This window comes from Triturus cristatus, chromosome 12 (genome assembly GCF_964204655.1).
Source record: "Triturus cristatus chromosome 12, aTriCri1.1, whole genome shotgun sequence".
NCBI classification, from domain to species: Eukaryota; Metazoa; Chordata; class Amphibia; order Caudata; family Salamandridae; genus Triturus; species Triturus cristatus.
This window is the reverse complement of record NC_140595.1, coordinates 348388516-348460604: the sequence shown is the minus strand read 5'-3', so window position 1 is coordinate 348460604 and position 72089 is coordinate 348388516.

Below are 72089 nucleotides of genomic sequence, written 5' to 3'. Positions count from 1 at the left end.
ACTCATGCCAGAGTCTTTTTGAGGGACATAGATGATATTTTCATTCTATGGAATGGACCACACAAACTTACTATGACTCTTAACTGTTTGAATACCATTAATGACCGGATCCAATTTACTTTTGAAATACAAGATGAATATATGTCTTTTTTAGATGTACACATCAAGAAACTCTCCAACAAACTTGAAACTGATGTGTTCCGCAAAAGCAGAAACAACCCTCTGCACCTTAACAGTTTTCATCAACAATCTCTGAAAAATTATCTGCCTTACTCACAATTGTTGAGAGTTAAACGGATCGTCTCACAACCGGCATCATGCATCAAACAAATGGATGCAATGTTGACTAGGTTTTCTAAATGAAGTTATCCTCCACACATTTTGCATCAAGCTAAGTCACTCTGTTCCCTCAAAACCAGGTCTGAACTTTTGAACCTCATCAGAACCGCATGGTCGTGATATCCAAATTTTCCACCATGAGTCGACGTTACAAAAACACCCTTAACAGACACTGGCAAATTTTGGCCATGGAACCAGATTTCAAGGGCCTTTTCAGTGACAAACCTATTTTTGCATTCAGCAGAGGAAAGAACCTGAAGGATCTTTCAACACAACCCAAAGAAATCACTCCTGCCAAGGAATTCAAAGGAACTATACCCTGTCACAACTGCAGTAACTGCAACAACGTTATCAAATGAGTGTGGACGACTCATCCCTTGAAAGGGACCCGCATTAACTTGAAAGTAACTGCTACATGTGATACCACCAATGTGGTGTATCTTCTAAAGTGTCTGTGCGGACTACCATATGTCGGCAAAACTGAGAGAAAAATCAAGACGAGAATACATGAACACAAAAGTAGTATTAGAACCAAAAATCTGAAATCTAGAGTCACCACACACTTTATGGATAACCATCACAACATCAGTTAATTGCAGTTCCTAGTGTTGGAAAAAGTGGAGAAAGTTGAAGGCAGAAACAAAAATAATTACCTCTTACAAAGAGAGAATCATTGGATCAAAGCCCTCAACGCCCTTAAACCTTTTGGATTGAATGACAGAATGGAGTTTTCCTGTTATCTGTAACTCCTGGGACTCTCTATCTGGACTCGATGATTTTCTCAGCCTGTGCACTTTTTGTCCGTGGTACTTGGCTTCTAATTGGTGCACTATTAATTTTATTTTCTATTTCTTAATTTTCTTCTTGTTTTTCCCACACTGTTATAGCTTGTCACGGTAACCTTCACGCTCTTCTTTACATTATATATGCATTCTTTGGGTCCATCTTTTCTATTATCATCTATGTTTTGGATTTACTATATCATTCTCATCACATTGATTCATCCTTATACACTTACTTAATATATGTAGGTTTCTATTTTCCATCACTTGGCTTTGCCCCCCTTTTTTCATTTTCCATTTACCTTCATTTGTCTACTCTATTTTGTTCACATATTTAGAGTTACATCTTACTTTGTGGCACTCTTCTGCCTCAACCCACCCTATTCCTTCATATGTGATTTCGTTATTTATCATCTCTGAGCTGATGTATCTCATTATTTGACAAGCCGTTAGATTTCATCATCATTTTCTTATTTTCTTATGCTGAATTATTCTTTAAATGTATACATCGCCATTACAATCTAGTACAGCAACGTGGTATTTATTTTTTAAATGCCCTGCTGACTATATAGCAGGGCATTTTGGACACTTTGGTGGATCACTTGGCCAGGGTTTACGCAGGACGCCCACCTTGGCTCTGGAAGAGGTATAGAACTTTACCGCTGCTCTGAATCTCCCTCGTTTTGGAGGATGAAGCCGGCCAAATGTTGGATGCACCGATCTCAAAAGAAGAAATACTGGGGGGTATCAAATCTCTGAAGTCGGCTAAGAGTCCGCGAAATGATGGCCTTATGGCAGAGTTCTATAAGAAATATGCACACATTCTGGCAGACCGCCTTTTGGAGGTGTACAATGAGGCATTTCAATGTCGGACACTTCCGCCCTTCATGAATGAAGCGGGGGTAGTCATGCTCCCTAAGGCAGATAGAGATGAGCAGCTTCCGGGTTCGTACAGACCCATATCCCTATGTAACATTGACATGGAGGTCCTTAGTGGGATCATGGCAGAGTGACTGCAACCGTACATGCAGCGCTTCGTCCATCCTGATCAGGCGGGATTTATCCCCAAACGTAGTACAGCCCTTAATTTAGGACGATTGTCCAATGTTTGGCACTCACCCATGCTACACCAGGAGAAGTGCGCCCTGACACTTTTAGATATCGAGCAAGAGTTTGATTCAGTCGGGTGGGTGTATCTTTGGAAAGTCTTGCAGGAAATGGGGGTAGGGGCTCAATTTTTGAAATGGATGCAGCTTTTGTACTCAGAACCTTGTGCCAGGATCAGAGTGGGTCGGCTGGTATCACCGGCCTTTCAACAACGGGGCACAATGCAGGGATGCCCATTATCGCCGTTTCTCTTTGCTGTGGCATCTGAGCCCCTGGCAGCGGGCCTACGATTAGAGATGGAGACATTTGGGATCAAGCTGGGTGAGACTTACAATGTGGTGTCCATGTATGCGGACGACACCTTTGGTGTATGTTCGGGACCTGTTAGCTGTAATACCGTCCTTGCTGGACACCTTGGAGAGGTTTGGCCACGTGTCAGGCCTGCAGATCAACCCGGGGAAATACAAGTTGGTCCCAGTAGGCAAACTGCCCCTGCGCCTAGATGAGGAATTACCGGAGGTAGGGCTCCCGTGGGTGAGGACTGCAACCCGATACTTGGGGTTCAGATTAGCAGAGGAAGCCAACAAATATTTGGCACGCAACATTGGCAGCGTGCTCGAGGGTTTGAGAGGCTAGGTGCATTTTTGTCGGGAATTGCCTATGTCACTTATGTGGAGGATAGCTCTGATCAAAATGGTGGTCCTGCCTAGATGCTTGTACGCAATGCAACACTCTTTTTTCAGAATCCCCCAACACTTTTTCATTGACCTAGATAGGCTACTAACTGACCTACTATGGGGATTCAGATTGCAGGAGTAGGGGTTGTTTGAATATGGGTGATTTCTATAACAACGCAAGATACATTACGAGTGTGCAGGCACTGGAAACCTTCGACAGTTTTTGCAATATGAAAAGATAGCATAAGTGGCGAGAGACTTATGGCCTATGTTCCCGGTCGAACCTCCGGTCTCAAAAGTCTTACAGACTCTGATAGAAATGGGCAAAGGCCGCAGAGTGATTTCACATCTCTATCGTGCGATACGGAACGATGGGGTGGTTGGGGCGCTACCAATCCAAGCAAAATGGGAGGCGCTGATGGGAGACCAGATCACGGAAAGGGAATGGACGAAAATCCACAAAGGGGTTAAACAAGTGAGTGCGAACACGAGGTTCAAATTAATTCAATTTAATTATATACATCAGACGTATCTGACTCCCAAGATGCTACATAAGATCTACCCGGAGCGATCAGGGCAGTGTCCTAGATGTGGTGAAATGGAGGCCACGTTTGTCCACATGGTCTGGACTTGTCCTGAACTGCAGAAATATTGGACAGAGGTGCTGACTGCGTTGAGGGGAACAACAGGGTGAGAGATAGCAGGGGAGATCCGGGTAGTGTTGTTGGGATTGCTGCCATGACCTAAGCAGAAGACTCGTAGCGGGAAGCTTCTCCTTTTGGGACTGGTTCTTGCGAAAAAGCGGATTGCCATTTAATGATTGAGCTGCCGGCCACCCGAAGTGGCACAATGGGTATGGGACATACCGGAATTGGCGGCTGCTGAGGTAATTCGAATGCAGCAGACTAGACAGGACGAAAAGCTATAAGAGGACTTACAGGACTGGTGGGTGATGGTAGCAGAGCTAACAAGCGGGGGGCGAACTGTGAGGATGGAGAGAAAGCAGAGGAAAGCGTATCACCTGGAGGTGGGTCGGAGGGCGATCAGGAGGCAGAGGGGACAGGCCAGTGAGGACATACTGGGCAATGATTAGACAAGGGCTGGAAGGCTAACTGATAAAGACGCATAACCTAGGGCCATAAATCAGACATGGAGGGGGGTGGGGAGGAGTTTAGTTGGGGGAAGGGACGGGGTGAGAGGGGAGTCGATAGATAAGGGGTAGCTCACAAGTTCAGAAACATGGGCCGTAGTGGATACACGTGGGACTGGCAACGGAGAGACACATGCCTAGGAGTAAAAACTTTGTGGATACTAGATGAAACATTGATTATAACTGTGATGTAAATAGGCTTAGGACTGATGTATATGTTGCCTTGGCACTCAGTAATGAGTGAATACAAAATATATGCTGACTTTGTAAAGTTCACTATAAATGCCAATAAAGATATAATTAAAAATAAAAGACAAAACATGAATATAGAATATACATTTCGAAGAATGCAATATAAAAAAATTCCGTGCAGGCGACAAAAAGGGATTATATGAGAAATAACATGTCCTATAGTTGACATTAATAATACATGGGCGTGATGCGGTGCATTAAGAAGTAGTGCCTGCACAGTGGGCGAATGGCAAAATATTCAGTGCCATGCTGGTGGACATGAGGGGTGGATACCAGGGTTTTATGTATACATTTGGTGATCCCAAACACTATAAAAAGGTACACCTTAAGGTCTTACAAAGCATGGCTGAACTATGGTTTCGGATCAGGAAGGAGATTAAACTTACCTATTACATCAAGTTAGCACCCATCTGGGATTCACCAGGCTCCCCTTAATGGACCAAGGACAATTTAGCACCTTCTCTAAAAGCGGCAGGCCTTGTGAGGTGGGGACATCTTGTGGAAGAGGGCAAGCTGATTCCCTGGGTTAAACTTTCTGAGTTACCTTACAATAAAGTCTCAAAGTTCAAATACCTCCAAGTTAGAAGTTGGTTCCAGACAGTAGGAGTGTCCAACAATCTGGAGAACAACTTCAATAGGGGGACACTAAGAGCTAAGGAAGTTGCAGGATGGTACTGATTGTTGGACGACTTGTCAGGTGGGGTTTTTGGACTGTCAGATGAGCTGTGGAAAAGTCGCCTGCTGGAGATGCAGCTAGATAATTTATGGCAAGTAACATTCTTTACAGTACAGTTAAGCCTGCCAATTTTAGGAGAACTCACCTTTTTTGATCCCACAGGGCATATTGGCCCCCCTAAAGCTGTCGAAACTGGGGGATGGAGGAGTGGCGCAAAGGGTAGTTTAGAAAAAGCTGATGATGTCCTCATGTTTATGGAATGTCCAGAGATCCAAAAGCTTTGCCCGGATGTGAGTAGGTGTCTCACAAGCTTTTGTGATGGGATATGGTAGTCCAGGTAAGCCTATCTCTTATTATCTTTGGGCTAGTAGAGGAACAGGAAAGATTGAGCAAGGATAACAAAAAAATGATTTTCTATTTAATTCTCCTTGCCAGGGAGATTTGCAGGAAATGGATTAGCCATTTCCCACCTGTGGTCATAGACTGGGTAAACTCTATCAAACATACCCTTAAGTTAGGTAGGGCAGAAGTGAGAAAGAAAAATGAGTCTCCAGTATTGAGATGGTTACAACTAGAGGAATAGATATATACTGGAAAGACACTTTTTAGAGTATTGTCCAATTATTATGCCTTTTTTCAGTCTCCACTTCTCTCTTCATGCTTTACCATTCGGTCTTGATGGCCATGGCATAAGATTAAGAAGAAGAAAATTGGGCCTTAGGTGCAGTCAATCTTCTAAGGCAAGGGTGCACACAGAGGAAGATTTCGGAGGATTAACCTAAGGTGAATAAGGACTAAAAATAGTGTGAGTAAATTGGCATATGATAATCATAATTGGGCCAAATTTCATTATGCATCAATATCGTCAAAAAAGAAATACAATTATTCATGTATGTTTGACCCAGAATGTAAATATTGCTCTTTTCATTTAAATATTTTCCAATTATAAAGCCCTGAATGGGCATAAATGCCACTCATCCATCTATGAGTAACTCAGACTACTTCCTCCTCCTCCCTCGATGCTGTAATGTACAGCTGTATATATTCACCATGCATGTGTTTATTAGTGTCTCAGTGTTACCCAAATAATAATTATATTTGCAGATCTAGTCAGGGAGATCTATTTTTGGAGCCCTCCAGGAGTAATGACATACAGCTACTCCATGTGATGCCTCACCGATTAGGTGGCTAGCTGTATAGCCCTTTATAGGCATCTGTACATGTCTCTAAACCCAAGGGCGCTATTCTATAGTTACCAATGAGGTAGTAATAACATTTAGAGGTGGAACACGTGTCTAGACATATGGTCCCCTCACTTCCTTATTAGTGAGATGCAATCACCCTGTAAGCCCATGTTATCGGCCCGTTTTTCAGCCTGTATGTTCCTGTAACTCTTTGTCATTATTAAGTCACCCCAGGTTCTTAGTTTGTTACTCCCCAGTGTATCTGGATTCAAGAAACCTTATCCGTCCATTCTGTCACCCCCTCTTTCATCCTTCTGTACCTGATCCAAGCAGAAATATTTTAGAAGGTCATGATTACTGTTGTGCTCAGTCTCAAAATGTTGGGCGGCCATAGGTCGGGTCCTTATTAGAAATAGCCTGCATATGTTCGAGCACCCTCTTTTTCGCAGGATGCACAGTACTCCAAACATAACGTTTCCCACAGGGGCAGGTCAGGCAATCAGAGTTACAAATAAGCAACTTTATGATTCTGTTGCATTTCTCCACCCCAGGGATAGCATAATCCCATACTTTACTGCTGTATTTACAAATTCACGAACATGTACAACATACACTTAGGGAAATAGTGGTAGGATCTAGGTTAGCACATAAAAAAATAACTTTACACAAGTGGGCCAGTGGACCTCTACTTCAGTGACACTGATAAAAAGGTTGATTCACAACTATCGATTCACAAAACATGGTACACTGCCACCACCCTTCTGCAAACTAAATTCATGACCAGGAGAGTAGTTCACTGCTAACGAAATGAGGGCAGTCTTGGTGCAACCCTCCAGGGTAACATTATAGGTCAAGGGACAGACCTGGGCCTCGGTGTACACACCATATTAGTGTGAAGCTAGGGTCAAAATCAAAAACCAGGATACCCTATACTGACAGTCAGGCACTTAGGGCAGGGGGACACAACTGTACACCCTACAGGGGTCATTCTCATCCTAACATGCTTTGCCCACCCTTTGGTGTTAAAGCTAGATAAATTATGCTAACTGACAAATACGTTTGGTTTTACTCTTTTGCCTATGGAAGATTATGTACTTCACTACTCTGGTGTTATGGTACACTTTCCTGTCATCATTGGTCGGATAGTGTAGCAAATACATAACATGGGCCAGCTTTGCATCTTAGTAAGCCTTCACCTCAAATTGTGAGTACACAGACGCTGATAGGCCATTTATCTGACCGGGCATTGTCCAAGATGTGACTTTTATTACATCTGGCAATTCCCTAGTGGCCTGGAGCACGTGGAGCCAGTTTTGAAAGCCCAGGGTCGCCTCTGGTGCAACTTTCACTGTCCCCAGCTCTCCCAGATTAATTGCAGCAGGCATGGGTAGGTTTCAACAAAGAGAGAAAGAGAGTGAGGGAGGAAAAGTTAGAAAGAAAGTAATCTGAAAGGGAAGAGAAAGAGGAGAGAAGGAAAAAAGAGGGAAAGGAGAAAGGAGAGAAGGAAAGAGCGAGAAAGGATGAATGGAGAGAGATGTGCTAGGAGATTAAGGGAGTAGGGCTGGATTGATCATTTTTGCAATGGGCTGCTTTTGGTTCCCCAGTTTAGCCCTTGTGTACGTTGCCCACCAATGCCACTGGCACCCATATTTTAACTTCTTTAAAGGGGCTTCCACAAATATGTTTTACATGGTGTGGCTCTGAATCCCCATTCTCTTTTATGAGTGACCACCTTGTCACCCACAAATATTCATTAGTGTCACTTTTAAAGCACCTGAGTATCTGACTTAGGGCATAACGTGTTCAAAGATATGCACCTGCTAAGAAAACATGCACATTGTCCTTGTGGCATGCCTTTCACTCAGTCTACTAGTGAAATTGTGTTATAGTTTTATTAGACAACAGTGTTAGAATTGGTTCCCAATTGTTGTGCTTGATTGTAGCACCACAGCTCTTTTGTGTAAGTCTGTCATCTTGGTTGAAACCGACCCACTGTCAATCATTATGGTGCCTACTCAGTTTTGTTAATAAGGTGCTGCGAGTGTATGCAGCTGTCGTGTTGGATCTGACCTCACTGTATCAGTTTTACACTGCAGCTTTTACAAAGATGAGCATTGTTGGAGGGACCAATGTTCATTACATGTATTGATTCTCATTCGTACTTCTGATTTCCGTACAGTACAGCACATTTGTGTAAAGCTAACACCCTGAAACCAGGGAATTTGTGTTTGTCTTTCACATAAGTGAACATGGTCTCGGTGGAATACACCATCACGTTGACTTTGCCTGGTTTACCGTTTAGTCCATTTATAGTTCTTTGCTGTTATATTTGTACCTCTTAGATATTCTGATTGATATAGCTTGGTGTTAACACCTAAAACCACTACTAAGTTACACTACTGAGCTGCTAAACAACCTTACATTCTAAATCAGTAAAGGTGTCATTAGGTAAGTAGAATAGGTACAACATTTAATTTGAACAAGGGTATGGTGGTCTCAAGCATTTAAAATATGTTTCTTTCGAACAGTTGTTAATGTTCATTAAAGAAACAGCGGCCAGAAAGATAAGGAAACCCAAAAAGAGGTGTTAAAGTGATAAATTAACCCCCACTTTCCATAGCAGCCAAAGGTGACCAAGGTTGCCCTTTCTTTAATACCTGAATCCTCAAGTTCCATGGTACTGGGTACAGACAACATAATAATTGAAGTTTAGTGTAGCCAATGTCTACACACACTTATTCTAATGATGTAATGCTAGTTACTTTTTGTCACAGATGAACAGCAACAATTTACCTCACTGCCGCTTCAGTTAGGATTACTTCGTAGCTCACCCCAGTGCCATACCACTGGCCATACCACTGGCCTCCTGGAAGCAGACTAAGAGCAACTCTGAGTGAAATATTACTATATTTGGTTCTGAGCATCTTTAAGTACTAACTAGACTGTGCCACATTTCCAATGTATTTTTTGTAAATAAGGAGTTCCCTTCTCAATGCCCCCTTCTTTTTAAGAATTTCAAACTCTTTACAGAGTATTAAAATATTAACAAATGATTTGCTGTAAACCATTTGATACCTGACAACTCTCAAAAGGAGCTGTGTCAGTCTTGTAAGGCAAAAAACAGCAAGCCAATATAGCCCATCATTAACCAACTCAAGAGAGGGCCTGCAGGAGTCCTATGAAACACTGTGACCCAACTAACGTGGGTTGAGCACATCTCTAAATTGTATCAGGACCCAAATACAGACAAACAATTACCAAGCACACTGCCCTTAAATTTCACAGAACAAATAATCGAAGCAAGATTACGTGCATGCAGAAGCAGCGGTGCTCCAGGGTCAAATGGCCTGCCCATAGCATTATTTAAAAATGAGGAAAATTTTGGAGTAGCGAACTAGGTAGAAAAATAAAATTCTGCCTAAATGAAAACAGGGCCCCGGACTCATAGAAAGGCGAAATCATACATCCCATGTACAAGAAAGGACCAAACGGGAACTCTGACAGCTACTGAATGATCACACTCAACAGCGATGCAAAGATATTCACAGATTTATTACCTGAGAAACTGGAATCCTGGGCAATAACACCCAATGTAATACCACTTAATCAAACTGGATTTTGCTGAACATTTAGCACCATTAACAATTTGGCAGCCTTCCAAGGAAAAACTATACTTATACACCAGCTTTGTAGACCTAACCAAAGCATTTGATTTGGTCAACAGAAACTGTCTGTGGAGAACGTTATCAGAATGGAACATCCCTTCAAACCTGTTAAAAGGTATTCAGCTTCTTTACTCAGATAACTGGGCCAGGGTCACTCATGGGTGTAATAGGAGTCTAACATCCAGAATCCAGATAGACAGAGGTATGAGACAAGGGTGTATGTTGGCCCTGACCTTATTCAACTTATCCTTGGCAGACTTGTGTCCTCAACCTGATTCCACCAGCTGCCATCCTCCAAGGCTAGGTCAACAATTATTAACGTAACTACTATATGCAGACAACATTGTGTTAATGGATCTTTCTGGCACAGACTTGCAAAACCTGTTAACCTCCCTTCACCAGTATTGCTCGACCAATGAGTTGTCTGTCAACCTTGAGAAAAAAAAGGTAGTCATTATTGGCAAAAGGATAATCAAGAAAAAGACATGGTATTGTGGGGTAGCCAAGTGGGCAGAAGTGGAAACTACTAGTACCTAGGTGCATGGATCCTGGACCGCTGGTCGCATCTACTTCATTTAAACACACTGAAAGCAAGGGCGGTGTAACAAATCTCAGCACTCCAATTCCTGGCAAGCAAATTACAATGTCCAAGCTGGCAGCCACTACATACTGTGATAAAGGCAAAGTTCCTACCAATGATAGCATACAGGCTGGAAATCTTTCACAGAAAATGTGCAAGCTTCTTGAATATTGCACAGAGCAATGTCTTTCGTCTCATCTTCCTACTGCACATAGCACCACTCCAGCTCAAATCAGATTCAATTTCTGCCCTCCAGGATCAAGAACTGGTACAGAGAGTTATTTTCTCAAATATGCATTGCTGCTAAGGCAAGCTCCCTCAAACTCATTATAAACTTTGTTATGGCAAGAAATGGTATTAAACACGCCCCTAAATCCAAATTCCCGTTAGAAGAAAATAGCAGGGTTAGTGAAGCATCTGAAGGTGGAACAACTGTGGTAAAAAAGACTACCTCACTAGGCTTTCAAGCTAGCACTGAACAAAAATAGCAAGCAGCTCTCCTGGCGTGAAGAGAAAGCAAAATTCAGACAGCGCAGCAATGCATACATGACCATCAGTATATACAGGGCACCGACTGCTCAGACTTACATGGTTGCCTACTTAAGGAAGTATTTAAGAATAAAAGTGCTCCGAGATAGTTTCGGGCTTCTACTTTCACTCGTTGCTCTTCCAAAATGACTCCAACCAATAGAGGACTAGGAGTGCATGCTTTGCCAACATCCTTGGGAAGATTTTCTGCATATTCTATGCATCTTCCCAGTTTTTTTACTTTAGCGCAAAATCTGTTTTCAAAACATCTTTAATTCAAAGAGCATCAGATCTTGCCGCCCAGCAATTTTGTTCTGCATGAAGGGTTCAACACCAGACACGATGACATGCTTTGCAAATGTTCTCTTCAGGGGGAACTCTCCACGCCCAAATCCGCTGGATTCAGATCAGAGCATTCGCATATCTCACTTTCATGAATGGCCTGCCTCCCCCACTTATTACTGGATCAAAACTTGACACTGCACATTTGCAACTCACCACACACTAAGTATGTCAAAGTAAATGCACTTTTGCCCTTGTAACAAAAAAAGGGAAGATTTTAGAATGCATACTGATTGGACTTGAATGGACTGGTTAGCCAACACCCCTATGTCGTAGATCAACTTAAATGGAAGGACAGCACTGTAGCACTTTACTTCCAATTATGACACTCTTAAAATCTTGTAACTTTTCTTTCTTTTTACTTTCACAGTTCATAATGAAACTAATGAAGTGATGATGCTTTTTTTGCTTCTTTTCAATAGTTGACTGCAATGGTTTTTATTATTCGTGCAAATAAATTAATACAAATGTCAGCAAAAGTTTATACCCAATAAGGTATTTTCTGGTTCCTTGGTCCTTGACGAGTTGTATCAGTCATTATTTTTCTTTTTTTTTTTGTCCTCATACCACCATTATATGCAAATTACAGCCTGCTAATCGTTCAGTACCTCCCCAGGCTTTTTGCGATATCTCAATATTCCCGCATACAAGCACATCCAGTTGCCTGGTTGCATGTCCACGCAGGTGTAATCACAGGACTGATAGAGTTCAAGTTTTAAGTTCTTATTATTCCATTCCAATTCTGAAAAGCCTCCCAAATCTTAGAATGCCTATTGAACTCTAGACCAGTATAATTTTTAAAGTTGCATTTTATCGCCTGGAACCAGTCTATCCCAAGGGGTGGAGCAGCTTCTATCCATTTTTTACAAATTTCTTGCCTTGCAAGGAGAATCAAATAAAAAACAGGGCCTGCTTATCCCAAGTAAGGGGCGAACTCGGCATATCTTCTACACCCAACATTATTAATGGTAAACTTATTTTATTGCTGGCACATAGAATTTAATTTATAGCCTTTTCCACTGTGGACCAGTAATCCTCTAACGGAGGGCACTCAAAAAACATATGTCTGTCATCAGCGCTCAGCACACCACAACTATGACATCTTGGGGGAACAGCTGATACAAACTTTGCTAGTTTAGATGGCGACCAATAGAGCCTGTTGACCGTAAAAAAATGATTCCTTTTTAAGTTCAATGGTTTAACTACTTTGTAGAGCAACTTAAAGGAAAATTGCCACAGCTTCTGTGGGTCCGACATCTGCACCGCTCCGACCCAGATCTCATAGGGTGCTCTGATTTTTTTCTCTTCGAAAGACAGCAATGTCTGATACCAGTCACGTACTTCCTTCTTCATTGGGCTTTTATTCTGTATTTTTTTTTAAACTCCCAAGGACCTTCTGTATCATTCCTATTGGCCTCCCACCAGGACAACAGCTGAAGATACTTAGACCTTGAGAGGGATCCCTCTGTCTTTGCCCACAAAATTTCCCATGGCACCACCTCTTTCATCATCATAAGATCCCCCCAAAGCTCAATTCCGGCCCTCCAAAGTGGAATACTTAATTGGTCTTGCAAACATTCCGGCGTGCCTGGCGAGTCCCAAATTGGCGCCGCCCCCGAATAGTATTCTATTCCTAGTGTATTCCTAATTCTGACCCACAGAATCAGCGCTGCCTTTAACGTCTTCAATTTAACCTTTTTAAAAAAAAATTCTTTGCCCCGAATTTATACAAAAACCCTTTCACGCCCCACTCTTTATCTCCTCTAGAAATCCACCCCACACCCTGTGTCCCGGTGTACATAATAGCAATCTACAGTTCTTAAATTGGAAAGCCATACAGTATAACCTTAGGTCTGGCAATGCTAGCCCTCCATCAGACAATTTACACCGCAGTTTCTTCCAGGACATACGTGCTCCCCTATCTGCCCAAACAAACCTGCCCAATTTGCCCTGTATTTTATCTATCAGGCCTCTCGGGAAGGTAAGAGGTATGCAGTTAAAAAGAAAGGTGAGCTTCGGCAATAGCACCATTTTAATAAGATTCACCCTTCCATATAACATTAATGGAAGATTCTTCCACCTAGTCAATGTTTTGTCGATATCCCTAGCAACCCTCTCTAGATTATGTTGCGGTATGTCCTGCAGTGTGTTGACAATACTTATTCCCAAATACCTCAGCTCTCTATGGACACTCCCCCTTCAATCTGGAATATTCCAAGCCATAATCCCAGTTTTTTCCTTATTAACTAGGTATCCTGGAAAAGCCCCATATTCTTCTGCTAGTCGTTCTACTCTAGGGATTGTGGTAACAGGGTCTGCTGTATAAACAATTAGGTCGTCCGCATACAGAGCAATTTTCTAACCAAATGCTCCTACACGGAAAGCCTTGACCTGGTCATCTTGGCGGAGTGCCTGAGCGAATGGTTCAATATATATATTGAACAACAGGGGAGAGATGGGGCAGCCCTGTCTCGTCCCTCTAAAGATCATAAAACTCTTAGTGAGAGCTCCATTGAGGAAGATCCTGGCCGTAGAATGATAATATAGGGCTTTTAGTATAGTTAAAAAAGAGAGTCCGAACCCCATAGTTTTCAATACTGCCCATAGGTATTCCCAGCATACTCGGTCAAACGCCTTGGTGGCATCCAATGTGACCACCGCCAAAGGCGCCGCCCTGGCTGTAGATATATCAATGCACCCTATTAATTGCTGAGTCAGTTTGTGCATTTGTCTCCCGGGGATAAGCCCTGGTCTTCATGTATCAGCTGAGATATAACTCTAGACAATATTCCTGCTAAAATGCGGACAAATCTTATAATCTGCATTCAGCAGGGATATCGGCCGATACGATTCCGCGTTTACCTGGTCCTTAGCAGGTTTTAAAATCAGAACTATAGAGGCCTCCCTCCAGCATTCTGGGACCTGCGCCTCCCCCCATAAATCATATTAAACATGTTTTCCCAGACAGGTAATATTACTTCTGTTACCATTTTGTTTACTTCTGATAGGACAGCGTCAAGCCCAGCCGCCTTTCCATTTTTAGATCTTTTAATCGCTCCCCTGATCTCTGCTTGCGTAATTGGGGCTTCCATCATTTCCTTCCCCTCCTCGTTCACTACCGGAAGGCCAAGCAAGCTGAGCCAGCTTGATATTTTCCTTATATAGTTGCGAAAACAGTGCTACTATATGTTCCTGCATAGTTTCCCAGCTGTCCAGCTTTACCCCTGCATCAGTTCTTAACTCATTTATATCATTCCTAGATCTTTTGACCCGGGCTTTCCAGGCTAGCAAGGCTCCTGCTTTCTCACCATACTAAAATTCCATTATATTCGCAGCTTGTCATCTTGCCTTACACTTTCGTTCCAGCCTGATTTTAAATTCTAGTTGAACCTCTTCTAGCCTCCTTTTGGTCTTCTCCTTTTCCTCTCCCTCACTTATAGTATAGAGAGCCTCCTCTAAAATCCCAACCTCCTTTTCCAAATTCGCTAGTTCTGCCTGGTCTTCTCGATTTTTTGCGCAAGTGATGCTTTTTAGGATCCCCCGCATATATGCATTAAATGCATCCCATACGATTCCAGGGGAGGCAGTATCTTTGTTGTTGACAACATACTCTGTTGTTGCTTTCTTCAAAGTTACTATAATGGCTGAATGATCTGAAATGTGTGCTGGAAGGTGTTCGATCTTTTTAATATTCATAGCAAAACATCTATCAATTAAAAAATAATCTAATCTAAAAAAGCGATGGTGCTTTTTACTGTGGTATGTGTACTCCCTCATCCTCCCTTTCAGATATCTCCACACATCCAATAGATCTTGATCCCGTACCATACTTTTCAAGGCGTTCCTCATTCTAGGGACATATGCACTCTCCCTGCTAGTTGAACGGTCCAATACAGGATCCATCAGTACATTAAAATCCCCGCCCACAATTGCGGGAGCTGGAATTCCCACCAGCCTCAGTTCTAAATCTACAATTTGCTGTGGATTATCCTAATTGGGCCCGTAAAACCCCACACATTATTTTTCTTAATAGAAATAGCTGCTTATTAAAATATTTTCAATTAGCATATCATCTGGTGATTAGTATGTCCTGGTATGGGTATCTTCCTTAAAGATATGCGTTGTCCATTAAGACAGTTTCTACTGTAATGTTACTCAATTCTCTTTTTTTCATTCTTATCACGGGCATTTCTGACTAGCTCCTAATATGATTGGATTCAGTTTCATACCTTGGATGTACATTGACAGAAAATTATTACATTTTCATGATGATGAGCTAAAAGTGGCACATAAATTATAGCTAAAATTACCAATGAACGTAATCACATTCGAGTATAACATAGTAACCATTATCCACATTTATAAGCTCTTCTCACAGTGATATTTCAGGCACCATTTATCAATCCAACTAAGAATCATATTCTTATTTCTAAAGGAACACATGATTGAGATATCTCCTTTTCATTCTCAAATCTTCAAGTACTGTTGGTAATTAATGTACTGGAGATCTAATTCTAATGACATATAGCTTTGTACTGGTATTGGCTCTCAGGATAACCCTAATTTTGAACCAGTTCATCATTTTGTGTCACTAATGCAGTGAACATATGAATCTCTAATATGACTCAGGTTGATATTTTTGAGACATCTGTATGCAACATCTTTTGTAATAATGACCAGAATTAAAATATTTTCCATTTAATTTTAACTCTTATGTTTTTGTTTATTTTGTATGTCATTTATGAAGAACATTTTGGAATCTGTGGAAATTGACATCTATACGTAATATTCCCTACAGTCTTGGAAAAGCGGGGCTGAGTCCTGTAAAACAGGTGTTTGCTGTGTTTTTCTACAGTACATAACTTATCTATTTAAAGTTTGTTGTCCAGTTATTAAAAACCATTGTAATAATAAATACACATCGTCAAATATAAGAATTAACAAGAAGGCACACTAGATGGAGGTGCTGATGAACAAAACACAAATAAGAGGCTGAAAATGTACAAATCTGCAGTTGTAAAATGACAGATTCTTTAAGTGATCATATCAGTTGTGTACAAAAAGGCAATTTTTGGGGATTGGAAGACATCTATTTGCAGATAGCTGAATGCACTTCTGAGAAACGTCCTTTGAACGGACGCCAAAGTGGGACATATCCCCAGCATGAGTAAAACTGCTTCATCTTTGTATCCACAAAGTCTACACTTTGAGGTGCACCAAGTTTGTTTCCAAATAGTATGCCATCTTTGGTTGGGATATTTTCCAATCTGAACAAAAGGAATTTGTGTTTGATGCATGGTGAAAAAGTAGTTGAATAAGTTTGTTATAAGAATTTATCATCATCCAGGCGTTACCCTTAGATAACTGAACTTTGTCTTGCATATTGGAGAGTCATTCTGCTGCTTTATTAAAAAATCTTTTAAATGAAGTATCTATCGCGTTATGTAATGAAACAAGAAGCAATTGTAACACAAAATGATTTTCATCAATTTCATTTGCTATAATGTTGTATAATGACAGATAACAGGTGAATGTTGAAAACCTGGGAATACCATGTGTATGTTAAAACGATATTCTCGTTGTGATATATTCTGAAAATAAATTACCTATGTATAATTGGGAATATAGGGGTTTCTGATTTTATGATCTATTTTTTAATAATCGATGACACTGCTGGTGTGTGAAATTTTCAGTACTACATTTATATGATGTGCTCTGAAAACGTCCTACCCAGCTTGAATTCGTACCATAAGATGACATGCAAAACTGCTCTCAAACAGCCAGACATCAAAGGATGACCTTTTCAAGGAAAAACAATGGTCAGGCACTGACTTAATTTATGCAACAAACTTGCCAAATTGAAATACTAATTTAGCCTGATTTGAATTGGCACAGAAAATCTGCTGCAACAGCAGATTTTTGGGTGAGAAATGTAAATTCCTATGTATGTTGCTGTCACTGCCAAGTATGGTGGGTCTGTAATCAAACATGGTTACAAGTGTGTTTTTAAATTACCTAGTCTTTTTTCATCACTTTGTTTAGCACAATTAACCTTATTTCCCAGTGTTCTTACTGTGTGATCAGCAATACAAATTCTTTGAGCGAGGTTTTAAGCTAACTAGGTTTCACCCAAAATATATTGAAATATTACAATTAACGCTGATTGTTCATATCTAATCTGCTCATCTAATCTATTCATGTTACAAATGTTTTTTAGCTAAGCCACTTCACTACCATTCCCACTCCCACACCCACTCACTTCCTTAGTATGAGATTCATCCACAATAAACTGCTTTCACAACTAAATATTTCATTTGCCATGAGATTAATACTAGGCTCAGCAGAACTAAGTGGTTAGATGTTATGTTAAGGTAATTTATAAAGAGCGTGATTACCCATGAATATACTAGTTCTAGCTTGTGTTTATTACTTTCATTCAAGAGATGTGCTAAAGTTTTAAATATGTCCAAGGAGGTCAAAATCTTCGCCAGAGGCAAAGTTCAACCATGCATTCCTACTGCTTGTCAGGATTTCCTGTTGCAGGACGTATCACGGAAAAAACATCCTGCACCACTTGATGTGGCCATAAGTTAATTCACTGCATGCAGGTATGAAGTACAGCAAAGGAGGATGAGCAGGCAGCGTGGGTAGCAGGGGGGGGTTCAGCAGGGCTGGGTTCTAGAGGGGCATGGCAGGACATGGGTACCATGCTGCAGCATGCAAGGGATGTCTGTTGAAAGTGGGTGTTTTGGCAGCACGGGGCAATTCTGGGATTTGGTTAAGAATGAGGACTTTACTCAGAGTTGAGAGTTTAGGAAAAAAGGAATGGTGACCTGGTTTTGAGCAGCTGCATTCCTCCGACCCTGCACAGCCCATCACTACCACATTAAATATTTCTCATAGCAACCAAGTTCTACTGAAGCTGCTTTAAAAAAATAAATGGCTTTTCACTTTCCAAGTCATGGAGGAAAGCAATATGCAATGTTGTGAGTCGTCCAACTTTGCAACTTTTCACGTCCCTATTTACCCATCTTCCAACTGTAACCTTACAGACCTCACCTTATTGTCACTCTATTTTATACCAAAATGTCCAAGTTGCAGACTAGTTGCTGAAGTCTTTTTTCTCCCTCAAGGTTCAGGCTTCATAGGACTTCTACCTTTAACATATTCATAGATTTCCTGCGAGGACCAAGGTTCCGATTCAGAGAATGATGTTACAGCATGACTTAGCAATCCGGTGCTTACATTGCGGATGTTAAGGCCTTGAGTTCGAAAAGACATTCTCTAATTTCATGTTTCTATTGTGTTTAGAGTATTTTTTCAGTTTAATACGTAGAATATTTAACATATACACAAATAAGTATACAATATAAACATTACCCCAAATATTCCTACATGCAGTTGTTTTACTATTAGTTTCATAGTTGCAGTTGGAATACATTTTAAAAGAAAAAGGCTTTGATCAATTCACTAGCTTTCTGCACATTTTCTGCTTTACTTTAAAGTAAGAAAACATGAGAAGCATGTTACTGGCTTCTTTTTGAGCGCTCGTTGTCACAAGCGGTTCTGTGATCTCTTTCAATAGAATAATGCTTTAGAGAAGTACATTAGCCACTTTAAGTTTACATTTTGTAATCAATACAAAAACCTCCTAGCCTCAAACACCCAGCGGTATATATACTTTAACAGTTCCAACATGTTGCTGAAGTGGTTTTACCCTGCAGCACTCCACCTCTCTCTAGGGTCAGTCTCTGTAGTTCATTATCTCGGTTTGGTATTTTTGCTATACACTCTTATAGTTCTAGGCCAAGTACCACTTTGATTTTGCCCTGCCAAAGCATTTTCTTTTGAGGAGATTGTTAAAGAATCAGTCAGTTTCTCTAACTGATTATGCCAGCGCATTTTGTGTCAATGCCAAGTAGTTTTTCAACATTTCATGGATGAAGTGTCGAAATTCAGGATATTTTTTGGAAACTGGCTAACAGTGGGTGTGCCGTATTTTCTCATCACCTGGACAAATACGTAATTGATTAGTGCATTTTTAAATCTTCCTTTATTAAAAACAATCATTGACCATGCCAGTCATTTTGGCCTTTATACAGAATTCAGGAAGACACTCAGAACAGCTACTGCAAGAGCATAAGAGGTGCAAGCTTCCATTACACACAAAGAGGTGCACCACAAACAGCAGCAGTGCACCCCCCTACGAATACAGACTGAGTAGGTATGAAATGAGTATTTGTCTATAGTACATAAAAGGCTCATATGTAACAGAGGTCTTTACATAGAGAATTACAAAGAATAAAGAATCACTGGAAATGCATGAGCAGAATAGGGTTTGCAATCTAAACAAAACATAACTAAGGTGTTAAACTATATACAAAATACCAGGAGAATCCATGAGATTAGGGAATAAGGTGGTGCCAAAGAAATGTCCAGCATAATAGACAAAACAACTGAAAAATGCACGCAGTTTCCAGATGTGATACTTGTAGGACCGGCAGAAAAATGCCAAGCTCCACATTCCGAAGAGCAACTAGCAGGAAGAGGTAGTAAAGTAAAGTAAAGTGGTAGTTTAGTAGTAACTGATTTAGCTTTTTTTTAAATTAAAGTAGTGTGTTGATGGGTGTGGGTTGATGGTGAAAAAGAATTGCAGACTTTGAGTGCATAGTCAGAGAAAGACTAATTCAAGATACTTTTTTTAAGACAGGGGTTTCAAGTAAGAGAGTGAAAATGGCCTGAAGTTGATGCATGTCCACAAATATCTTCAATTTCTTAGAGATGGCATGAGAGAGATCACATTGTACACATTTGCATGCTACACACTTCGGTTAACATGCAAGCCTGTCCTCAACAGGGAGAGTTTTCAAGGTGTACAGTAGAGGAGTAATGTGGTGAAAAGCAGTCTGTACCCGAACGCACCATGAGGTGTAGCTTTGATAAGAGATTAATTTCATTTCATTGTATAGCATGAACACTAAAGCACTTTCTTGACTGTCGAGTAAGTAACAGAGTATGTAATTATGTAATTCATAAAGTGGTTGATATCCCTGATGAGGACATGGAAGCACTACAATTTTTCATTGTTGTCCAAGGAGACCTTTTGAGATTATGATTAAAAACATGTTGGTTGTAGGCTGTTCTATGTGGGAGAAAAAACGTTGGGTGCAGTGTTTGGTGTGTGGAAGCAGTATATAGGTTCAGCACACAAGTTTGTGTGTTGCGGAGAGCGTGAGAAATAGCCACAGCTGCGTAGGCAGAGACTAACCATATATAAGTTAATATTATTATGTATATCTATGGTTTACTGTTGATTGCACCTGCAGAGTCAACAGTAACACAATCTTATTGTTCCTAGTACTGTTGTGGGAATTAAAGAGGAGTCCTCCAATAATTCCTCGGTCATTCCAGCACTGCTGTGAGCCTAACAAATTGGGATCATTCGATAAAGCATCTTGAAGCATTTTGGTTTGTTTAATATAGCGATAGTATATTTTACCTGAGAGCTTGAGTTAAGTTTGGGGAAATTCTAAGTTTTTATTGCTTCTATGAATTCTTGGTGGCTGCGGATATCCTTAGTTTCTTGGTGTAAAGATATGGGAGGATGGAGATCCTGCCCAAGTAATACATCCCAAAATCTTGTCAGGTCAAACACAGAGTTTCAGTATTTTAGCCTGGGCTCAACTCTTGGTAGCCAAGCACAGAGCAGAAAGGATTAGGACATAGGAAAGTGTGTGAATTGTTTATCAACACTAAAACTGTGAGAAATAAAAAATCTAACTCAATACAAATCCCACAACCAATGTCTAAGAACTAAAAACATGTAATAAGAAAAATGACACCCAAGCACCAAAAATCCAATAAGGAGGAGCAGTGGTATGAATTCTTAAAGATTTAAGGCAAATAGTTCCATTCAAAAATCACTGTTCGTGGTTGGCTGGGACCTAGGCACAATATGAAGCCAACCGTGATGGAGCAGAGGTTGACTACACCAAGCAGGTGGTCCCACTCAAATATTATGACTTAGTTTTTTTTATGGAAGTCAAAATCCTTCAGTGGGGCAAGGCAGAAGGCTGTATTAAATGAGGACCACTTGAAGATGGAAAGCCACTGGACAAGATCCAGCTGAAACTGTTGGTTTTAGCATGTAAAGCTCTGAGCAGGAAAATTCGAATTTTGAATATTTTCATTGGTTGGATACTTTTCACGCCTTTGTCTGGTCAAGATTTCTATCTTTGGACTTTCAGCCTTATTTGGAGTTTGGCAGATGTCTGCCAAATTCTATATTAGGCCTTTCGTCCCCTTTTGAGCTTTATACCTTTTAGTGGGGCAAGCTTTAAGCCTTATCCAACAAAGTTCTCTCAGATTAGATACTGAAGCTCCGGAGTTCTTGGGAGACCAAAATGTTTTTAAATCCCAACTTTTTAAAATTTCTAGAGAAACTCCTCTTAGTCCCTTTTAAGCATGGCTCACGGTTTTATGATTTCTTTTTTTTTTACATTTCCATCCATATTTGGCCATATTTATTTTTGCCCATTATTTCTGTATTTATCCATTTTTCGGTCTCGCCTACGTAGCGCGCATGCGTTGCATAGGAGGAGACATTTAGTAATCGATTTAGTTTTTGGCCCAAAAACGTGCACGCGCTGCTTTGCTTTCAATGGCAACGCGTGCACGTTTTGCGATTCCCTTGCGGGAATGAGCTTTGAAACCATCTGTTTGTAATTAACAGATGGTTCCTGCTCACTCCCACAAGGGAAACAGGCGCAGGCCCCCTCCTCTCTCCCCTCCCCCTGCTGCCTCCTCCTCTTTCAGCGCGAGGCGCGCGCGCTTGTTATTTAAATCTCAGAGTGAATTATTTAACAAACAGTTGTAGCGAGTCTTCTTTTGTTTGTACTTTCATTTTGGGGCTCCCTAAATTGGAGAAATGTGCAGTGCTACCCTATGTTCCCCAAATTGATGTGAACCACCCACTCTGACCGAATCTGGGGTGTCTGTGGCTTACCTGTAAAGCAGGCAGACCCTACAGTAGGCAAAATAAGCCCCACACTCTGCATCCCGCAGAGGGGGTCAAAGACTGTGCGGCGGCGCATCGAGGGGAAATGGAACAAATACACAAGAAAGCGCTCTGCTTACCTATCCGAATGACATGAGGCATTCCGTGAGAAGGTTGAATCCAAACCATGCAAACAAGAAGACCCGCCCAGAATTCCAAAATCATACTCCGAAGACACACCAAGACTTGTGTCACCGTTAGAAAAAAGCCTTCAAATAAGTTCTCGCGGGGGTCCCCTTTTGTTTCTCGCTCTGTTCAAGACTCCGAACACAGCTCCAGCCGCGGGTGTCTGGGCGCTAATGCAGCAGAGGTGCCAAGAGAGGGGAGCTGCACATTGTACATTTTACAATTAGCTTCAGCCCTCAGCTGTGAAGACTCGGCGAGAAAAAGAAAAGAAAGAAGAAAAAGGAGAAAAAAAAGCAGTGGATCTCCTCCTGTTGTGTTTCCTTTCACCCCCTCCGGATCGCAGCGCCCCCCAATTTCCTCTTTTCCAAACCAGTCTTTCACCTGCAGAAACTGACTGCTGGAACCAGGTTACAGGAGGCTGTGTGTATTCCCTTCTTCCCACTGATGCTATCGGCCGGCTCCTGCCAAACCCCGGAGTGGAGTAGGTTGTGCGAGATTAGGCGCTGCCTGGAGAGGAGGGGGCAGCAGCGGACGGGAAGGGGAGCGCATGTTGTGATCCTGGCCATCCGTGACGTTTGGGTGCACGGCTTGGATCACAGGATGCAGCACGCATGCATTCAAGGGATTTCTCAGGGAAACACCTATTGCGACATTAAACCAATGTATCAAGGGTACGCATTTTATATACTTGACAGAAAAAACTGCTTGGCTTTTGCCTACATTTATGCATGTACTTCGACGTATTTATGAAGGTTAAATTATTCTAGACGCCATGCCCTTCTTAATAAAGAAACATGTTTTAGCAAAAGTAGCATACAGTCTCAGTGGGTGTCCGCCTGCTGTGTATTTTCTTTTGCTGGAAATGCCCTGAATTTTCGAATTTGAACTGATTTGCTGCTGATGCGTAACTTGTTAAACACAGATAGGTAATACTCGATTCTTTGTATCCTACACGATGTCTTTATGAAATATGAGTTTAAAAAAAAAAAGGGGCACTTGAATATATTTTGTGGTTCCGCGTTACTGAGGGAGGAACCCCCCTCCCCGCCCCCTCCGCCACATGGCCCCCTCCATGTTACAGAATTAAACTGCATTGTCTTCCTCATCAATGCCCGGGTCTCGTTGTTGCCCACCGCTGGGTACAACTTTTAAATTCATCTGTCAAGGGCTGTTCTTTGCGGAGACAGGCCCGTGTTCTTTTCCTGCTACGGTGTCTCTACAACCACAGTGCAACCAAACCAGCATCACAAACTAAAAATGTTCTGATTACAAGTGAGTTAGAACACTGCCTGTGTGTGCACATGAAGAAAAGGTGTGGAGCCGAAAGGGCATCTTTCACATTCTGCTTGAACCAGCAGTCAATGATATAGGGACATTACTAGGATCAAAACACATACATGTTATAGCCTAATGCCGCTCCACGTACAGCGTTCTGTCCTAATGACAATTTTTCAAACACTGTCAATGTTATGGCTTAGTGACAGCCCGTGTCTCAAATAACATCTAAGTTATGGCCTAGTCCGCGCTGTGCGACAGAACCTGCAGATTTTTACCACATGGTCTGGTCCTGTACTGCTCTTACCCAACACTGGTCGGCAACAGCAACAGAGCTGAGCACAGTGCTGGTCTGGGCTGGGCGGTCCCAGTAGTCCTGATGCTGGGAGTTATGGAGGGTCTGGATGACTCCAGAGCTCCTCGGGTGGCCACCATGGTGGCAAAGCGAGACATAGCGGCCAGCTGAAAAGATCTCGCCCCCTGACTGTCTCTAAGTGGTGCAGGGGGATGTATTTGTGCCCCATGCAGGACAAACCATTGTATGTGGCGAGGGGATGTCCTACCAAGTATCATCGTGCATGGGGTAAACGGTTGGGACGGACAAAATGAGGTGACCCTGCCCAACAAGAAGTGGACACAAGGGCCGATGTGGAGAGCACTCCGAGATTGTCTAAATTGGGTAAAACGGGTGAGTTTGAAAACGTGCTATATGAATGTATTTTAATGAATTATCATGCTTTTGTGTTTCTTTTGTTTTTGTCAAAACCAATAAAATTTTATTAGAAAAAAAGTTATGGTCCAGTGACACATTGTGTACACTGGGAACTCATATCCAAATTAGCCAATGTGCCAGCCTAGTATCACATCTTTCTATTAAAAAACTTCAAGGTTAAGGCATGGGGTACCTGGAATTATGCTTTCACAAGCTTGTGTCAAACAACAACAATAATATGTCCTGGAGAGAATCATCCAGCAAACAATGTTAATTTAATGCCTTAGTGACACTCTGCATATTGAGTTCCAGCCTCCTTTTAGCTCTTATAGTTAGCACATCTGTCATCATGGTCTGGTGGAGGATGGGCCAGGTGATGGGATAGGGCACAGGTAGATCTGAAGCCCTGGGAACATTGCATGAGAGAGACCATGAAAAAGGGCCTTTGCCGCAAATGTGTAGGGGACTATTGAGCAGTGAATGGTGTGAGGGTCGCAGGTTGGGGCACAGGACATAATGCGAGTAGGCACTCTGAAGCGGGATGTCTGACAAGCAGCATCAGTCAGTCCACTCGCTGCCTCATGCAGTGCCTTACAGCAGCAGCAACACATTTTCACTGCAATCAATGCAGAATGAAGGGGCCTCTCTTTTAATTATGGAAACCGTGCAAGCATTATACTTTAGGAAGCTTTTGTACATTTAAATCCACAAAGCTGCGAGTCGTTGGACTTTGCTGCTTTGCATACCCCAACTTTTATTAAATCATTCACTTCTTATGGCCCAAGGACACATACAACCATGCTTGCAACAAACAATTTTGGGCTTATGTCCTAATATGGATCGTATTTGTGCAGTACTTTGCTGAAACATTTTGAAATTTTGCATCCTGGTGATATGAATAATCCAGGACCACCCACAGTACCAGGAAGACAGTGATCTCTGGACCTTCAGTGGAGCAGCAATTGAAATTGCAATTGTTTCACTGAAAACACTGATCCTTTGCCTAGTGGGGACAATGTTTGATGTGCTTGTTCTGCAACTTTTTTGTTTTCTGAACACAAAACCCAAGAGTGAGTTGATTTTCAGGAGCTAAAACAAAACAGTGGCTGTGAGACCCCAATGTGTTAGTGAGCAATAAGGACAACTTTGCATTTACCGCCAGGATTGATATCATTTGCCTCTGATGTCCTGGGATCAAACCTTCAATGACTTTGCTGACAGGGCCAAGTACAACTCTTCAGCATTTAACTCTCTGTGGTTGTGATGGTGAGCAGTCAAAGGTTTCTCAGGGAGGTAGTGTGGAGATGCTTGTTAGAAATTGGGATTCTGGTTGGCAGGGGTATGCACCCTGTTCAGCCTGGAAGCACAATCCTAGTCGGGGTAAGTCATAGACATATCCTAAATTAACCTGTGCTCACCCTCTAGTAGCTCAGCACATAGCAGTCAGGTTTAACTTAAGAGGCAATGTGTAAAGTATTTGTGAAACACTTCAAAAGTAACACAGTGAAACACCACAACATGACTCTACAACAGTTTAGAACAAGCATTGGCATAGCCAATAGGTCTCGCCTTTGGGACCTTATAAGTGTTTAGCCATGCAACAGTTGATGTTGTTGCACCAAGGATATTGTGCTGCATAACTAAATCCTTATAAGGTCCCAAAAGCGAGACCTATTAGCTATGCCAATGCTTGTTTCTTTTGTGTTTAGTGTATAAATGAAGCTGCAATGGGTATATTTCCATATTTATTAAACCAATAACTGTATACTTGTGTTTGAATGCCCAACAGGTTTTAGGTATATATGGTACAATACAGTCAACTGGAAACATTTGATTGGAGAATGGCTTAAATAGCTGTATATCTGCACCTATTTAGGCTTATATGGGAACTCTTTTTTCTTTTTTTAACTACTGTACCTGGTAATGTGCACACTTACCTACCTGGAACTTGTAATTGACAGTAGTGAGAATCACCCAAAGAAAAGCTATTTTCTGCATTTTCCCATATTTAAAATTAAATATAAACAGCAAAATAGATAGCTGCCTGTCTGTATCTAAATGGAAAAATCAGTGAAAACCGAAAAAATGGGAGCCCTTAAGGGCCAGGAAACACTCCAGTAGAGACTACCTGCAAGGTCAGTCTAGGTCCATTTGTAACTAGTTGACAGGTCACTACAGAAAGAAATGCCTCTTGTAGCTTTTGATATCTGTGTAGCCACACAGGAGGTGAGCCTGCAGAACCTTGGAGTCAACTTTGTGCCCTGGGTTAAAATGGGAGAAGACCGAGCCCACCAGGTCTCCATACAGAGTGCAAGAACAGTCTTGCCCTGCCACATGTCCAGAAAGTGTTGGGGGTGAGGTGGCACTTTTGTTCAATTTACTAGCCAGTGGACAGGAGTGGCTCCAGGACACTCCCTGACCAATGGTTAAAACAGTCCTAATGGCAAACCTTCCCACTTTTGCAGCACATCCTGTTTGCTTCATTGCAAACATTCCACAGTGCACCATTCTCTGTAATATCCAACACGGCAAAACCGTTCCGCCCTTGGAGGGAGCTTGTGGCACACCAAGGGTCCTTCTAAAGAAATGAGCTGTCCCCTCCCACTCAACCACTCCAGAGTGGTTGTGGGATTAGCTTCCTCCTCCGCTGAAACTAAACCAAGTAGGTGAAACGTGAATCCGAGGATCAGAGGACTCCTCTTCTCTAGGCTTCTCTTATCACTAAGCTATACAAGTACATATGTCCCTCTTGTTAAGTTACAAAAGTCCCCGACTCTCTTTAACTGTCCTGCTTGGGTTAAGCTTGTTCACATTCCTCACTCAAGCCATTCTGCCAGATCCCACATTATTGTTTCTGCCCTGAGAGCAGTAGTGGTGCGTCCATTAGAGCGTTGGGGCGTAGCCCGCAGCGTCGCCCGCAGCGTCGGCGTCTTTGAACTTAAGTAAACTGAATCAGTTTACTTAAGTTCAAAGAAACAAAGGGAGAACTGACAATGATATCAGTCAGCATGACGTGGGACCGCCCACCCCCTTCAGAGTCTGAAGGGGGTGGGCGGTCCGGCGTCATGTTGACTGACATGATTGTCAGACAGACCAGGCAGGGGCAACAGGCAGCAGCACAAGTGCGCATGATTGGGGAAGGTGAGCGAATTTTCGCTCCGTGCCTAGTCATGAGTACTAGTGTCTGCTCTGGCTGGCGCATACCCATTAGGAGACCGAGGGTTGAGCAAAGGCTCAAACCTCGGTCTCCTAATGGGCAGTCGGGCGAGCAGTAACCGTGCCCTAAGTCAATCCTGGCGAGATTGGCTGAGAGCCTGAGAGGGGCTGTAGGCGCCAACGGGCGGACCCGAGGCGGCGCGGACGTGCTGAGGACCTCAGGTAGGATTTTTTAAAATTTATTTTAACACTCCCCCCCGGCCCCCAACCCCGCGTGACATCCCCCCCAGCGAGCCGCGACAGCCCTTAAATATTTCTCAATGAAGCATGTCCATGATATGTTGAACTTTGCTACCGCCTCGCATGCTCCTCTTGGAATGATGGAATATTCACTTGACCGAGCTGGGCCCAGAACGCTATTGACTGTGCAAAGTAAATGGCGGCAGCGTGAATGCCACTGGTGTCTGACAGACGTGAGCATGCGCTGAGACCTTTGCATTGCTCGTAGTGGTGTTTAATGGTGGAGGTGGAAATGCACTTTGGGGGGTGGGGGTTATTCTGGTTGCTGAAGGTCTGGGGGACTGACGGGGTGGGGGAGGAAAATTGTGCCGGTGATGCGTGCTTCTCATTTGCAGCCCCCTGGGAGTGCCAGTTTTGAATGAGAGCCAGATTTGCTGCGAGTCGGTCGGTCCCTTGTACCAGAGTTGCTCAGCGGTATGCTTTTGGCAGTGTGGTTGTCTAGTCTGTTAATGTCATAACTGCACTTTCACAATTGCTTCATTAACCTTCTTGCTTCTCAAATTTGCTTGAAAATGCACCATTTACCCACTCGCTCGCCACGGTGCACTCCGACACAAAGTTTGCGCCTCACCACTTTCAAATGTCACCAGCCGCCCCTGCCTGAGAGCAGTATTACACATCTCATCAAGGGAGCAATGACAGGCCAGTTGCAGACAGGCTAATGCTAATTAGCCAGCTGGAGATTCTGGGAGGCAAATCTTACTTAAAAGTTAATTTTCCTGTATATTTATCACAAATCCCATATCATCATTGATTGCATTTCTAATAAAAATTAAAACAGCAGTTGAATAATTTCTGTAGCCTATCCCATACAGTAGGTTAAAAAATAGTATCGGAATTGCACTTTCACCATATGATCAGTTACAGCTATCTACAGTAAAAAAATAGCTTTTGGGGGCTAGTCACTGTATGAGCATGCCAGTATTTAAAACCTGCAGTAGCCAGGCTATGCATCTAGTCTCTGCGGTATTCTCAGGATTTGGACGTTTCAATATGGACATATTTTTTCATGTGTTTTGGATAATACTATGAAACAATTGTTTTCTATTTGATTGATATACCTCAGTTGAAAAGGATTTTGAGTACGCAGTGCTTAACCTTGCTTAATCCCAGTATTGATTGGGCAGCAAGACCAATACAGATGAATTCTGATTATTGTATCAATCATAGTATGATGACTGCTGAACAAATTTGCAGTTGTCCTTCAAAAGCTTTAGCTGGAATAATGAAAATTTATTTTATTGGTTTTGCAGTTACATTGCCCTCATATTATGGGGAATTTCGTAACATGTTCGATAAGAAAAAAATAAGTGTATTACCTCCACATCTCAGTAATAATTTTAAGATTGTTTTAAATCCTGGGCTGACTACACATTATAGTTGTGTGTATGCACTACAGAATGAAAACAGAAAATCCTATGCTGTACTTAGATGAGAACTTAGCTAATGGATTTACCAGACACTAAGTCTCCAGCCTCGTCTCTCTTATTTTTGGTGCCCATAAAGGGTGTGTTTTAAGAATATGCTGATTCCTGCCGCCCAGCTGCATCTCCCTCCCGCCCTCCCTATTTAATGGCCGCCGCCCGCTGCGGCGCCAAAATCGCGCCATAGGTAAGACCATCTGCACCCGTCCACGACCAGCGCCAGAGACCCTGGATCTCCGACCACCCACCACTACGGCTCAGCTGCCCTCCTCGCACTCAACCCAGGTAGGAACAACAACTGCCAGCTGTCTACGCCAAACACAACACACGGCCAGTGCTCCTACCGTCACTGCCACCAGACCTTCACCACCATCCGCCCTCCCACGGCCACCGCCCACACACCAAACACCAACACCTCAACAACTGATTCGCTGTCCACGTACCCAAGAGGAACCTCCGATCTGCCGATCTCGCCCTCTCTGAACCCCCACGCATCCGCAGAGCAAGAACAGGTGGAAAAACCTTCTACATCACAGCAAAGACCTGGAACGGGCTGCTGATCAAGATCAGATTCACCCCCATCCTACACATCTTCAGGAAGACCCTCAAGACCTGGCTCTTTGACTGACCGGAGCTGCTCCCCCCCCCCAGTGCCTTGAAACCCTCACGGTTGAGTAGCGCACTTATAATCACCCTTATTGATTGATCGACTCCAGACTCAGGTCCCAAGGACCAATGTTCATCAAAAGTCCCTTAGCAGCAAATAGTTAAAGAACCCACTCTTGGGTTTTCATTCCAATAATAGAGATATTTACTGTGGAGACCAGTATAAAATTCACAGAAGCTTTCCATGATTCAAGCTGGGCCTGTAATCTTTTTTCCATCCTTAATATATATAGCCACAATTAGATTTCCACTAAATTAAAAGCCAAAGTCCTATTCATAAACTCACTATGCTTGATAACATTAAGTTTGTGTCTGCAGCAAGCATTTGCTACATAATCTCTAATTTGATTTAACAGCAAACAATGCATGGCAATCATATGCATATACATTTCCGTTTGTCTACTCGGTACAACCTGAGCACAAATCACTGACTCATGTTCACAGTCTGATTTAGTAAGCTCAGCCTGCAGGGCATCACCTCGTATATGAGCTTTTTGCTCACTGTGAACATTAAAGCATATAGTGACCGCAGATTACCGCCTTGACTGCAACCCAGACCAGGGGCGGCTGGTGACATGTGAAAGTGGTGAGGCGCAAACTTTGTGTCGGAGTGCACCGTGGCGAGCGAGTGGGTAAATGGTGCATTTTCAAGCAAATTTGAGAAGCAAGAAGGTTAATGAAGTAATTGTGAAAGTGCAGTTATGACATTAACAGACTAGACAACCACACTGCCAAAAGCATACCGCTGAGCAACTCTGGTACAAGGGACCGACCGACTCGCAGCAAATCTGGCTTTCATTCAAAACTGGCACTCCCAGGGGGCTGCAAATGTGGAGCACGCATCACCTGCACAATTTCCCTCACATACCCCCAATAGGCCACACTCGAACGTCCACCCCATATTTCACTTGAATTTACGTTTATTTTATAGTTTTCATACGACCCTTCTTCGCTTAGCAGTAGACAGGGCCTCATAAGACATGTTTGAACTTTGTATTAAAACTGTCAAAGATCTGTGTTGTCTTCACACTCCTTGTAGTAACAAATAAAATCAAAAAGTGCTGCGTACAGCATTTTACATTGGAAAAAACAAGCTTTGCCATATTGATTCGAAAAATCTAAAAGTTTTGTTCACCCTTGTCCCCACGCAGCCCTGGCCTCAACCCTTCACACCTTGCATCCTGTCTCTCTCCCCGGAAGTGGAGAATGGCTCCCTCTCACTGTAATACACTGAAGGATTCACACGAATGCCAGGATACATTTAATTGCTCTAACAAAGAAGGCTGTCACGTCAAAGTGCTAACAGCCCCTTCCACAATCATATTATTAATAAACCCCCTCGTATTCCTGTCTAAAAAGTACTGTCAGGGTGGTTTTCACTGCCTTAACCAGTTTTGACGGTTCATGATTTAACATTACAGTCAATAATTATGAATCACAATATAATGCGCTGCTCACTTTTTCAGGCAGATGTAGTAATAATCGATGTTGTAAGCACCCCCAAACCCCTCACATCCCACTCACCCATGGGCTCACGACCCATGGCCTTCTTCCCCGACCCATGTCCCCCACATCTTCACAGGCCCCAGCACCCCTTACCTGACCGGATGATGTTGTGTGGCATGGCCTCCCTCGTCCTCCTGCCTGCAGCTAGGCCCCTACCGTTCTGGCATGCAGCGCAGCGCAGCGCAGCGGCGAAGGTGGCCAGCACGCAATGAGATGATCGCAGGCCCCCCACACGAGAGTGCTATTGGCAAAGAGAGTTGATCAGTCAGACATGGTCAGATGAGCACATGTCATTTAGGAATACGAAAGACACAGAATCCCCTTTGACCGCTCTCATTATCATCGTGGACACACGAGCTTCACACAACTGCACATATGCGTGTGGGTAAATGGTGCATTTTCAAGCAAATTTGAGAAGCAAGAAGGTTAATGAAGTAATTGTGAAAGTGCAGTTATGACATTAACAGACTAGACAACCACACTGCCAAAAGCATACCGCTGAGCAACTCTGGTACAAGGGACCGACCGACTCGCAGCAAATCTGGCTTTCATTCAAAACTGGCACTCCCAGGGGGCTGCAAATGTGGAGCACGCATCACCTGCACAATTTCCCTCACATACCCCCAATAGGCCGCACTCGAACGTCCACCCCATATTTCACTTGAATTTACGTTTATTTTATAGTTTTCATACGACCCTTCTTCGCTTAGCAGTAGACAGGGCCTCATAAGACATGTTTGAACTTTGTATTAAAACTGTCAAAGATCTGTGTTGTCTTCACACTCCTTGTAGTAACAAATAAAATCAAAAAGTGCTGCGTACAGCATTTTACATTGGAAAAAACAAGCTTTGCCATATTGATTCGAAAAATCTAAAAGTTTTGTTCACCCTTGTCCCCACGCAGCCCTGGCCTCAACCCTTCACACCTTGCATCCTGTCTCTCTCCCCGGAAGTGGAGAATGGCTCCCTCTCACTGTAATACACTGAAGGATTCACACGAATGCCAGGATACATTTAATTGCTCTAACAAAGAAGGCTGTGACGTCAAAGTGCTAACAGCCCCTTCCACAATCATATTATTAATAAACCCCCTCGTATTCCTGTCTAAAAAGTACTGTCAGGGTGGTTTTCACTGCCTTAACCAGTTTTGACGGTTCATGATTTAACATTACAGTCAATAATTATGAATCACAATATAATGCGCTGCTCACTTTTTCAGGCAGATGTAGTAATAATTGATGTTGTAAGCACCCCCAAACCCCTCACATCCCACTCACCCATGGGCTCACGACCCATGGCCTTCTTCCCCGACCCATGTCCCCCACATCTCCACAGGCCCCAGCACCCCTTACCTGACCGGATGATGTTGTGTGGCATGGCCTCCCTCGTCCTCCTGCCTGCAGCTAGGCCCCTACCGTTCTGGCATGCAGCGCAGCGCAGCGGCGAAGGTGGCCAGCACGCAATGAGATGATCGCAGGCCCCCCACACGAGAGTGCTATTGGCAAAGAGAGTTGATCAGTCAGACATGGTCAGATGAGCACATGTCATTTAGGAATACGAAAGACACAGAAGCCCGTTTGACCTCTCTCATTATCATCGTGGACACACGAGCTTCACACAACTGCACATATGCGTGCACACACTGACACGCACGAACACAAGCCACACACACTTTCCAGGCATACAACAATACCAGCGACATCAAACTCCAGATCCAGCTGACGTCACTGCCGCTCCCTCACCCCATGGTTTCCTTGTGATGTGCAGCACGCAACACACTTTCAAACCTCCCCCAGCACTGAGACACCACCCACCCCTGTGCACAGCAGCACTTCTAATGTGATAAACCAGAAATAGCGTTCTGGGCCCAGCTCGGTCATGTGAATATTCCATCATTCCAAGAGGAACATGCGAGGCGGTAGCAAAGTTCAACATATCATGGACATGCTTCATTGAGAATTATTAAAGGGCAGTCGCGGCTCGCGGGGGAGGATGTTGCGCGGGGGTGGGGGCCGGAGGGTAGTGTTAAAATACATTTTTAAAGATCTTCCCTGAGGCCCTCAGCACATCCGCGCCACCTCGGGTCTGTCCGTTGGCGCCTACAGCCACTCTCAGGCTCTCAGCCAATCCTGGCGCTGCCAGCAGCGCCAGGATTGGCTTAGGGCACGGTTACTGCTCGCCCGCCTGCCCAATAGGAGACCGAGGTTTGAGCCTTTGCTCAACCCTCGGTCTCCTAATAGGCATGCGCCAGCCAGAGCAGACACTAGTGCGCATGACGGGGCACGGAGCGAAAATTTGCTCACCTTCCCCAATCATGTGCACTTGTGCTGCTGCCTGTTGCCCCTGCCTGGTCCGTCTGACAATCATGTCAGTCAACATGACGCCGGACCGCCCACCCCCTTCAGACTCTGAAGGGGGTGGGCGGTCCCACGTTATGCTGACTGACATCATTGTCAGTTCTCCCTCTGCTTCTTTGAACTTAAGTAAACTGATTCAGTGTCGTGTACCCGCTGGTTTCTTCTCCTCAGGATGACGCTGATGCTAATAGGGGTCCACCTCCCATCTGCCCCTAGTCCGGAGGATGTATAACACACTCGGACGGAGGAGGCAGGTGAGCGAGGGAAGGAAGGATAGGGACGGCTGGGAGGGAGATCTGAAATGAGATAAGCGTACAATGAGTGAATGCCTACGCTAGTTGTCTCCCCTGATCTTCTTTTGTGGGTGACTCGCTTACCTGACGTCTCCTCCCGCCTTGTTGTTGGGGTATGCGAAGGGAAGTAGCTCCCTCTCTGTGGCAAAGGAGTGAGGTGGGAATCAGGCAGTGCTGCATGCACGGCCTCAGGTTCCGACCCCCAGCTGGGTGTTCGCGCCTCTATTCTGAGGCGGTCTGGTGGGGGTGTCTTAGACGGTGCTGCTACTGCAAGGCTCCTTTAAGTTTTGCGCGCCGAGGAGCGCGACACCCTGTATTCGCTGTGGCCCGGAAATCCGAGGGCAGAGCGGGAACGCTACCACTCGATGCTTCCCGATGAAGCCCGAAGCAAAGGAGCGTAACCCGCCTAGGTGCAGCCTGGTGATCCGTGGGCTGGGGTGGAGACACGGCGCTGCTACTCGCAACTCTCGGAGGAGCCGGGAGCCGGGGAGCGCGGTCTCTGGAGGAGCCCAACGGCTAGCCGCTGGGGAGGAGTAGGATCTTGCAGTGCCCCCTCTTCACTCTCGGAGGAGTCGGGATGGGAGGAGCACACTTGCAAGGCAGGAACAGCCGTGGGTGTCCACTGTTCCCCGGGCGGGTGATGTTTCCGGGAGAGCCGAGGCGGAGAGTTTCAGGTCGTCAAGGGTCGTAGAGGTTTCGTCGCCGAGTGTACGTCTACGCGTACCGAAGGTCACTGGATACATCCGGTAATATTCGGCGCCAGCCTGTTAGCGGGTCGAGCTTTTATGCGTCTTGGCCATGTGACCTGATTACATAAACTCGGGAATGTCTGGAGGGTTTCTGGGATATGTAGTCCGTGGAAGCACGGGTCGTTTCGTAACGTTTCTTCCCAGGGTGAGGAGCGCGAGGCACTCAGCGCCTGTACTGAGTGCGATCATGACAGTATATCCCCTCTCACCCCTCAGCGGGTGCGAGGCTCCGGACCGGGTTTGTCCGGACATCGGCGATGGAAAGCAGCCACCAGACGGTCTGCGTGGAGCGACGACGCCGGTTCCCATGAGTTCTCCTCCGGTCCATACCCTTTCCATGCCAGGAGATACCAGATCCTTCCACGCACCGTCTTGGAGTCCAACACCCGTTGTACCACGTATTCTCGTTGATGGTGGACCCATACGGGAGCAGGGAGCCTTCGGACTGGGCCGAGCGAGGGTTTAAGCAAGGAGACGGGGAACACAGGGTGGATACGTAACCGCGCTGAAAGTTGCAATTGCACAGCCACAGGATTTACGTGTTTCACGACTGGATAGGGGCCTATGTACTTAGGGTTGAACAGGCTGGGATGTTTAAACTTGATGTGCTTTGTGGACAGCCATACCTTATCCCCCTTATGGTACACCGGATCGGGCCTGCGCCGCTTGTCGGCCTGGTGTTTGTATCGTGCCTTTGCGGACCTAAGGTTCGCGCGCGCCTTCGTGAGGGTTGAACATATGGAGGTTAGCCTGTCTTGGACGTCAGGTACGGTGAGATCAGTGTGAGGGAGCAGAAAAGGTGTGAATCGTGGATGGAACCCTGATGAGAGAAAAAACGGGGTGTGTTGTGTGGAAGCGTGTATGGAATCGTTATAGGCCACTTCAGCGACCCACAACCAGTCTACCCAAGCGTTGGAGGCCTGGTCCACGTAGCACCGGAGATACTGTTTCAGGGTTTGATTGAGTCTCTCGGTCTGTCCATCGGTCTGCGGGTGGAAGCTGGTGGATAAGGAGGATTGAATCCCTAGTTCGGCACACCATACCTTCCAGAACCTTGCCGTGAATTGAGAACCCCGGTCCGAGACGATGCCAAGAGGAAGGCCGTGGAGACGGACGACGTTGACCAACAGAAGTCTTGCGAGGGCACTGGCCGTGGGTAGTTGTTTACATGCCAGGAAGTGTCCCATTTTCATAAGGTAGTCGACCACCACCACGATGGCTGTACAGTTCTGGTCTTTAGGCAATCCAACGATGAAGTCCACCGAGATTCTCTCCCAGGGCGTACGGGGGGTTGGCAGTGGACGCAAGAGGCCTTGCGGTTTGCGATGGTCGGCTTTCATTTGGGAGCAGATGGTACAGTGAGCGACCCATGTCAGAACGTCCGGTCTGACCGAGGGCCACCAGAAGTGTCGAAGGATTTTTTCGAGGGTTTTTGCACCTCCCAGATGCCCGGCACAGGGCAGTTCATGACACCAATGGAAGACACGCTTCCGGAGCTTGAGCGTGGGGACCAGCACTTGCGAGCCTCTCATGGGGATGCCGTTCCGAAGGCGCCAGTCCTTGTGTCTTTTCAGCCACGAGATCCATGAAAACGAGGCGACCCCTCGCTTTACCTCGATGAGGAAGGTTTCTGATTCCGTTCTTCCGATCACTTGTCCAGGGGACAGGATAGCCTGCTGTGGCTCCACCGCGGGGTGCGGTTCGTGTCTTGTCGGGACAAGGCATCGGCCTTCTTGTTCAGCGTGCAAGGTAGGTAGGTGACGACGAAGTGGTATTCGGCGAAGAAAAGCATCCATCTTTTCTGCCGGGGAGAGAGATGGCGAGCCTCCCGCAGGAACTGGAGGTTTCTGTGGTCTGTGAAGACAGTGACTTGATGTTGGGCCCCCATCAGCCAGTGTCGCCACTCCCGGAAGGCCTCCCGAATGGCGAGGAGTTCCTCTTCGGAAACAGAGTAGTTTTGTTCGGCGGTGTTCAGCTTTCGAGACATGTATGCAACCGGGTGAAGGTGCCCGGTATCCGGATGTCGTTGGGAGAGAATCGCTCCCACAGCTATGTCTGACGCATCCGTCTCCACTATGAAGGGGAGGTCGGGTTTGGCGTGTCGTAGGATAGGTGCGGACGTGAAGGCTTCCTTAAGTTGATCAAAGGAGTTTTGGGCATCGGAAGACCAGTGGAATGGTACGTTCTTCCGCGTCAGTTTGGTGAGAGGGGAAACCAGATGAGAGAAGTGATGAATGAACCGGCGGTAAAAGTTCGAAAAGCCCAGGAAGCTCTGGATGTCTTTGACCGACCTTGGTTGGGGCCATTGCTTCACTGCTTGTACCTTTCGGGTGGACATCACCTGTCCGGTGGGGATTAGGTGGACTCCGAGGAATTCCACGGTGGTAACATGGAATTCGCACTTCGTGAGCTTACAAAATAGGTGGTGGTCTCTCAAGGCTTGCAACACGAGCCCCACATGAACGACGTGCTCTTCCTGAGAGGTGGAAAAGATCAGGATGTCGTCAATGTATACCACGACAAACCTATCCAGGAATTCCCGCAGCACCTCGTTGAGGAAGAACTGGAAGGCTGCCGGGGCGTTGCAAAGCCCAAAGGGCATCACTAAGTACTCGAAGAGTCCAAATCGTGTTTTGAATGCGGTCTTCCACTCGTCGCCTTCTCTCATTCTCACCAAATGATACGCCCCTCTGAGGTCCAACTTGGTGTAAATGTGCGCCTCGCGCACCTGCTCCAACAGAACTGGTATCAGTGGTAAGGGGTATCTGTTCTTGATCGTTAAGGTGTTGAGAGCGCGGTAGTCAATACAACAGCGCAGCTCGCCATTGGCCTTCGGGATAAAGAAAAGTGGCGAGGCGGCTGGCGACTGCGAGGGACGTATGAACCCCAGCTTCAAGTAGGTGTCCAAATACTCTCTGAGGTGGCTTGTTTCTGGCCCGGTGAGAGCGTAAATTCTGCCACACGGGACTATGGCACCCGGTACTAAATCGATGCGGCAGTCGAATTCTCGGTGCGGGGGAAGTTCTTCGGCCTTTTGCACGTTGAACACTTCTTGATATGACGAATACCAAGACGGGAGCTGGACCTCCTTCTCGGCGGCTGTAGATACATGTTGAGCGGTTGGCAGACCGGTGACTAGGTTGTCGGCCTCGCGAATGCAATGAAGGCGACAGAACGTGGACCGGAACGAGACGGTGTTGGTGGACCATTCGATTGTGGGTTCGTGTCTTCTTAACCAGGGTAATCCAAGTATGAGCTTGCATCGCGGGGCTTGAATGATGTTAAACTGCAGCCACTCGCCGTGGTCTGTTCCGATGGTTATCCAGAGAAACGGGGTAACGTATCGTATGGGCCCCGACTCCAGTTCCTTCCCATCGACCGCAAAAACAAGTTCGGGCGGTTCCTTGGGCGTTAAATGAATCCCTAGTCGGTCTGCTTCGAGCTTATCCAGAAAGCATCCGGTAGCTCGGGAGTCTATCATGGCTCTGATGGTTCGTGTTCGTTGGTTAATTACCGCCTTCAGCGAGATAAAGAAATGGTCTGGTTCTTGCGCTTGGGCGGATTCCATCGAAGGGATGAAGTGTGGGCTTGAAGGCTTCCCTCCCTGGTCCTTCAAGCTTTGTAGTTTCCCTTGGCCCCTTCTTCTTCTGTAGCGAGAGCGGCTTGACTGGGACGTGATTTGCTCGTCTTGGGTCTGACTGGGCATTCCCTCAGGAAGTGGCCTTTTTTGCCACAGTATAAACAGAGGCCCTGTTTGCGGCGATGGTCGCGTTCGCTCAAGGTCAGCGAGGCCCTAACCGTCCCGATCTCCATAGGATCCGATCGGGGACCTGCTGGGTCGGGAGCTCGGGGATTGTCGAAGGCGGACGGCATTTTGTCCCTCCGTTTCGGGTCTCCTTTTCTTTCCCGGAGATGATGCTCCAACCGGGAAGCCAATTCGACCATGGCAGAGCAGGTCTGAGGTTGCGGGTCGATTTGGGCGATGACGTCCTTCAACTCGTCCGTGAGCCCTTGGTAGAAGATGGCCGACTGCTTGGTTTCAGGCCAGTCGGTTTCTGCCACCAACCGACGAAAACTGTTGAGGTAACCTAGGAAGTCATTGGGTTTTTGCCGGAGGGTTAGGAGGTCGCGGTCAGCTGAAAAGGTGTCTGCTCGGCGATCGAAGGTCCCTTCAAACGCACAGCGGAAGGCGTCCCAATCGTATAGTAAGGCTTCGCCCCTACGCACTATCGGAACGGCCCATTGTGCCGCGTCTCCTGCCAGGTAGGATATCAGAAAGGCAACCCGGGCCTGGTTGGTTATGAAGAGTTTCGGTTTGCAGTGGAAGTGAAGCATGACTTGCGTCATGAAGACTTGGACCTTGTGTATGTCCCCATGAAATCGTTCGGGTGCAGCCAATGGAACATGGGCTGGTACTTCTACCACTACCTGCGGGGTCTGCGGGGAAAACGGGGTTCCTGCATCGAAAGGGTTCTTCTGCATACGATCCATGCGTGCGTGTAAGGCGGCCGTCTCAGACCGGGAAGCGGCTAACTCCGCCTGCATGTTGGCTAGAGCGCCCAACACGTCGTCTAAGGAGGCCATAGCTAGATCAGCGTGATCAGGAGGATAATGAGTCGTGGGCCGAATATTCTGTCGTGTACCCGCTGGTTTCTTCTCCTCAGGATGACGCTGATGCTAATAGGGGTCCACCTTCCATCTGCCCCTAGTCCGGAGGATGTATAACACACTCGGACGGAGGAGGCAGGTGAGCGAGGGAAGGAAGGATAGGGACGGCTGGGAGGGAGATCTGAAATGAGATAAGCGTACAATGAGTGAATGCCTACGCTAGTTGTCTCCCCTGATCTTCTTTTGTGGGTGACTCGCTTACCTGACGTCTCCTCCCGCCTTGTTGTTGGGGTATGCGAAGGGAAGTAGCTCCCTCTCTGTGGCAAAGGAGTGAGGTGGGAATCAGGCAGTGCTGCATGCACGGCCTCAGGTTCCGACCCCCAGCTGGGTGTTCGCGCCTCTATTCTGAGGCGGTCTGGTGGGGGTGTCTTAGACGGCGCTGCTACTGCAAGGCTCCTTTAAGTTTTGCGAGCCGAGGAGCGCGACACCCTGTATTCGCTGTGGCCCGGAAATCCGAGGGCAGAGCGGGAACGCTACCACTCGATGCTTCCCGATGAAGCCCGAAGTAGAGGAGCGTAACCCGCCTAGGTGCAGCCTGGTGATCCGTGGGCTGGGGTGGAGACACGGCGCTGCTACTCGCAACTCTCGGAGGAGCCGGGAGCCGGGGAGCGCGGTCTCTGGAGGAGCCCAACGGCTAGCCGCTGGGGAGGAGTAGGATCTTGCAGTGCCCCCTCTTCACTCTCGGAGGAGTCGGGATGGGAGGAGCACACTTGCAAGGCAGGAACAGCCGTGGGTGTCCACGGTTCCCCGGGCGGGTGATGTTTCCGGGAGAGCCGAGGCGGAGAGTTTCAGGTCGTCAAGGGTCGTAGAGGTTTCGTCGCCGAGTGTACGTCTACGCGTACCGAAGGTCACTGGATACATCCGGGAATATTCGGCGCCAGCCTGTTAGCGGGTCGAGCTTTTATGCGTCTTGGCCATGTGACCTGATTACATAAACTCGGGAATGTCTTTAGGGTTTCTGGGATATGTAGTCCGTGGACGCACGGGTCGTTTCGTAACGTTTCGTCCCAGGGTGAGGAGCGCGAGGCACTCAGCGCCTGTACTGAGTGCGATCATGACATTCAGTTTACTTAAGTTCAAAGACGCTGACGCTGCGGGCGATGCTGCGGGCGACGCTGCGGGCGGGGGGGCTACGCACCAACGCCCTAATGGACGCACCGCTACTAACCCAGACAATATTCAAGGCACATGATCTCTTATTAACCTCTTTAAATTCTTTCATTGACAACCTTATTTTAATTAACTAAATGGGATTCAATAGTAACGTGATCAAATGCCCGTTGTCCATGCTTCATGTTTGCATGGTCACTAACTACTTTCAAGGCAACAGAAATTGGGTTATGATCTGATAATATCCTAGGATGTAGCTGTAGACAAGCTTGGTTCAATCATTTTAACTCACCGTAACATGTCAATAAGTGAGCAATGGCTATGAGGAAATGGGTAATAAACCCTAATGTTGGTTGGGTTGATTCAAAGTTTTATCAGCTGTCTCTCAAATGCAGTAAGTACCTCTATACAATGGAGAAAGGCAGCAGGAATGTTGCCCATTTGGATGCTGTATCACTGCAAATTATTTTATATGGGATTGGGGGAGCATTGATATATAAACATTTAATTAAGGGACCCCATCAGGTTGGTAAGTCTAAAAATAGCTGTGAAAATATAGTTGTCATCTGTTTTAGGGCTGTAAACCATTGGTATGGCCAGCTGTCTCCGAGTCTTAAATAAGCTGAGTTCTGCTTTAGCATCTAATTAATTATGTGCATTTATATTCCAAGTCTGCTGACTGCTAAAAAATGCAAGATTCAATTGTATTCAACACCTGTACCCCTAAACACATTACCTGGTGCTTTTTTTACATTTGTTTCAAGCTGCTCTAACCCCCTCAACTTCCACCCCAACCGCCCTTTCACTCCGGTATGGGAAAACCAACAAGAATGGGGGTGGTGAGGCGTATTAAAAAACAATTTTTTTAAATGAACTTACCTTGCCCGCCGCACCGCTGCACGTCTCTCCAGCCGCCACACGCCTCTCCTCCATCTGCTGGAAGCACCAGAAGCACCCAGGCTTCCGGGCTGTCCAAGCCAATCATGAAGCTGCCGCAGCATCGTGATTGGTCTGAGCCTCGGGAGGCTGGGCATGTTCTCCACGGGCATGTGCAACACAGCCCAAATGGAAAACATGCCAAGTACGCATGATGGTTTGGCTGGGTCTAAAGGCTGGCCAAACTGTCATGTGCACTGAGAGGAGTTATTATCATTTTCTTTTTCATTTTGGCACTGCTGAAATAGCAGTGGGTGACACTCCTCCGCCTTAACGTCACTGAAACCCACTGCTATCTGACTGCTTTATAACAGCCAACAGCATAGGCTACCTCCAAGTAGTACACCAGTGAAATAGAAGAGAGAGAAAGTGAAAAAAAGAGTGTTGAAGGAAAGTATAAATCCGTGCAACTCAGTTCCTACCAATACAAATCAAAAGTTGCATGTGTCAGAGTTCAGAGACCAAAAACAGCAACATATTTTGTCCTCAGTGCAGTCACTTCTCAGAATTGACTTTCAAGGCCCAAGTACCACCATCAGACCTATTTAATTGCACTTTGGTGCGGGCGGGAGTAAAAGAAGATCAAGGCACCTATTTGATTATGCAGAAAAGCTTTGTGATTCCTGCGCTGGAGCACGACGGAATCTGCATACCTCTATATAAGCATCCTGGCAATTGAAGAGCTGACAATTTTCCTCTTTGGAAGGACTGGCATGAGTTGTTCCCCAGATGATAACTCGGCTGCTTCCTGATGAAGGGCTATGTTCATTGCCATACCAAAATGGTGGCTAGATGGTGATTGCGAGCCAATTTGTCACAACATAATGGTAACAAAACAGTCCTCAACAAGTATACCAAAGGAAAAAAAATCATATTTGTCAAAATGTAAGGATCTGATTTGTTTTAAATTATTTATGAGCTACAAAGTAAATAGTGAAACCGTGATTTAGCTTAGGCTAGGGAAATTATAAGATAGTATTAAATGCCAAATAAAATAAAACAGGCATAGGCAAAGCTAATAGGTCACCCCCGAAACCTATTGACTTTGCCAGTGTTTTTTCCATAGATGGCTGATGTGAGTGTGGGCCCCTCTGCCTCGAACATCTTTCAATGCATTTTAGTACATCACAAGAGTAATATATTAAAAGATAATTATGATAATTGAAAAGGCATTCAATGATGGCCACTTTTCTAAAACTGTAAACAAATTTTCTTACAAGAATCCCACTACGCAGGTGGATGCACAGGTGCCCATTTTGGAATTGTCACTAGACCATCTTAAGATAGCCATCTGCCAATAGTGAGGTGGGTGCCGCTCACACAAAGAGAGGACTGGGAGGGGCAAGGGAGCATTTCATGAAAAGCAGGGGCTAGGGAGGAATACATTTTAATAAGTAGGGGGACACAGGGGGCAGTATGGATAATTGTCATGGAAGAGAAGCTAGTCCCTCCGATGTGCTTAATGGAAAGTCCGAGGATTTCCAAGTATGTTTTCAAACCTTAACACCCAACTCACAAATTGCGTCCTTAGGAAATCCTGATGAGTTTCTACAAGCAGTACAATAAAAAATTGATCACAGTAGCAACCATTAAATAATACAGAAAAAATGACAGCATTCATGACACTAACTCTGCACAATCTGCAGTAAATGCAATTTATTTTCAAAGCATTAGTGTGATCTATAATAAATGCGAGTTAGTTTCAAAGCATTACTCACTTTAGTTAGGCAAGGCAGTTGCTCTTACATCTAAAATCGTAAACTTGTAACAAAGGTGCTCTGGTGTTGGGAAGGGAAGGGTGGGAGTGTTCTCGGTCAAAGTGAATAAGGGAGAGGAAGTGTGACATAAATACATCAAATTCACATAGTGAGACCTTTCCGGTCTATTTCAGGTCAACTATCTATTCCAGTAAGAACACATAGCCTTGGAAGACACAAATATTCAATTTCAGTTGTCAGGGCTTGTATAATGAGTAGTTGTAGTCAACTTTTTCGACCCCTTGGGAATTCAAGGAGATTCAATCCTTAGGGTGGGGTCTTCATCAGGACTGTCTGAGAAGAGCACCTAATTTGGCCAACAGCATGGAAAGTCAGGTTGTGCAGTCAGGGGGAGTGTGCTCAAAAGAGCTCTATTTTTGTAACAGATATGGCCCCAAATACACGCACATCCGTAATTGAACTGTGGGCCACAAGGCCCCTCGCAGTTAAGTGTCAAATCTCAAGTTCCAACTATCTGGCTCTCTTCCTGATGTGCGACTTTCTTCAAGGTCAACTGACCTTTTCCACCATTTGGTGAGTTAGAGTTAAAATAAAATATGAATCATGCATAAATTATAGAGAATCATATTTTTAAACGCTTGGTCAATGATGAGAAGTTTCGAAAGGTTTCAACAACTTTATTTATCGTACAGATTAGTAATTGTTTTTGTGGTTTTATTCAGATTAGTCAGTTTACAGAAATCAAAAAGAGATTGATTAATGACAGCATGAATCAATATGCAGTGTTCCATAAAGTAAATAATTTCTAAACTAGCTAAAGGACCTACCCTACCTTAAGTAGAACCATAAAGATTTCCTTACAGAAAAGAGCAAATAGAAGTAAGACCGAACTTCCCGTGACGAGTCGTTCTGGGAACTCAACTGAGTTCCCCCACAGTTGCAGAAGCAACTGTCAGCTGTAAGATGATCCCTACAAGAGCATTAATTTATAGAGAAGATATAAAAATGAAAGTAAGTCACCTTTATTAGTAGCTGTCGGTAACTAAACAAATACAACTCCTCAGGAGAAGAGTCACAAGACAAGGACGGTGGATCTTTCAGTACAGCATTCAGGCTCCTCCAAAGCTTCATCTATCCTACCTAGCTAGTAACACTCATTAATATATAAACCTGGAAATGTTTTAACAAACAAGTTACTTACCTTCGGTAACAATATATCTGTAAGAGACATATATTAGTAATAGATTCCTCACCTTAGAATTACCCCCAGGCGTCAGACTGGATCCAGAGAATTTTTCTTTAGCAGTATCCCTGCGTGTCGGTAGGTGATGTCGGTCGACTCTGCGTTCGTCGTTGACTGTTGTCTTTCGATTTAGATACCCGTAAATAGGTTTCCCTGAATTATGTCCTTATATAGGCACAATTCGCATTGCCCTTATTTAGGCATAGAATCCCAGTCCTTATTTAGGCATTTGTCATGCTATCCAAATACAGGCATGGTCACCTACATCCGTCCATCCCACGTCACAACGAGTTCTTAGAAACCAGACCCTTAAGCCATCGGGACTTTCCCTAGCTAGGATTATTGATTTCTCCAAGAACTCATCTTTTATGCATGAACTACTATTCCTTAGGGGTTCATCCATGACGTCTTCCTCTGCCCGACTTTACGTCAATGCTAGCATTCCTAAGCACCTGCCAGGTATAAATATGCCTTCCCTTACCATGACAAACCACGGCACGGCTCGGCACGACTTGACTGCACTGTTCGCCACGGCAAGTTCGAAAGAGACCATATCACAGTCTGACACACTGACCAGATACTGTCATACCTGCTAGCAGAGAATCCAGCTTCCAGTGTTCTGACTCCCTTCGCGGGGTGTTAGAGGTTGAGATCTGGAAAGAGATTCCCACCTCTCTCATTCTAAGGTATGGAGTTGACAAAAACCTAAAGGGACTCTTGGCATAACATAACATAACACGTGTATTTGTAAAGCGCACGTTCACCACTACGGGTATCTTGGCGCTGAATAACAGATGTTTGTTGTTACCCAACTCAATGGTACTCATACAAACTTAGAATCTACCATACTGTAGAAAACAGCACCTACTCTTACCTTGTACTACACTTAGGTTAGGTACACTGGGGTAAAATTATTTAGAAGCATCAGACGAGTATTCACTTTTGAGCCTGTGTTATTTATGTATGTATAATGTCATAGCTAAATGACAATGCTATTGCAGTATTATTTCTTCTTACTGCTTACGTTGTGCGTATTATATCTTGCTTACTGTCTAATAATTGTAACAGTTCACATCTCTTACATGAGAAACAAGACTGCTCAATAAACCCTTTTATTGAAACGCCCGTCTATCTATTTCTGTGTAACTCTGAAGAAACTAAGCATGTACGATTGACTGAGTGAAACTGTTATCTATTGTTTCCATGATTTTGAGACGCCTTCCGATTCTAAGGGAAACAAAGTTGTCATGTTTATGCGGTTGTCAGAAACTAATCCCTTCTTGTTCATTCGAGAATTTTCTCGTGACCTCTGAGTTAGCTGGCACACACAAGTAATTAAGTTTAATGTACTCGAAAGGAGCATACTGACCTTAGTCCTATGCAAAAACTATAGTGTATATTATCCCAATGCGCAGAGGCTATAAGGGAAATAGGAACTACACTACATGCCGTTGTGGTCGCCGGAATTACATTGCGGTATCTACTTAGATGCCGCCCCTGCGCGCTTACGTCAGTCCTTCACACAACATTCCATGCCAGAAGCGCAGAGCCATGCAAGATACTGACCACTGGTGCACAAAAACTAGGGCCCTGAAAAGGGAGTCTCTCACCTAGAAGTCAGTTTGCAGAACGGGGAGAATGGGTGGGGCTGTGTGGAAGCCATAACTAATATATGTCTCTTACAGATATATTGTTATCAAAGGTAAGTAACTTGTTCATCTGAAAGAGACTATTATTTATGGATTCATCACCTTCGACTAGATACCTCAGCAATACCGACTCCGGAGGTGGGTCTACAAACTAAGTTCATACCAGAAAGTCCTGGAGAACTGAACGGCCAAAGAAGCAGTCTCTCCGGACTTGGCTGTCCACGCAGTAGTGTTTAGTAAACATGTGCAATGAAGCCCACGTAGCTGCCTGGCACATGTCATGAAGGGGGACTCCACGTCCCAAAGCAGTAGTCGCTGCTGTCACCCCACTGGAGGTTCCTTTTTCGCTAAGGAATAGCAGATTTTGATTCAAAGAATGACCCATCGAGAGATGGTCCGTTTTTGCAGGACCTGATCTTTCTTGGCGCCACATAGCCAACAAAGAGCTGGTCATCCTCCTGGAATTGTTTTGTGCGATCCCGATAGAATGAAAGCGCACGTTTTGGATTCAGACGGTGGAGCCTCTCTTCCACCTTAGAGGGATGCGGGGGCAGGAAGAAGGTGGGCAAAGTGATGATCTGTCCTATGTGGAAAGAGGTAACCACTTTGGGAAGGAAAGAAGGCCTAGTACGAAGGACAACTTTGTCCAGATGAACAGCCAGGATGTTTGGAAGAAAGAGCCTGAAGCTCACTCACCCTGCGAGCAGAGGTGATGGTAACCAAATAGGCAGTTTTAAGTGTCAGAAGTCTGAGAGGACACTTATGTAGTGGCGCGAAAGGAGCACACATAAGATAGGTCAGAACCAGGTTCAAATCCCACTGGGGCATTACGAAAGGAATTGGAGGAAACACGTGAGTAATGCCCTTAAGGAAGCAATTTAAAATAGGGGACTTGAAAAGAGAAGGCTGGTCAGGAAGTAGAAGAAAGGCCGAAATGGCCGAAAGATAGCATTTGAGAGTGTCCAGAGCAGAGCCCTGCTGGGCCAAAGAAAGAATGAAAAGGAGAACATCTAAAAGAGGTGCAGAAAGGGGATCAACTGACTTTGCTGTGCACCATGCCACAAACTTGTTCCATCTACAGGTGTATACTGTTTTAGTGTTGGGACGCCTGGCTGCCAAAATAACGGTATAGACTTCGGGAAGAAGGTCGAAAGCTGTCAACTGTCGCCCCTCAATCTCCATGCAAGAAGGTGGAGGCTGGACAGGTTCAGGTGGAGGACCGTCCCCTGATGCTGCGACAGAAAATCCTCCCAAAGAGGCAGCCTGATCGGAGGATTGATGGCCATGTGCAGAAGCTCGGGATACCAGACTCTTCGTGCCCAGTCCAGAGCCACAAGAATGACTTGGGCCCGGTCGCGCTTGATCTTCTTCAGCACTCTGGGCAGAAGTGGTATAGGCGGAAAGGCGTATAGAAGACTGCACCTCCACTCGCAATGAACAGCGTCGCCTAGCGACTGCCGACTTGGAAATTGCAATGCATAGAACTGCTGACATTGCGCGTTCACTTTGATGGTGAATGGATCTAACCAAGGCTCTCCCCACTGCTGAAAGAGTCATTGCACCACCTCCGAGTGAAGATGCCATTCATGATCCATCATGCACTGGCTGCTGAGTTCGTCCCTCCTGGCGTTCAGAGAACCTGCCAGGTGTTGAACCACCAAGGACATGCCCTGATGTTCCAGCCACTTCCAGAGACGAAGGGCCTACTGACATAGGGTCCACAACCCCACCCCGCCCTGTTTGTTGCAGTACCACATGGTGGTGGTGTTGTCAGTGAACACCTGCACTACTCTCCCTTTGACAGAAGGAAGGAATGCCTTCACTGCAAGACGGATCGCCTGAAGCTCCAGAAGTTTGATGTGGAGCCCAGACTCTGCGGAGACCAGAGGCCTCTGATCAACGCCTCTCCCATGTGGCTGCCCCACCCCAGAAGTTATGCACCTGTCACCACTGTGAACTATGGCTAGGGAAGGGAAAGGGACCTGCCAGTGGACCAATCCTGGTTCGTTAGCCACCACTGCAATTGATGTGCAGTGCTCTTTGAGATCTAGATGCAATCGGAAAGATTACCCTAATACTGTGCCCACTGAAACTTCAGATCCCACTGCAGAGCCTGCATATGCCACCTGGCATAGTCCACCAGCAGTATGCAGGAGGTAATGAGGCCCAGTAGTATCATGGTCATTCTGACCGAAACCCGGGATAGAGACTGAAAGATTGGAGTCATAGCCCGAATAACCTGGACTCGCTGCCCGGGAGGATAAGCTTAAAACGGCGCTGTGATCTTCCGACATGCAATGGAATTGAGGTGGCATGGATGGAGGGGTAGTCTCGAAGGGGAGGGAGTAGCCCCTTCGGACTATCTGCAAAACCTACCTGTCCAACGTGATGTTGAGCCAATGGGGGAGGTGATGGCGAATCCGGCCGCCCACTGGCGAATAGTGGCCCTGAGTGCTTGGAGGCTGCTGCAGAGGGGGCGCTGGTGGACTGGCCAGCCCACTGGCCCCCAGACCCATGATGGTGGGTCCCATGTCCCCGCCACGCAGAGGCTGGACAGCTTGTGCAGGCCTGTGGCTCTGGGCGGAATGTGGCGGGGCACCCCTTCCGGAGCCACAAAAGGGGCAAAAAGCAGACTGTGTGGGGCAAGAGGTGGAAGCGAGGCCCAAGGACCTGACCGTATCGCTGGAGTCCTTAAAACGCTCAAGCGCGTTGTCTGCTTTGTCGCCAAACAAGCGACGTCCATCAAAGGGCATGTCCAAAAGCGTAGCTTGGACATCACCCAAAAAGCTACTGGATCTCAGCCAGGCGTAGTGTCTCAGGGCTACTGACGTTGAAATCGTCCTGCCCAGCGAGTTGGCGGTGTCCAGCCCACATCTTATTACAAACTTTGCTGCGTCCCTCCCTTCGGCAACTGCACGGGAGAGCACGGCCCGGGCCTCCTCCAGGCACTGTGGCAGCACATGCACAACCGTGTCCCATACAAAGTGGGAGTAACGGCCCAAGAGACATGCGGTGTTCACTGACCGCAGTCCCAAGCTGGAGGAACAAAACATCTTCTTCCCAAGGTGGTACAGCTTGTTGGATTCCCTATCAGGTGATGCGGTAGTGAATGTGCCCTTGGAAGTCAAGGCTTTGACCACCAAGCTCTTAGGGGTGGGGTGTTGCAAGAGGAAAATGGGGTCACCCGGGGCCAGGCAATAGCATTGGGCAATCATCCTATCCACAGGAGCCCCTGTGTTGGGCTTAGACCAAGTGCCCAAAAAGATGTCTGTGAGGGCGTCATTGAACGGCAGCAGGGGCTCCAAAGAGGCCGCTGCTGGTTGAAGCACCTCGGTCAGGAGGTTAGTCCTAACCGCCACCGTAGGAAGCTCAAGGTTTAAGGCCTCAGCCACCCTACGCAACACCATTGCGTACAATGCACCAACCTCCGTAGCCACGGCAGGGGGTGAAAGCATGCCTAGGACTGGAGAAGTGTCCAGACTACTGGCCTCCCCCAACTCCTCTCTCCAGTCTGGTTCTTTCAGCTGGTCTGCCAAAGGGTCCACAGACCCCTCCCATTCCTCCTTACCCTCCTCTGGTAGCCACTTAGGGTGATAGGGAACACCAGGGGAAAACAGGGGTACAAAAGTTCCAGTCAGCGCCGGTCCCGATATCAGGTGACATCAGTCCGGCTCGTGTCCACATCAAGGGAGAGGCTGGGTCAACATCGGCTGGGGACACAACCAACATCGGAGGGGTCGGAGGTGTCGCCACTGGATTTGGCGCCGGAGGAAATGTCACAAGGTGGACTGGTGCTGATCCAGATCCAGGCCTGTATCCCTGGGGGCCCTGCGGCGCCGAAGCCACCGGCATCGAAGGCCAGGAGCCCCCAGCTGAGTCCACGGGGCACGAAGGTGCTCTGGCAGAGTCAGGCTGCCCAAAAATATAGTGGGGGTTTCGTAAAAGCTACGAAACTGGGAAGGGGTCGTCCCATCTCCCGGAAAAATAGAGAAGCTCAGAGCTGACCCAACAGGCTTCACGGGCGGAGCCGGACGACTACTGTCCGCATCCCGCGTTGCGTCGGCCGATGGACGTGGAGAACGTGAAGAGAGACGGTGCTTCTTCACCTTCTTTTGTGCTTCGACTTACCCGAAGATGAAGACTTCGACGAGGAGTGGTGGTGATGGCTCCGCGACCGGTCCCGCGACTTCCCTCTCGACCAGGACCTCAAGCGGCACGGAGCCGACTGTCGGGCCTCCAGAAGCTTTCGGGACCGCTCCCGCAAAGACTTCCGGGCCATGGACCAGCAGTCAGAGCACAACTTCAGGTCGTGGTCACGCTCCAGGCACCAGAGGCACACAAGATGGGGGTTTATCACTGACATCAGCTTGTGGCAGGGGCCACAAGGCTTGAAGCAGGTCCGCCGAGATGACATCCCTGTGCACCAGGAGTCGACGACTCCAAAGACAAAAGTCGCAAAAAGAGAGTCAAAAAGTGACTCCAGGTACCGCTCTCTCCTGATCTGCGCTGGCTGGCGAGGAAAGAGGAAGAAATGACGTCAGTGCACAGGGGCGTCTAAGTAGATACCTCAACGTCATTCCGGTGACCACAACACCAGCGACAGTCGCAGAGTTGACCGACACCACCTACCGACACTAAAGGGTATTGCTGAAGAAAAATTCTCTGGATCCAGTCTGACGCCTGGGGGTAATTCTAAGATGAGGAATCCATAACTAATAGTCTCTTTCAGATAATATTATTAGTGAGTCATTCCTTCTAATCCAATGATATTCTTCCATTCAATGGTGTTGTCAAGCTTCCTGTGTCATCACCTCAATTCTAACAGTAAACATTCATGGTGGTTCATTAGTATAACACTGTTGCGGATACGGATACATGGAGGAAAGTTCTCTTGAGAACCTTCTTTTACTTAAGCTAAAGGATGCTCTATGTACTTCAGTGTAAAGGAGAACGGCTTGGTTAGAAAGCAGAGGCAAACAAGCAATGTATATTGATGAAGCACACATAAAATGTCCAAATCATTATTTGATAGATCAAACACAACACATTTCATTGTGTTAAAGTGAATGATCTAATATGAGGCGAGGAAGCAAACTCAGTCACATGAAAGGAGTCAGCAACTCATAGACAAGATGCTGGTGCTGGGCAAATGTTCTGAATGAGCGTCTATTAAGCTATGAGCACGAGTTGAATGTGAACAGTCACTTCTAAGGCCTAAACCAAATCTACACATTAAGAATGATAGACTGGTACAAACATATTCTACACTAATAATTATCCATATACTAAAGTACCTTTCCCCCACATTATTAAAGTATTAATAAGCCATTACGTATTGAGTTGTACATTTAAGAAGGATTTCTTTTAGTTTCTCAGCATGGGCACATTTTTCTGCGTGCCATTTTTAAATGGAAACATTTCTGCGGCAGCTCTAAATGATTCTAAAGGGACAATTCTAACGTGGTCTGAAAGTCTAATATCAGTTTTTTGTTAAACTTTGTCATGCTACAATACAAGGTCTGAACTCAGCAGTGAAAGAATACATGCCAACCAATGAGAACACAGTTGTGAATAAGGATGACGTCCAGAGCAGTTCTAAGCAGTGTTCCCTGTAGATCTTGGACGCATAGCTAAAGCTGTCTTTAGATCTGAGACTAAATACTGATGGCGGAAAAAACAGTTTCCTGATCCAATCAGACCACATAGCCCCCAGACGCCATTGTCATCTCTAATGGTAACGAATTTGATTCCTCTGCTTCAGTCTGCTAACATAAATGAAACAGTAATGGAGACAGCCTGCCCCTCGGATTCTACCTGAGTATGAAGCGGAAATTGAAACTGAGAGAACACGCACTTGATAAGCCTGTAAAATTCTATACAGCAGGCAGGAACACTTGAAACATGGATACAGATTTTCCTCCATTGCCCTAACAGCAAAATAAAAGGTGCTGATGCTACACAACCTAAGATATCCTTTCAAACATACCTGCATAAACTCAGCAGAAATGCTATGCAAACAATTATGCGCGGGCATGCGCCTCTGGCTCAGCAAAATCGTTTTTTTTTTTTTAGAATGCTTTTTTTTCCTGACTTGCTCCTTTCTTGATATTTGAATGTTACTCTAAACTAATAAATTATTCGTAGGAATAGGATTTAGATTTGTCATACCAATTATGCAGATGAGTAAATGTTTTGTATTATTTACTCATACATGGCGGCATTTATGGGGCTGCCCGATGAATTAATAACGTTACGTCACGTGTCCAAGGTGGGACGAGAGAGGTGTTACATGTCATGTAAGACTGGCTGCCATAGGCCCCTATTACTGTTGGCCCTTTCTTGCGTATTGCACACTTGTCGCTGGAATAAAAATGCTACTAAGGAATTGTTGAAACAAAAATAATAATGTTCAACCATTCAGGAGATACAGCCCTTCTGATGAAATCTGCGTGAGTAAAGCAACACAGAGGCGAGGCGCTGTCACAATTTTAATCCGGATTCATATATAAAATGCCTGTACTGGTGAAATCAGAATTTATGTGTCTCAAAATCTGGACCCAACTAATCACACAGATTGTTGAACAAGGGAAGGTTATACCTTGTGGGTAAACATTTTACAGCTTTTGCTCATAGGCCTCTCCTGGTAACGCGTTGCATAAAAAAAGAAGTCACAAAGTCAAAATAAAGAATAATTAGCTTTATCAGCTAGGGCATCGATGAATGCTGTCCAGATTTCGCTGATTGTTTTGAAGAGTTGTGACCATTGTGGGATTTGGCGTGTGAATCCCGAAGCAGTCTTGAGCCTCAGTGAAGGCCAATAATCTGTCTTCACTATATAAATCACCTGTTGTATTGTAACTGCATTTATATAGCATTAACTACCCATGACGAGGTGTATTGTCGCGCATCTTGCTGAATCTTTTTAAATGGTTGCAGGTACCACAGTGGCTACACACTTGCAAAGAGGAGATGTGGGGCAATGTAGAATCAATCTAAGAGTTGACCAAGCAGTCATATCATATAGAGCACCTTTTTAGATCTCACTTAGACAGCGCTGTAGAAGAGTAGGATCTGCTTCTTATGGTTACCCCCACTTTTTGCAGATGTTTCACTGTTTTTCGACTTTAGTCTGGCTGGGGCTCTGCTATTCAGGACCCCAGCCTAGCTGCTTCCTCTCTAAATTGATTCCATGTACCTTAGGTACACCACAGATTGGATTCTGGGGTGCCCTTATAAGTCCCTAGTATATGGTATACTATGTACCTAGGGCATAGGTACCCCAGAGGCCTACCAGGGGCTGCAGCATGTATTATGCCACCCCTGGGAAGCCTTCCAAAATGACACCACAGGTCTGCTACTGCAGCCTGGGTAAGGTGATGCATGCACCCTTTACTGAGATATAGGTTCACTATATCTCACCCTATCACTGCACATATAAACCTATCAGTCACTCCATGGCAGGCCTTATCAATCCTGAAGGCAGGGTGCTTGGTTTTGTGTGAGAGGGTGCCCATGCATGAGCAGAGCCCCTCTGCAGCCTTCGGAATCTCTTCTCCGGGGTTGTCTGTGATGCAGACTGACCATATACTCTTAAGTGCATTATAACTAAACGGTAAATGCTAACTATGGACTGGCTGCACGGAAACATGTTGTGTTTGGTGTCAAACACCTTGGAATCATACCCCCATACCAGTAACTTGTGTGGGAGTATGATCCCACCCTTCTAGAGGGAGAGACATGGCAGCACCGGTACACCTGGCACCAGCCAACAGAGCCCTGGCATCACAAGATGGATGCTGCCAGCCACAGACACGGGTCTGGCCTCCTGCTGCTGACCGAAACTTTAGCAGGGGAGGCCTGGACAATAGGTTTCCTGTCACAGGGTGGTGTTACCACCTTCCAGACAGGCCTTAGCGGATTAGGGCTGGGTGGGAGCACTCCAGGAGTGATTTGAAGTCTGCACTGGGGGCACATTTGGTGTCCCTTTGTATAGTCCAGCTCAAACCGGTTGTAGGGGCTACCAGCCCCCGCTCTGGCGCAAAGCTGGACAAAGGAAATGGGTGTAGCCACCCCTCTTTTCAAACCCTCCCATAGGTGGGTCCCCAGAGTTAGTCCAACCCCTTCCTTGGGTATAAAGAAGAAACCCTGTCCATAGGACTTTAGATTACACCTGGACGAAACTCTGCTACAGAAATCCCGAAACTTCGACGATCTACACGACTAGATGACTGAAGAATCTCCCTTGGAGTAAAGGAGTTACTGCCCATGAAAGACGCATCTGTCCGGTCTGCATCTCCGAAGCTCCCGCTAGACGCCAAAGAATTTGCAACACAGGAGGTGGGTTTCCAGACTTCCCAGAGGCTGACCCGAGTCCCCAGCAAAGCTGAGATGCGTAGTCCTCGTGGGTGCCGTGGAACTGGAACCCCTGGACATTATGCACATTTGCAAGTGCATCAGCTTCTCGACATCCCTTGAGGCTGTGCATTGGGTTACTTGTAGCCCAGACACAGAACACCTTTTAACCTGAAGATTGCTGGCCTACACTCCACGAGTGTTCCGTGAGCCCGCTCTTTGTGTCTTCGCTTGAGGTACCTTCGCTATCCCTGGTCCGTTGACTGGTGGGTCCCTGTGAAGGCAACTCTTAATTCAATTGGGCTTCCTTGGTTGCTCCAGACGTGCCCTGACTCTCCATCACTTGAGGAATCCCCAGGACCTTGCTGATCCGCACAGAAGCATCTATTCTCTTCTTGCGTGGGTTGCTGTTGCCAAGGCTTGTTGTGTCCAATCCAGGCACCGACGCTGCAGCACTCGACATCCTTTGTGGGACAGCTCGAATCCAGCTCCTTGTTGTTCTCGACGCCTCCTGGTCCTCGTGGCTGAAGATTCAAGCTTCACCTCTTCGCACCTGAAGCACCCAACATCGGTGGGCATTCGTCTATCGTGCCCCTGGTAACTGACAAGTGACCCAGACTCTGTCCCCTCTGCTTCAAGGTTCTTCACATCTTCGATCAAGGCTTGGATCTCTTCGGACACTTCTCCTCTTCCCGGCATCCGCACTTTTCAGTCTCCTGCCATTGAAAACGATGACTCGACCCGACACCATTTGACACCTATGCACCCGGCTTCCCTGGGTGAGGTAACACGAGTACTCCGGTGCTCCCATGGGTGTTGGCCCTAGAACCATCTAAGTCCAAAAGTGTTTGTTCCCAGTCCACTCCTAAGTGTCCTTAAATTTTAAAATTCTAACTGCGACTTTCCCCATAGAAGCTAACAGGAGCTCGCGGCTGTGTTCTCACACTGCACATGTCACTACCTTGGGTGGTTCCTTGGGGTCCCAGCGATTCTACAGGCTCTAGGCCTTGTGTCTAGTCAAGTTGTGGTTCTCATACCACTTTCTTAATATATGGTTTAGTTCGCCCCTAGGGCCTATCGTATATTGTGCTAATTTACTGTGATATTTGAAGTGTAACTTATGTGCTTTTGCCTCTAGCCTCATAAAGAGACTAGAGGGGTGTGGTTAGTAATAAATACATATATTTTATATATATACCTGGTGTGGTCTCCTTTCATTTAGCCACTCAAGTGATTATAGATTGGTAAAACAAGCTGCTTTACATTCCTTCAAGACTTAGCCTGAAGGCTGCTCTCCATAGCTACCACTAGGATAGCTTTCAAATAAGGTTGTCTTTAACCTATCATCAATAAGGGGTTGTTTGGACTGGTGAAAGGTGCCCACTATAACTAGTGGACAGCATATACCAGGCCAACTTCCCACAAGCGCATCTTCGAGACCTTTCGTTTTCTAACAATGGGCTTACAGGATGCCCATTGCTTACAATTGGTTAGCTTTATTGACACTCTTATTTGCTTGTTTCTTATTGGTCAACTGCTGTACAATTCTCTCCTCTTCGTGTGTTTGTCCCTCCCCTAGAGCATGGGTGCATTATTTATGAACTTACACTGCCCATTTTTTTAGGCATTACTTTTTTCTTTGTTTTTAAGCACTCTGCCAAAGCGCGTCTTTTTCATCTCACTCCCTCATGCACCTCTCCCCTCTTTGTGTTCCTCCCTCACCCCCATACATATTCCTTGCCCCGTTCAACCCTCATCCATGTTGCTTGACTCCACATGCCCTCCTTCCCTCCGGTTTTGGCTGTTTAACCATAAAATCATAAGTATAAGAGCCTGTACTGCTCGATTTTCCTGGCCTTCTTGTGTTAAAAAGTGATTGGATGTGACTTCAGTCTCTTATCATTCAAGTCTAAGGGTTAGAGTAGTGAATGGAGCCTATTTACTAGGCACTTTGATATGATTCTGTGCTCTTCCCCATAGATCAGGGCTTGCATATATAGCCTAGGGGATAGATTCGTTAGTATTAGGCATAACCTGTCCTATAGTGAGGGTATTTCATGGAGCTGTGCTGGATTCAGGCCTGGTAGGCCTCAAACGGGAGAGACTCCATCTTTCTTTCTGCTTCGGCAGCTTGGGATGCTTCTAGGCCAAAAGCTATGTTTTAGTTATGAGGTGTTATTCGCTTGGAGAGAACCGGTTCAGGCCGGCCCTTATCGAAGGATTGTAATTTTCTTCATGCCGAAGACACTACATCAGGCCGGCCGGCTGGGAACGTGTCCTTGGTACGGGGAGGTACAAGAATTTGGTGGGCGGCAGGTTACGGGCCGGAATTTTCCATGAGGAAATGCACCTCTATATTAGTGAAAGTCTGAGGCAGTTACATGCTCAGTCCGTAGGCGGCATCTGGCCGTTAGCAGTAAAGCTACTACTTATTCCAGGGAAGACAGACGCCATCTTGAAGGCGGAGAAGAACCGAGAGACAGATGCTTTCCTAGCAGAATAGCCAGAGAGGAGAGAGTAGCCGATAAGGAAGAGGTCCCAGTGACTCGAAGAAGGGTGATTCCAGGCGAGCCGAGATACAAACGAGAAGGGAACCTAGATGACCACTGAGTGCAGGCTACATACTACTAAGGTGATGTCGACCCTTTCTTATTAGAGTGTACAACTTAATCTTTCGCTTTTCTTTGCAGGTTATGTGTTATATCGTAATGTTATGTGATTATGCATGTAATAAGTAATAAAGCATCCAGTTTGTAGTAAACCAACATGTGCTGCGTGTTCTTGTATAAGAGGGTAGCCTATTCTTCTAGTCAGCTGCGGCTACATGAACAGATGTTAACCCTGATCAGGTAAGTGGTAACTGAATAAGGGAGAGAGGAGCCCCTCGAACCTGAGAACAAGCTGTACTCAAACTGGCAATCCTTGTGTGATCTGATGAATAGTGAGCCCTTTTTGTATGTTATGGTAACCATAGGATGAACTGTCGTCTGATACTGTCGTCTGGGCAGAGAGGTCTGGGTTCGTATGGGACCGCGAGGCCGCCACTTGTGATACTGTCGTATGGGCAGAGAGGTCTGGGTTCGTATGGGACCGCGAGGCCGCCACTTGTGATACTGTCGTATGGGCAGAGAGGTCTGGATTCGTAGGGGATCGCGAGGCCGCCGATTGTGCTGATACTGTCGTCTGGGCAGAGAGGTCTGGGTTCGTATGGGACCGCGAGGCCGCCACTTGTGATACTGTCGTATGGGCAGAGAGGTCTGGGTCCGTATTGGACCGCGAGGCCGCCACTTGTGATACTGTCGTATGGGCAGAGAGGTCTGGATTCGTAGGGGATCGCGAGGCCGCCGATTGTGCTGATACTGTCGTCTGGGCAGAGAGGTCTGGGTTCGTATGGGACCGCGAGGCCGCCACTTGTGCTGATACTGTCGTCTGGGCAGAGAGATCTGGGTTCGCATGGGACCGCGAGGCCGCCACTTGTGATACTGTCGTATGGGCAGAGAGGTCTGGGTTCGTATGGGACCGCGAGGCCGCCGATTGTGAATAGGTTCTAGGGAGGGGGTAACGTTCTGGCTGGGTTAGTGAGGCCCTGATGAGTGGGTTCTATCTGATCCGAAAACCCAAGCAGAACATTTGGCGTCACGAACCGTTTACGAAACCTGTGTGTGTTGTGGTTGTATCGTGTTTGCTTTTGGTGCGTGCGTGGTTTTGTTTGTATACTATTTTTACGTACCTGCGAGTGTAGTTTTCTTTTCTCTTTCTTCTTTTTCTTTTTCTCTTTTTCTTTATTTTCAAACATGTTTTCTAGAAAGTCGAAATCTACTTTTAAGTTGCCCGTTGATATTCCCGGCTGGGATTCAACGCCTTATGAGGCCTTAGCCCGTGAGTGGGCTGATTCTACTGGTTTGAGTGAGAATTGGAATTCTTTTTTGGAACTGGCGGAGCCGGCTGATGTGATTGCTTGTTTACAGAAGGCGCCAATATCTAAGGGTGATGAACTTCCCGTTTTGGGGCGCAGAGGTTGGATTGTTCTGTCTGCGTACAGGATCCTGCATGAGAGGTTGTTGAAGTTACAGAATGTGCATAAGGATGTGGAAGCGAATTTTGTTGAGATTCAGAATGCTCATACTTTGTTGCGGTGTCAAAATAAGTTGCTTGCCGACAAACTTGATACGTACCAAACTATTGCCGAGAGGGCGGCTGTGCGAATTGCTCGTTATAAATACAAAAATCGGCGTAGTCGGGTTTCGAAGCGAAAGGTGCGTCTGGTCGTGGCGAAAGCCGGACTGGATTGGAATCCTGATGAATGGGATGGTAATATCTGGAACTCCAGTGATTCTCCTTCCTCGGGTGAGGAATCTGCCAAGCGCGAGTCCTCTCGCTCCGGCCGTGATTGTAAATCTGCTTCTTGCGCCGCTGATGGTGCACTCCATGATTGCGTTCGTCCTTCGAGTGGGGTCGATGCTTCTTACACTGATTGTTCCTCTACGTGTACTGGTCGAGCTCCTTGTGCTGCTCGTCCCGCGGTCTCGGTGCATCCGGTTTTTCGGCGGAAGTTGCAGCAGGCTCCCGGTGCCCCGAATGGTATTGCTTTAGACTCTTTGGAGGATTTTACTCAACAAGAAATTAGTGATATTTTACAGAGATTTCGGCAGCGAGCTGGTGAGTCCTTACTCACATGGATGGTGCGCCTTTATGAACTGGGCGCTGCTGGCATTATGTTGGATGCTGGCGATTGTTTGAAGTTTTGTTCCTTGAGTTCGGATTCTACTGTACAGGATCATTTTCGTAACTTTAATGTTGGTGGTCAAATTTCTTTGCTTCAATTGGCGACTGAGGGTTGTAATCAAAAATATCCTACTGAATCTGATTGGCCTGTGAATGACAAACCGTGGTATACTTTGCGCGATGCTACTCAACGTCTCAAAGAGGAGGTGATGAAAACGGCGATTTTTCTGAATACTGCTGACAGGTTGCTTGATGGTTTCTTGACATCTTCTGTGCGGAATCGTATTATTCGTTCTTCTCCTGTTGCTTATAAGCAGGTTATGATGACTTTATTGATTAATCAGACTGGTAACATGTTATCTGTGGTGCTGGAATCGGTACGCCAACTCGGTGAGTTGGGTGAGTGGTTTAGACCTGAACGGCAATCCCGGCCTGACACTCGTACTCCTGGTGACAATAAACTTACTAGACGGGATATGTTTCTTGGTCTTCTGGCCGATGGTGTGCGGAAAGATGACATTGATGGTGAGACTACTTCTCGTTTGTGGGAAATGTTTCGCAAACGTGGCTTGGATCGGAAGGAGGGTGCCCGGCGTGTTCGGACGACTGAGTGTGATCGTGGTTTTTCTGACGGTAGCGGTGATGACGACCGCCGTGGGCGCTCTGATCGTCGTGATGATCGACGTTATGTGCGTGACTTGTCCCCCCGTCGTGAGAGAGACAGGGAGAGAGAGGGGGAAAGAGAGAGGGGGAGAGATGATTATGTTAACAGCAGACGCAGAGATGATAGGGATCAATCCCCTGAGTTGAGAAGGAGAGAGGATCGACACACATTGGCCGATCGAAACCCGCAGTACAATGCAGGGAACAGTAATCCATTTCGTAATGGAGATGGATATGAACAGGAGGTATCGATACCTAGGAAACGTGAGAGTCTTTATCCTGATTTATCCTGGTACACAGAACGCAGTAAAGATGACTAGGAAATAGGTCAAGCTCCAGTACACAGATGGGCTCACAGAGATAATAGACCCTATGTAGATATTGATATTTATTGGAGACATCGTAATGTCCAAAGGGCCCGAGCATTGGTAGATACAGGAGCGGAGGCCACTCTTATTCATGGAAAATCAAAGAAGTTTAAAGGTCAGCCTTTTACAATTACCGGATTAGGCGGAAAGGAAACTCCCGCAGTTCAAACCTTACTTGAAATGAGAATAGGTAGAATTCCTAGAAAAGAATACTCTGTATTAGTGGTGCCACTCTTAGAATTCATAATTGGAATTGATATTTTGAAAGGAATGACTTTGTACTTAGATGATGGATGTTACCAATTTGGAACTAAACATTATATATCGTCCAGGCCTGTACGGGTTGGTCGTTTAAGAATGCCCCCCATAAAAGTTCCCCAGGCGACAAAAGTGGTTCGTCAGAAGCAGTATCGTATTCCGGGTGGTCATGAAGAGATTAGTACCACTATTCAGGAGTTGGTGGATGCAGGAGTTATAACCCCAGTTACTTCTGCTTGGAATAATCCTGTTTGGCCTGTACGTAAGAGTGATAATTCTTGGCGCATGACTGTTGATTATCGGGAATTGAATAGACACACACCCTCTTTGACTGTTGCAGTACCGGATGTTATTACCCTAATTAAAAGAATCCAAAAACATCCAGGTACATGGTATGCGTCAATTGATATTGCTAATGCTTTCTTTTCGATTCCGATTGCCCCTGAGTGTCAGGAACAATTCAGTTTTACGTGGAACGGGTGTCAGATGACGTTTAGAAGTCTTCCTCAGGGCTATGTGCATAGTCCTACGATATGTCACCGGTTGGTGGCAGAGCATCTGGCTGAGGTACCGGTTCATCCACAAATTCAGATATGTCACTATATTGATGATATTTTGATCCAAGGCGAATCACGAGAGGAAGTTCAGACCCAATTGGATAGAGTCATTGAGTGTCTGCGCGAGAAAGGTTGGGAAATCAACCCGGATAAATTACAAGGTCCGTCCCAAGCTGTAAAATTTTTGGGTATTAATTGGCATGAAGGGCACCGAGAAGTGATCCCTCAGGTTAAACAGAAAATTCTTGATTTCGCAGTTCCGAGAAATAGGAAAGAAGCCCAAACCTTCATTGGTTTGTTTGGATTTTGGCGCCAGCATATTCCTCATTTGAGTCAAATATTGGCCCCTTTGTACCGTGTCACTCGTAAAAAGAATGCATTTGAATGGGATAAACCACAGCAAGATGCGTTCAGTCTGGCAAAAGAAGCAATTCAGCATGCTCTGGATTTATGGCCTGTATGTGATGGTGATGTGGATTTGAATGTGTCTGTACAAGGCCTTTATGCGAATTGGAGTTTGTGGCAGAAAGAAGGCAAGAGTAGAGTACCGTTAGGTTTCTGGACCAAAAAGTTACCTGATGCTGGTGAGCGTTATACACCTTTTGAGAAACAGCTACTTGCATGTTATTGGGCTCTGGTGGATACCGAGCAGTTGACTTTGGGACATGATATAGTTTTGCGACCTGAAATTCCTATCATGCAGTGGGTTATGAGTTCGCCGAAAACTCACCGAATTGGACACGCTCAAGAGGCGAGTGTGATTAAATGGAAATGGTATATACAAGATAGGGCACGTGTGGGACAAAAAGGAGTTGCATCTTTGCATGAGCAGGTGGCACGGGCGCCATCAACTGAGACTGAGAGTGAATGTTTCGTACCTTTAGTACAGGAATCTCCTGTTAAGTGGGGTAAACCTTTCGATGATTTGTCCGCAGAGGACAGAAACCATGTCTGGTTTACGGATGGTTCAGCAAGGTTCATAGGGACGAGACGGCATTGGAAGGCAGTGTCCTATAATCCGATCACACAAAAATTGCTGAGTACAACTGGTGAGGGTAAAAGCAGTCAATTTGCTGAACTCTATGCTGTTTATCAAGTTCTGAAACAAGAGTTACCTGGCATATGTCATATTTTTACCGATTCTTGGTCTACTGCCAATGGACTGGCAGTTTGGTTACCGACTTGGCATTCCCATAGTTGGAAAATCCATTCCAAGGAATTGTGGGGAAAAGAATTATGGCAGGAGATTTGGGAAATGCTCCCACAGAGTACTGTTACAATCTTCCATGTGGATGCTCATACCCCGATAGACTCTCTTGACAAATTCTTTCATAATATTGCAGATGAGAAATCTAAAATTGCTGAGGCAGTGGTGGACACGCAAGATTCTGATATTGCGGGATTGGCGAAATGGGCACACCAGAAAGCAGGACACTTTGGAGAGAAAGCCACTAGCAGGTGGGCTGCTGATCGAGGAATTTATATTCCCCTAGATTTAATTAAAAATGTTATTTTACATTGTCCCATTTGTCAGCATATCAGGCAGCGCAAAGTGCCCCAAATTGTTAAAGGTCATTTACATCGCGGGAAAGTGCCCGCTCAAATTTGGCAGATTGATTACATTGGTCCACTCCCTATGAGTAGGAATTGTCAATATGTTTGCACCATTGTTGACACATACAGTGGCCTGTTGGTGGCCCTTCCCTGTAAGCAAGCTACCCAACTGAATACTATTAAAACATTGGAATTGATTATGATGTATTATGGTGTGCCATTCCAAATTCAATCTGACAATGCATCCCATTTTCGTGGAAGATTGGTACAGGAATTCTGTGTGGAAAACAATATTGAATGGGTGTTTCATATACCCTATTACCCACAGGCCTCGGGTCTTTTGGAGAGGTTGAATGGCCTGCTAAAAGACCAACTCCGCAAATTAACGGATGACAAGTATAAGAATTGGCGAGATTTTTTACCTCAAGCGTTAATGATTTTGAATAACCGTCCTTTTCTAAATGCTGAATCCCCACTTATGCGTCTGTTTCCTCCGAATGTTGTTGCTGAACCCAATGAGATCAGAGAGACTGTGATGTACTGGGAGATTACTCCCGGAGCTTTGGCTCCATGCAGAGCGACCCCAGGGTCGGCAGGTTTAGACTTGCATGCTATGGATGACTCCATTATAAAAAGAAAAGATCGAGTCATCATCGAGACAGGTGTTGGCGTTCAGATACCACCTGGAAATTTCGGATTAATCGCCCCTAGATCGGGGATGGCTGTAAAAGGCATTCAGGTGCTTGGAGGAATCATTGATAGCGATTATCAGGGAGAGATTAAGGTGCTCCTGCTGAATGGCAGTGAGGTTGACTTACTGATACATAAAACTGACCGAGTGGCTCAATTGCTAATTATGCCTGTCTTCAGTGGTGAGATGGTAAAAGGCACTGCCCCAACGTTGCTAACTGTACGTGGTCAGAAAGGTTTTGGCTCTACAGACAATCCTGGGGCCAGAGTTTGGGTGCAGTCGCCTAAGAATCCCCCTGAACAGGCAGAGGTCATTGCAACCGGTCACGATAATACCATTCTAGTTATGAGACCAGGGAAAGATGGCTGGGAAGCAGTCCCGGCTGACAAATGTTACTTACGAGAATGAATAATGCCTGTATTTGATTCTCTTTCAGATCATTCTTTGGACTGTTGCTGGGGGATGTGTCGGTATCGGACTGTTTTTGGGATGGTGCGGCGAGAGAGGAGGGATCCCATCAACCCGGGATGAATGGAGAACCCGAGTGTCGCGTTCCTTCGCTGCGTGGGATTCGTCATCGAACTTTTGGATTTTGCTTGCGACACGGGTGACTAGCGCCCCTCATTTCTGCCTGACACCGATGAGATCAGTGAATGATATTCTGTCAACTTGCTTGGTTGCTGTTCCTGCCTCGTTGGAAACTTTAACTCATATTTTCAATATATCCACCGCTCGCCCCAATGTTCTTCTGGGCGATTTTGCTACCCATCAATATTGCCCCTTGTGTACTGAACTGTCAGACCAGATACCCCCCATCCAGTCCCAAATAGTTACCTATAATATCACACAAGGGGATTTGTGTTTTTTCCTCACGTGTAATCCTAGTGCAATTTCGGAATGTATGCGTTTAAAATTGAAAGGGGCCACCTCATTCACCGCTCATGAACGAACTTTGTGCCTTCAAAGGACGCCGAAAATATGTACCTCTGTTCAAAATAACATGACTTGCAAGAGTATGGTAGTTGCCCCCAGTCATTATCGCACGATGTTACTACCTGCCGGATGGCTTTTCTCATGTGGTAATACTTCCTGGCCGTATGTCCCCGCAAATATTTCTGGAGGCCCTTGTGCTATTACTAGATTGAGTTTACTAATGTTTTCGTCGCATCCGAATGCCAACTCTCGTGTGGTTCGAGATACAGTGAGATTACAGGAGGATTGTGACTCATCTTTGCATTTATATTCTAAGTCCGAATATCTTAGCCTGGCTGTTTCAATTATTGGTGTTCCTGCTTTGGCAGTTTATAATGCCAAATCTATTGAGAAAATGGCCTGCTGGATGGTGAAATCCATTAATAATACTTCCACAGTCCTGTCGGACATGCTATTAGACGCCCAGGGTGAACGAAGGGCTATCTTGCAAAATAGAGCGGCCATTGATTATCTTTTGCTTAAACATGGACACGATTGTTCTAATTTTGAGGGTCTTTGTTGTTTTAACTTGTCTGATCATACACAATCCATTCGAGCTCACATTAACAAGCTACATGACCTGACAGAAGAAGTAAGAAAACACATTGATCAGGGCTGGTTTGACTGGCTCTTTAATTGGTTACCTGATTTGCATTTCTTACGTCAAATATTAGGAGGTATTCTGATTACTATCGCCATTTTGATTTCCATCTGTTGCTTTATTCAGTGTGTTCCTTCACTACTTCAATTCTGCACACCTGGTACTCGACATAGATCAGTTAGTTTTGTTTCATATTATTCTTCCACAGATGTTAGTTCCGTTTAATGAATGTATAATAGACTGAAGTCAAGGGTGAAATGTACTGCTCGATTTTCCTGGCCTTCTTGTGTTAACAAGTGATTGGATGTGACTTCAGTCTCTTATCATTCAAGTCTAAGGGTTAGAGTAGTGAATGGAGCCTATTTACTAGGCACTTTGATATGATTCTGTGCTCTTCCCCATAGATCAGGGCTTGCATATATAGCCTAGGGGATAGATTTGTTAGTATTAGGCATAACCTGTCCTATAGTGAGGGTATTTCATGGAGCTGTGCTGGATTCAGGCCTGGTAGGCCTCAAACGGGAGAGACTCCATCTTTCTTTCTGCTTCGGCAGCTTGGGATGCTTCTAGGCCAAAAGCTATGTTTTAGTTATGAGGTGTTATTCGCTTGGAGAGAACCGGTTCAGGCCGGCCCTTATCGAAGGATTGTATTTTTCTTCATGCCGAAGACACTACATCAGGCCGGCCGGCTGGGAACGTGTCCTTGGTACGGGGAGGTACAAGAATTTGGTGGGCGGCAGGTTACGGGCCGGAATTTTCCATGAGGAAATGCACCTCTATATTAGTGAAAGTCTGAGGCAGTTACATGCTCAGTCCGTAGGCGGCATCTGGCCGTTAGCAGTAAAGCTACTACTTATTCCAGGGAAGACAGACGCCATCTTGAAGGCGGAGAAGAACCGAGAGACAGATGCTTTCCTAGCAGAATAGCCAGAGAGGAGAGAGTAGCCGATAAGGAAGAGGTCCCAGTGACTCGAAGAAGGGTGATTCCAGGCGAGCCGAGATACAAACGAGAAGGGAACCTAGATGACCACTGAGTGCAGGCTACATACTACTAAGGTGATGTCGACCCTTTCTTATTAGAGTGTACAACTTAATCTTTCGCTTTTCTTTGCAGGTTATGTGTTATATCGTAATGTTATGTGATTATGCATGTAATAAGTAATAAAGCATCCAGTTTGTAGTAAACCAACATGTGCTGCGTGTTCTTGTATAAGAGGGTAGCCTATTCTTCTAGTCAGCTGCGGCTACATGAACAGATGTTAACCCTGATCAGGTAAGTGGTAACTGAATAAGGGAGAGAGGAGCCCCTCGAACCTGAGAACAAGCTATACTCAAACTGGCAATCCTTGTGTGATCTGATGAATAGTGAGCCCTTTTTGTATGTTATGGTAACCATAGGATGAACTGTCGTCTGATACTGTCGTCTGGGCAGAGAGGTCTGGGTTCGTATGGGACCGCGAGGCCGCCACTTGTGATACTGTCGTATGGGCAGAGAGGTCTGGGTTCGTATGGGACCGCGAGGCCGCCACTTGTGATACTGTCGTATGGGCAGAGAGGTCTGGATTCGTAGGGGATCGCGAGGCCGCCGATTGTGCTGATACTGTCGTCTGGGCAGAGAGGTCTGGGTTCGTATGGGACCGCGAGGCCGCCACTTGTGATACTGTCGCATGGGCAGAGAGGTCTGGGTTCGTATGGGACCGCGAGGCCGCCACTTGTGATACTGTCGTATGGGCAGAGAGGTCTGGGTCCGTATGGGACCGCGAGGCCGCCACTTGTGATACTGTCGTATGGGCAGAGAGGTCTCGATTCGTAGGGGATCGCGAGGCCGCCGATTGTGCTGATACTGTCGTCTGGGCAGAGAGGTCTGGGTTCGTATGGGACCGCAAGGCCGCCACTTGTGATACTGTCGTATGGGCAGAGAGGTCTGGGTTCGTATGGGACCGCGAGGCCGCCGATTGTGAGATCTTGGTATACATAGTAGGAATCCCCTGTCCTTAGGTGATAGATATATATGTGGTTGTAGGATTGTAAATAGGTTCTAGGGAGGGGGTAATGTTCTGGCTGGGTTAGTGAGGCCCTGATGAGTGGGTTCTATCTGATCCGAAAACCCAAGCAGAACAGAGCCCTAACACGATTTTATGTAATATATCAGCAATTGACTATCAGCAAGTGTAAATACAGGTACAAGCAGCATTGTAAACAAACCATTTAGACTGAGAATATAATACCTAACTGGTATGTAGAAGATTCTGTTAGTAACAGAATCATGTGAATGCTGTATGGCCTTCCCTCTTTCCGTTGTTAACCTTGTTGCTGCTTGCCCCCAGTGCCTCCACCCATCACTGTCCATAAGCTTCTCACCCTCTATTGACCACGTGCTGGCTTCTAGCCCCTCCATCCAAACATCATTGTCTGTGTTGCCCCTGACTAGCCTTCATTCCCTCTGTGTTGCATCCTGCCACCCTTGTGTTGCCTCCCACTCTGCTCTTCCCAATAAATGAAAGAACAATACGGCGTGGCCATTTTTGGCAACATCATAGCACTTTTCCCCCACATCCTCAGTTGTTTGTGTTGCTACTCCCACATCCTGCCTCCCTCTGTGTTGCCTCTCATCCCTCCAGCAATCAAAAAAGCATTATGATGCTTTCAGCCATGCTGCTGTACAACATGGCTAAAATACATTGACAAAGCCAATAGCTCTCTCAAAGGGGAGACCTATTGGCTTTGCCAAAACTTGTTCAGATTGCTGCCACCCATCACGAATAGTCTGTTTAAAGGAACCTAGCTACCCTCTAGGAGTATTTTGTCTCAGTTCTGTTCCATACCTAACCACTGTACTGTGTGCTACAGCTGTGATTATGCAAAATATCCAGAACTGGTAGACCCCAAATTGTGAGGAGATGCTCTTTTTTGCAGGCTCTTCCCTCACTGTTTGCCTTACTGTTGCTGGATTGCCTGCTGGTGTAATGGCTCAGTGGTACACTGGGCCTTGCTGACCAGGCCTCACTGCATGTGCTTTAATAATCTCAAAAAGGTGTATTTTTAATTGGTTTATCCCCAATTTGTATAAGTTAACTTACTTATATGTTCGTAGAATATGGTACCACAGGTATCTATGGCCTGTAACTTAAGTGTCTGTAAAGGAGTGCAGCACTGGTTGTGCAACCACGAGTGTATCACCCAGACTGCCAACGCAGGCTGGTAGAGCAGTTTTTAAACTGCTAACTAGACTTTGCCGTTTAATCTTATGGCAAAGGCCAAACCTTCTTTTTTAATATACGTAGGCCACCCCTAAGACAGGCCTAAATAGCCCTAGGGCATGTTGCTGTATATTAAAAAGAAGGACATGTGTTTTTTCATGTCCTGGTATTAAAACCTTGCATTGTCATTTTTACTGTGGAAAAGCTAGTAGCCCGATTGGCACGTATGGAGTTACACACTGCCAACATCAACAGTGCTAATTTCTAAATGGGACCACTAAATTTGGTACTTCAAGGTATCAAAAGAATCAGTGCATTAAACCCAATTTGTTGCCAAAGTTGTATTTAATGTCATTAGTTTATAAAGTGCAACTTTAGAAAGTTGCCACTTTGTTCCCCAAAGTTTTCAGTGACCGTTTACAATTGCACACAAGCTGCTATCCTTGAGACAGCCTTCTACCCTCCTGGGAAAACAGTGTGAATGACTCTCAGGAAGGAGCACAAACTGCATGCTGGGAGATGTAGTGTGACCTCCTCCTGGCGGGATGGTCTGTAAGAGTGTGAGCCCAAAAGGCAAGCTTAAAAGGGGAAGCCACCTTTGAAGGGCAAATGTTAGTCACCCATGAGAGGGACTTCTCTTTTGTTTTAGCAGACAGGCTAGCATCTCAAACAGAGTTGGAGAAGCTGTTGCCAAACCATTGTTTCTATGGGCGTGGAGCCCCTGGCAGCCACACCTCTGGGATAAGCAATGGAGCTCTTCCCACCAAGAGATCTTCCATTTTGGAAGTGGGCAAAATAGTGCCACACTTTGCAGGAAGTAGGCATTAGGCAGTAAGGGACCTGATAGTGCATTGGCTAGTAGTCTCAATATATGGCAAATAACAGGCATAAAAGTGGCATCCCAGCACCAGACCTCAGATCACTTCTGAACTGCAGAGAGGAAAAGAAGGACTGCCATGCTGTTCCCTGGACCAGTCAAAGAGAGACAGCACCTGCTGCTCCTTGGGCTAACAAAGAGAGGACTGTGCCTGTGGTTCCCTCCTCGGGGAAAAGTCGTCCCAGAGCGCTAGACAGAGAAGGTGATTCCAAGAGTTAGTTAGCTTACTCCTTGTGGCAGCCACAAGGCCATAAAAGCTGAAGAAACATGCCTTGGTGAGTTTGTAGCCAACAACCTGCAGGTGGCCAGAAGCCTGATCACTGCTGGCCAGTGAAGTGCAGCTTAGAAGCAGAGTCCCAATCCTAAAAAGCTGCACCCAACTTTGCTGAACCCTGGAGAGTTGGCGGGGTGCAGTTTGGTGGCCCAGCAAGGAAGTTACTGCAAGTTAAAGGGAGTCCAGGTTTTGCGGTAACCAGAGACCAGTAGACCAATGGCAACTGGTTTTTGGCAGCACTTCACTCGGACTTCGAGGGACATCGACCCCTGAGGCCAAAGTTGCCCCACCATGTCTGTGGACTGAGGGGTGGCCACAGGAAGACCCCAAAACCAGCTCAGCATCCTGAGCACCTTTGAGCCTCATCAGCATCCTGTATTCTTTGCATCAGGACCACAACATTGATTCCTATGGCAGTTTTCCCATGGACCCTGCAACAAGATTGGAGACTACTTTTCTTGTGAGGTAACTGTTCTGTTGGACCTTGTTGGTCCCTGTGACTGGCTCTCTGATGGAGCTGGTCGTCAAAGAGTGGCTTTACAGCTCTTTTGAAGTTACTCGTTCTGGCTAAACCTAAACAATGAGTTGCAGTACATTACACTGACTGACTGCACTAAGTAAAAATTTATGATTTAGTGATTCTTTAAAAATTCATATTTTTAGAGCCCTCCAGTGGATTTTTGTCATTGAGGTTTTATTTAAATAAAAAAATACTAGATATTTTTTATAAATCGCTGTCAGATTTTTTTTGTGTTGCGTTTTCTTCTTGTCCAACTGTTGGGTACTTCTTAATGCTTTACACTTGTTCCTCTGGTAAACCCTAACTGTTCTAAGCCACAGTTACTCAGGACTGACCTAAGGTATTACAAACAAACCTGACTGGACCTGATATGGAATTGTGAGTTAATTACAGTGTCTCGTGACAGAAAGGAGAAGGGCATTCCTAAATGCCACACATTTTCTCAGTCAATAATCTGTCCCAAATGATGGGTGAAATATTTTTCTGTGTTGAGAGCATCATACCTGAAATTTATATCATGAGATAGACATAACCTGCTTAGTTTCACATATGTAAAAGTGCCACTCAAAGGGTCACACTTATGACGCTGCAATGTTACACATGATCACAATGCAGTCAAGAAAAATACACACATTTGCAAAGGAAAAACTCAAACCAAAAAAGTGAATGTAACTGTGATGTAACAACCTGCCAGTACTTGCCAATTATGTGTTGATTCCTCTGAAATTGCAAATAACTCTGCGAACCCAGTTTTACTAGGTGGAATTCCTAACAGTTTTCAATGTTCTATGGGATGGAGCGAGGGAGGATGCTCACATTTACCACCTGCTTTTTGTGAGTGGTAAATGTGAGCTGAATGGCAGCTGCTGAGCAGGAATGGTTGGATGGGGGTTATATGACGGAAGCATGCATGGCTAAACCACACGTGCCTCTACAACGCAGCCCCAACAACGAATGCATCTTAACAACGCATTCCTTTACCATGCATGCCTCTACCAGGCAATTTCGTGGTAAAGGCATGATTGGTAAAGAGATATGCATGGTAAAGATAAAACCCCAGCCCCAAGTACTTAAAACTACTGCGACCCCAGACCCGCCCTAGAGCCTTGAAACTGCACCCAGTCCTGAAAACTGTCCCTTTCCTGCTCACCCTGATCCTTAAAACTCGCCACACGTCCAAAAATGCCCCCAGCCCCCCACCCTAAACCATAAAACTGTCCCCAGCGCTGAAAATTGTCCATTCCCCCGCCCCGCCCTGAGCCCAAAATCTTGGCCCCCACATCCTAAAACCTACCCTGACCCCAGCCCTCCGCCCTGAGCCCTAAAAACTGACCCACACCCCTGAAGACTACCCCGACCCCCCTGAGTCCTAAAAACTACCCCACCTCTAAAAACTACTGCCCCCACCCCCCAAAACCCCACTTACCAGACCATGTCCTGGAGCTTCCTCACCCAATCCTTCCTCTTCCTGTGCCCAGCCATCCGTGCATCTAGACCGTGCACTGCCTTAACCACGCATATAAGTGATTAAGGCATATGCGTCGTTAAGGCAAGCGTGGTTCCGCTTGCGGGGAAACAGCACGTGTGGTTCAGCCCGTGTTGTAAAGGCCGTTTCCTATGGATGGGAGATGGGGTGGTAGGGGACGGATGGGGAAAAAGATGCCCCTGGGGACAAGAGGGTATTACATGCTTCCCAATTTCAGAAAAAAATGCTGTGATAGGGATGGGCAAACAGGCTTGGCTGCTGTTGCAGCCAAACCTGAATTTATTTGACCACCCATGAAAACAGGGTGTGGGGTCATCGGGACAATTGTGATCAGACGGAGTGATTTGCATCCCACCGGAGAAACTGCTCTGCCTGACTCGTAATAACATTCTATGTACACAGATCTTTCTGGCACATGGCTTCACTGACTCCTTGAATACAGATTGCCAAGTAGAAAACAAGAAGAAGGGTTACACCTAGAGCTGATTAAAGAATGTTATGTGGGAAAGCAAGTGATAGACAGCACCAGTGACACAACTGTTTTTGTACTGTGCCTAAATACAGATTTCATGCCCCAAATGATGAATCATGTCCTTTTATTGCAGGCAGTTCTGGGTGCTCCCATTTTCATAAATGTGCTCCCGACAGCTTTCTCTTTCGGTTTTCAAACACAGTCTGCCCCATTTCTGCTTGAGGAGCTGGAAGCCTGAAAGCTGCTGCAATACCTGCCAGCGAGGGTGAGTGAAAACAACTCACAACATTTGT